At 36.7% G+C, this 72,089-nt stretch overlaps 1 protein-coding gene across 1 annotated transcript; it reads right to left on the bottom strand.

Annotated features, from left to right (window-relative positions):
• Nucleotides 1-36,161: 36,161 nt before the first annotated feature.
• On the bottom strand, nucleotides 36,162-68,024 carry SLC6A15 (solute carrier family 6 member 15). The gene is made up of 11 exons (XM_026066104.1): nucleotides 67,736-68,024; nucleotides 56,808-56,965; nucleotides 56,202-56,328; nucleotides 53,753-53,934; nucleotides 52,000-52,110; nucleotides 48,679-48,920; nucleotides 48,386-48,578; nucleotides 45,171-45,363; nucleotides 42,925-43,084; nucleotides 38,276-38,438; nucleotides 36,162-36,620 (listed from the first exon to the last, which is right to left on the bottom strand). Exons 1-11 carry the CDS (start codon nucleotides 68,022-68,024, stop codon nucleotides 36,249-36,251), a joined length of 2,190 nt encoding a protein of 729 aa, XP_025921889.1. The 3' UTR covers nucleotides 36,162-36,248.
• Between the last annotated feature and the right edge of the window lie 4,065 nt (nucleotides 68,025-72,089).

The following is a 72,089-nucleotide window of genomic DNA, read 5'->3' as shown; positions in this document are numbered from 1 at the left end:
TGAGCTATTTGTGCCTGAAGGGCAGCTTTCCTAAAGCAGAAAGGAACAAGGACCAATGCTGGATAGAAGTCCTGGTCCACAAAGTAATGCAGATGAATCCCACCTGAATCCAGTTCTCAGTCAAATATCAAACTCTGATGCCTATATTTTTTTAAGCACTTCATTTTTTCTACATGAAAATCGTCAAACTTCATTACAAACTTCAGCTTCTGTGAATGCTGAGAGATGTCACTGGCTTGACAAAGCTGAGTAGCTGGTTGCTTATCTAACACAAAAGTCTGCTAGGTATTTCTTCACCTTAGATACTTAATCTATGAGGTTTTCAGAATTGCAATAGGGGGTAGGAAAACACAAAATTCAGTGATGACTTTTGCTTTTCTTCAAAGTATGCCTAAGGAGAAGAAAGAGATGTTGGTTCCATACCATGTTTGAGTAATCACTCTTTAGGCAGACTACTGAAGGAAAATGTGAGAGCCAGAGAAGATTTGAAGCTTTTGCTGTCTCTGAGTACCTTAACCATGAGGGTACAGTATTCTCTTCTTTTTTTTTTTTTTAATATAGTCTTAATCTCTTCTATCAAAACTGTTCCACTTTACATGGAAAAACTTAATGGCTTTGTGATGGAGCAAGCGTGAGCACAGCATTAAAGAAGTCATTATGACACTCCTGTAGAAAAAGAAAGATTTTGTGTTTTGTCTCAAAGAGTTTTTTCACTATTTTATCCAATGACTATTTAACATACTCTACAAAATCAATCTGTGCAGCAAGAATAGGAAGCCAGGTCTCTTCCTTTTACTTATATGACCTCATCTTGAGGACAGGGCACCATGTTTACACTTGAATTCTCCTCATGGCTAAATTATTTGATTATTCATTCAAAGTGCAACAGTTGCTGCAGGAAGAATAAGAGCACCCATCTAAACTAGTCTTCAGGGTAATTGGTAGAAAACTTTCTGTCAAGGAGAGAATATTTTGCTCCCTCAAACTCACCCTGAATTATGAAGAATTTGAACCATTTTCCAGCTCTTCATCTAACCATTGTAAGAATTCAAAAGTCTAGCAACTTCTTTTTCAGCTGTGTTTTAGAGGAGAATGACAACTGCTTCTCTCTTCAAATTAAGACCCTCATTAGATAACTACAGGAGAGGGCTGAGGATTGTAAATCTGAATTGAGGGACAACTTTTCCTTCAGCAGTAGACATCACTTTCAGACTACTGAGCAATAAGAATCTCTCCACAGAGTTACCATTGCTTGTTTTTTGGGGGGGCGGCATCCTCAGGTTTGCACATTTTTGCACTAAATTCTTAGGTTTCTTATTCATCTTTCACACTGGATGGCAGTTAAGAGTCTCAGAGTTAGGTATTGAAATGTTCTGTGTAATGGCACTGAAATCTCTCTAAACACCTGGGCCCAAGTTGTCAAGGAGAAATCTTTCTAGCACCCTTTGCCAATGAAAGATTGACCTTTCACCATGCATAGTGAAAGTCACTCCAAGGGATAGGATATGATTATAAGATAGAAACAATCTTTTGGAGGATCAATTACAATATCCGTAAGTTTCGCTACTGTAAGAAAGAGGGAAAGAAATGTGATTTTTACTCTTCTGCTTCCAAATGAAAGTAATCAAAGTATTTCACTGGTAGAAATTTAGTGTGGAAGTGATTCTTATGCTTTCTCATGACTTGTGAGAAATACCTAGTTTCTGTGAAATTTCATGGAAATAGGAGAGTTTGGTCTTAAATGAATCATTGAAAAGGACAGAGTAACGGTTTAGCAGGGAGAAATGGTTCTTCCTTTTCCACAGCTTAAGCAGCAAAGCAAGAAAAAAAGATCAAAAGAAAAAAGAAAGATCTAAATAGCAAGTTGCAAGTGGTTCTTTTGAACCTCTCTCTATGCATTTATTTTCCAGTTGATAAGAAACTCCTGATCAGACATAATATTTGAAAAGAGGAAACATTAACAAAGTCCAGGCAAGCCAGGTCTGTCACTGCATTAAGTGCTTCCTTTACAAAAACTGATTTAGACAATACAGAGCCCTTAGCTAATATAAAGAATGAATCTACTTCTTTCTAGATTCTAATATCTTTTTAAAGAAAAGCATCGTATTTGTTGGGATATTAAAAGTAACAACTTTAACCCATACATACTGGAATTAAATTTATTTATAGCCAGTCTCATCATAATACTTTCTTCCCATATATTATTTTTAAAATAATTCAAAAATAGTAAAAAATAAAATAGCCTGTGTGACTCCTGTTAGTTCTGGAAACTAAGGATTCTCTGTTGATATGGCCTCTGTATTTGACTGGAAAGACATAACACTAATATATCCAGATTAATATCAACAACATCTATGTTTCAGTCAAAATCTTGTGATGGACAAAAGGGAACAAATTGTAAATATGGACATGAGAATTTTCTTTTACTGTTAATGCTTTAACATTCTAATAGTTCGAATTATAGTCAAAATTAACAGAGAAAAAATGCATTAATAATACATTTAAAACTGTCATTAAAAAAAAGGAATCTTCTTACTGTCTACCCCTTTTCTCTGGGGCTTTGTTCACCCATCCCCTGTGTGTCCTAAGCAAGAATTCATTCCTCAGGCGAAATGGAGCAATGTTATGAAGAGGTGTCAGCATCCTCCTTCACCAACGAGGAGTATTATGTTGAGGGTGGGGTTTTCTCCTCAGTCTTGGGTCTGCTTAGGGTTATTTTTTAATGTTTATTTTTTAGTGCTTTTTAACACAATCTGCTTCCTTCTTATTGGTAAAGTGTGAAAGTTGCATAACAGCAGCCTTCCCCAGCCTCGTTTGACAAAAAGAGCTACCATTTGTTAGGCAGGGACTACCCAGGTTTGTCAGACCTTTACCATAACATATTCACAGGGCTTGTGCTAAAACGAGTTATGCAATAGTCACCTGACACCTGGGCAGTTGTCAAAATGGGGTAAAATCAAGTCAGGCCAAGGCAAGCCCTGTAAATCCTGAGACTCTGCACTGTCTGGTACACACAAAGCCTGTGGCTTTTGCTAATACTAGTAATATCATATTTACTGGTCTGCATTTATTTTTAAGGACAATCAACTGGAACAAATTGCTGATTTAGAACTGCAATACACTGGGCTTCTCAGAATATACGGGAAATTCTTCCTTTACAACTGGTCTCCCACTAAATCCTAAGAAGCTTGCTGCAGCATTTCCTTTTCATCAGCCAAAGATGGTTAATTTATTTTTATCTTTCCTCAGTTAAGCTCTGCATCAGTTCTTGATGCATTACATAAGGGAAAGTTCTGAGTAAAAATAGTTGAATTTCTGAATAAAAGTGCTGAATTTCTTAATTATATAAAAGGCACTTCCAGGGGGGTGGGGAGGGTTGTATTTTTCATGCCAGCTTCATTTAGTTCTAGACCGATACCTGCTCTCTTCTCTGAATGAATATGCTGTGGCATTTTCTTCTGTCACGTTCTGCTTGGCATATTCACATAAAACTCATCATCTACTTTATGGGATTTTTTTCTCCAGTTACTAATATAAAACACTACTTTATCTTCCTTGCCTGAATGTCCAGTCTTCAGAAAAGATGGTTTTGTGGAGTCCAAAAATAATTTTATGGGTAGACTAATGAGGTGTTTACTGGTCTGAGCGTACTGACCTCATGAATTTGTTCAAGTACAAATCTGACAGCAGCCCTAAGTTATTATAAACTACCACAAGTGGATACATCTAGAAATTTAAGCACACTGTGGTTTAGAAACTCTTCCTTCAAAATCTTAAAAATTTCCTGAATCTCAGGCAAAACTGATCTTGCTAAACAGCCAGTAGATCTGTGTTACTCAATTTACATTATTAATTTCCTGCATAATCCATGGGGAATCTACATATTTCTGTAACTTCTCAAGTTTGCAGGTGATTTTCAGTCCTTTATATAGTTCAGAATTTGGGGATGAGATTTTACTCCATCTTTACTTCCAAAATATGTCACAGGAAGGTGATAAAATTCCTTGCTTATTGACAATGTTTTGCAAGTTTAAACTCTGACTTTTACAGAAGTTTTAGAATCCTGTCCATTCCTCCAACATTTTATGAGTAAGTTCTGTTAGTGTGTTCCTTAAGTGGAAGACACATGGTCATATTTGGATATATCAGATAAAACATAGTTTTCCCATGAGGCTATCTTTATTCAAATTCCCATGGCATACATAGTAGCAGTTAAAATATGTTCTTAGTCTTCAAGTCTTCAGTTAGGACATTTACAAGCCAGAGTGATGGCCTTGGTGCACTGGTGAGTCTGAAGGTCTGAACTGAAGCAATTCATAGGGTGCCACAAAGTCAGGGTTTCTTTCTTTGACTCTCAGGTTTTGCTTTAATCTGAGGATAATCAAAATCTGGTCAAACACATATCCTTTAATCTTGTTTTGTTTTGCTTTGTTGTGCCTTTACAGCAGAGGTTGCCCAGGATAATACAGATGGCTCAGATAGCTCATTCTCTAGCATGCAATTTAGCTTTTCTTTCATTGTTAACTGATATACCAGGAGAAGCTAATAGAAGGGCAGCTTCACCAGAACACAGGATTTCAGCTGATATAGACACTTCGATCTTACCATTGTAACTCTTAGAAAACATACTAATATACACTCACAGAACTGTTCTAATCCCTTCATTCTTTGTCTGCATGGAGTTTTGTTCACAGTTAGCCTCTAGGTCTTTTCCTGACTAAGCTGCTTTACAGGTCTTGTTTCTGTCCCTCTGAGAGGCCGGAGAAACCAGCTCTCCAGACCTTTACCAACACAGAAAATTTTCCAGAGTCTGCACCTCCCACTTCACCAGACCAATTTCTCTTTCCCACAACTTATCATATGATTCAGCTTGCAACAATTATGCCTAATAAATATGCTAACAATATGCATAATTTTAAACTTTCCTATGTATTCACTATAACAGATCTTTATCCTTAGTCAGTGCAAATACTGTTCTCATTGAACTCTGGAATGTTTCTTTTAATAAGATTTATTTCCAAAACTGAGTTCAATGGTGTTGCTGCTTTTCAAGTCATACTGGAAAAATTAGGAAAGTTGTTCTCAGTCCTCTGTAGAAAAGATTTCTTATTTGCTAACATGACTTCCCTGAGACTGAGTAATTCCAGCTCCCATGGCTAGAAAATATCTTGTATTCTGAGACATTTTAATAGTGTTTAACTGTGTCACCTCTAATTTTTTATGACATTGCTTTAGTAATCATGAGAACATCTGTAATGGCCGACACCACATATCCAGTGCCATTCTGCAGATCAGGCCTGAAAAAGGACAGGGCTAGGATACTAATACTTCCCTGATGATCTCCTAGCTTCTTGTGATTTGCAGCTCATGACTTCGTTTTGCAAGAGGTAGTACTTTGGGTTTAATAAACTTTGATTGATTTATCTTCCATAGATTTGGCTTAATTGTTTTTTGGGCATAAATCAAGTCTTCAATTGCAGAATCTGATATGAAGGAGTCACCTTCAAGCTTAATGATAACTTCTAAGGATATCCCAAATTCATAACTGTTAATCTATGTATAAATCTACTCATATGCTTATTCAGCATGTTCTTCCCCCCCAACTGGAGGTTGTTTTAATTAAAAGCATTATAATGGTGAATTGTTTATAAGCCTACCTGATCACACATTTCATCCTCTGTTCTTTGGCCCTTCTCTATGCACACAAAGAACAGTGCAGCAGTACCACCTCTGCTTACCTAAAGTACTTTTAGCCCTTTCTCCATAGGATTGCTGTAACTCTCTGTACCACACAATCTCCACAGGAAATCTGCTAATAAAGACTTTAATATCATCCTTAAAAAAATCACTGCTGAGGAACATAATGCTTTTTCCCTGGTCCATTCATCATTCATTCATAGGGAATATAGTAGCTTACTATGTACAAAATGCTCATAGACGCCATCTCGTTGTACAACAAGAGAGGTTTTGCTCTGGAAAAAATGCTTTTATTACTCCTGAACGCATTTTGACCAGTGGCTTGTAGAAATCAAATGATGCTTTAAGACACTGCTAGAAACAATTGTAAAGAAGACAGGACTTAACTTGCTTCCAATCCTTGGATCAGTAGCAACAATAGAAAATAAATTAACAGGTATGGACTCCTATGTTACTAAAGATGCTCTCTTCAGTAAATACAGAAACTCAGAAACAGGAACATTAGTTGCTGTAATTTTCCCATAAAATAGTGTGAAAAATGCATAAAGAATAATTTTCACAAAAGATCTCTCAGAGTCACTGAGAGCACTGTATCTGCAGCACAGTTGCCTATGGACTCCTGGAGACCAGGTAAGGTTGCCTGCATCTTAAATTTGAGGACATGGTACATGCCTAGCACAAATGCAATAAGTGCATGGTAATACACTTTGTCTTTATTCATTCATTCTCTGCTTTTCTTTTTTCAAGAAAAGAATTTACTGAGTCATTTACTGTATGCATTAACTGACTAACTTCCTACCAACAAGCCTACAGATCAGCAAAGTGACATTTAAGCTTATAAAAGTTTGTAAGTTTACAAAATGCCCAAAGAGATACTGAAATTAATAAAGAAAGTTCTCCCCTTCAGGCTCTTACACCTAGACAGCTATTGCACAGCAAGAGTTAATGGAATTGCATATATGCCTGGTAAAAGCGCCTAAATTGGATTTGTGCTTAAGTACCACATTCTGTCTCACTTATGTTTTTTTAATGGTTTGTTTCCCAGAGGGATTAGCTTAACTCTGTAGCACACGAGTAGAAGTTGCACCTTTTGATAACACTTTCTTTCTTCATAGCAGGCACACAGCTTTTTGATCATCTTGCAGTTATGGAGTCTTTTCTAAAATGGCATAGCCCAAGAAATATGATTTTGCATATCAAACAATGACTTCGTATTGACCTGACAGTGCAGGTTCCCTGGACTTATGTGGACTTGCCTTGGCCTCAGCTGATTTTAGCAGTTGACTTTCTGATCTATTGTTATTGTGCACTTGTTTGAGCTTGGCTCTGTGAGTACCATACACGATAAAGGTCTAACAAACCTAGGCGGTCACTGTATAACAAACAGCTCTTTAGGCTAATTGGGGTAGAGGCAGGCTATCGTATAACTTAAACTAATAACTAATGGGTGAAGAAGTCAAACTTTACCTGGGAATCAATGAAGAAAGAGAAACTGTGTTAGGAAACGTTAAAATAAACCCAAGCGGATCCAAGACCAAGAAAGAAATCATCAGCATCATACTCCTCCAAGTAAAGAATTCAAGACATGGATAATTCATTGCAAACCCCTAGTAAATATTAGGAAGTTTACAGACATCAGTTGTAACTCTATTGCTAACTATAAGTGTACCTCATTTAACTGGACCATAATAATAATTGCTTTTGGTTTGGTGGGGAAGGGTTGTATTTTGATTAGACTGTTTTGTGTTTGTGTTTTGATTAGGCTGTGTTTTGATTACATCATTTGGCAAACAGTAAGTTCTTGGCTCCACATGTAAGATACTTTCTCTTTCTCCCATATGGGATTTTGAGTATAGCAAGGGAGTACGCAGATTGTCATAAGCACAGTTCTCCTTAGGGTGTGAAAAATGCAATATATATCAATGAAGATGTAATGCTGCCTGAGTTATAACAAGACTCTTTGATCACCAAAGGAAAAAAATATATATTTGGCTATAAATAAATTCCTGAATATATAATACAAACACTTTTTCCCAATTTTTTTCAAACTATTGCAATAATGAGCTTTTATCTTTCTTCAGCTGAGTAAGCATTGAGGATGCTTCCAGTCATCAACCTGATGACACTGGTCTTGAGTAAGAGCTTTTCTAGGAACTAACTTCTATTTTTATATGTTCTACCCTAATATTGCAAAAGCATTTTTATATTTTTCACTATCAAGGAGACTATGTATCTTCAGGTAGTGGCTTAGCTGGATATGATTTAACTGCTTTTAGAAGTACTTTTTTTTTTCTTCTGAGCTGACTTTGATAAACATCCTGTCCTGAGCTGCTTGTACCATTTTCTTTCCTCTTTTATTATTTCAGTCCACCAGCTTGCTAAAAAAGTAATGTATGTTTTGTCTTGGTTTTAAAAGAATTGAAACCAAGAACCAAAATAGAGGTTCTGCTGTACCAGGACAATAATTGTCTGAGAACAAAAAAGTAACGAGGTTTCTTTTAATTCAGACTGGTGAACAATACATTGTCTGTCTTTGCAGCTAGGAAAAAGAAGGGCAGAGAAGCTTAGGATGTTGTAGAGCCCTCTCAGGCGCCAGACACACTAGACAGCTCACGTGACACGGCACAGACACCTGGTCAATCATCTTCACTATTCACATCTTTCAAACAAGGGCTAATCAAAGCAGTCATATATATCTTCCAGATGCCTATCCTCTATGTAAGAAACAATGGGTCCTTTGGAAAGGAAAAGATGCAAAGTATGTAAAATATCTCCAGCTCCTGCAGGAAATGGAGTATCTTATAGTGCATATTAACTTGAATTATTGTGAAAGAGTGAAGAAATCATTGCTTTATTGTTTTAATAATCATTTAATAATTTTTGCAAAATCATGACTGACATATAAACTAGGGCTACTCTTTTAGTGCATGCAGTACTGAAAATTGACATGGTATTTGTACAAACCGAGCCATCTAGTCTAAAAGGGGTGGCAGTGTAAATATGATTTTGCCCCTCCTAGTAAAGGGTCACAAACTTTGTACACACCTGACAGTGTAGGATGTCAAAATTATCTGGGCTTGCCTTGGCCTGACTTGGTTTTACCTCATTTTAACAACTGCCCAGCTGTCAGGTGACTATTCCATAATTGTGCCTTCTCAGCCCTTTTTTGGGAGAAATCTGTCTGTGGCCTCTGAAACAACTGAGGAGAATGGTATGTGGCAAATACAATGAGAAGCCTGGAGATGTCAATTCGGTAGAGGCAGCTTGAACAAAGCATTTGGTTACTAAGACTGTTAAAATTATTAACAGTCTCTGTAGTAAAGCTTTTACAGAAGAAAGTAAAAAACAGATATTATAACTTTGGTTAAATGTTTGTGTATTTAAATGAATTATATAAAATATTTAATACATGTTAATAGTAGCTCTAACAGGGCTTAGAGGCATAAGTAAAATTCTCAGATTTGGCAGGAAGTAGTCAGCCAGCAGCTCAAACAAAAGAAAAATAACTTTTACAAGAAAAAAAATCACCTGAAGTTATATAGACTCTACAGCTGATTGAAATATAATCATTTACTACCAGTGCTACATCATCAAAAAATCTGAATTTGTATCCAAAACTTAAAAACTAGAAGGTGATAGAGAGGTAAAGATAAAAATCCTCAAACATGCATTTGTACTGGACATGACACCAAGATAAGGATGAAAATGACAGAGAACTCAGGAAAGGATGTCTAGAATGATCCCATTCAGACCCACACTCTCACAGCTCTTGGCTAGTTTTATATTCAGAATTAAAGGAATTCTTTGGGCAGGTGGGGTTTCCTGACTCTCATCACTGAGATCACTCTGATCAGCGAGTCAGCATCAGCTCAAAAATGCTGAAAAGGTATCTGATTGTTAAGTTTAAGCTAGACCTACATTTCATATTTGTTTTACTTATGATCTTTGGTCCCCAATCTTTTACCTAAACACTTATTTTCCTAATAATTTTTTTCCCTTTTTTTTGCTATTAAGCTTGTCTGTTGTGATCAGCAACAGGTGACTCAGATACAATGACTTGCACAGCTGCTGGGAATTGTAATCTAAGAAGCCAGCTTGAGAGGTTCTTGTAGGGAAAGTGCTAAGAGTATAGAAGGTCTAAAATGGGAGTGATAGGCCTTTGGGTGGTGCAAGTCATTTAGGTTGGCTGTTATTTCTACTTTGACTTATTCTTCCAGGGATTCTAGGTCTGGCTTCATGCACTCCTGCTAAGGTTGTTTCTAAACTTAGGAGAGAGCATGGACAACCCAAGGTGGATCTGAATAGCATGAACAAGCTTCAGTACCCTGTGTGAATGGGGGTAGTAAATCTGTATGAAGTTGTATATGTAAGTACTACCAATTGTAAGTTGGGGGGCAAGTAGGAAGAGCGTGTAGGTAATGTTGAAAGTGAGGATTCTGGTGTTGTAAAATATCAAGTCTGAGCAGGAATTTTCCTATTGTAAGTCTTGAGCTAGTGCCCATCTTACAAGAAGCAGTCAACTGTAAGCTGTGTTAATGCATAATGTTTAAGGTGTACCTTTAACTTTTGCACATGGTTTGAGGAATGGTGCAAGCTTGTAGCTTTCTTCAGAAGTGGAAAAGAGCACCTATATTTATGCTTTGATGAATATCTGTCCCAACTGAGGGCAAGCAAGTTAAGATTGAGCAAATTCTGTGATTCTAGTAGAAACAATGTGAGACTCTGATGGCACTAGTTAACTGGTAGACTGTGTGCTAGGACGGAGATGGGGTTGCTTTGATTTAAGTCTGGTTGCCACAGTTTTCTCTTGCTGTATCCCCACACAAATTCTATGTCTGTGGCTGAAAGAACAGTAAAATAATTACTTGAATCCACACCATAGCTTGTTTCAAATACTGTGTGGGTATGGGTTGAGAAGGGATTAGGGTAGGGTTCAAGGACAGGTGGAGCCTATTATGGACCTGCATGCTGAGACTGGTACAGGTGGTACTTTCTGGCTCTGTCAGCTGTTGCCTGACCATTGCCTCAGGGTTGGAGTCTGGCTGTGACACCCCTGTGTTCCCTCTCCACTAAGCTTTCAATGAACTGTTGCTCTTTAAAGTCTTTTAGGCTGATTTGGAGGTATTCCAAGGTAGTCAGAGACATCATAGTCTCACAGATAGTTCTCACAAACCAGTTCCTGGATATTCTTTATTCCTTGAAGCGAAAGGGTGTGTAGTACCTCCCAAAACTGTCTGACTTAGGAAGATTCAAGGTTGGTCTTTCATTTTCCTTTTGTTCACCCTACAAAAGTTTTTGAGTAGATGCTGCATAATTTTTTTTCTTCTGCTTGGGTTCAAGGATTTCACTGTAAANAAAAAAAAAAAAAAAAAAAAAAAAACAGGTGCACAAAGCACTTGTTACAGTGTGCTCTTGCACCCTGAGCCACAGCATGCATGTCTTTCATTTTCATAATCCACTCATTATTCTGATGTGCAAATATTTCCTGTCAAAACCAGGTGTCATCTAAACTCTTGTCGTAAGTTTGCTGAGACACCTGGTGCTAGAGCTGTAATGGCATCCATCATCCACCCACAAGTGCATTGCTTTATGGCTGATCACCTTTACGACTCACATTCATACTAAGCAAAATGTTACACAGTAGAAAAATGGGCTCCCAAAATTGCTTTGCTGTTGATTTTTTTGTTATAGCATGTTAAGTGTGGATGGCTTTATACTTTTTCCCCAATGTATTTTTTTGCCTTCTTACTTTTTTTCTCCAGTGTCTTTTGTGTCTTATCTTACAGAAATTTGGGGAATGCTTTTATATGTGAAGGTACTGGCAATGAGGATGGCTGTTCTTTACAGATCTCTTCTCCAATTTCTTCCCACTTAATACTTCACTACTTCTGAAACGTAGATGAATGAGAACAGAGTGAAGCCACAAAAAAGCAAGCTTAATGATATTCTACATCCTCACCCCATATAGACACCCTCTGGAAAAAATCCATTCCTTTGTGATATCCACATAATCGCACATTTTCTCTCATAAGAAATAGAGGGGCAAACTGATTAATTGTTATTTTTTAATATTTTGTAGATATCACAAGGTAGGACTATTAAATATATTTTCTGGCTTATTTGTCTTAGTGTGTAAATGAATGTTGATTTTATTTATTTTATTTATTTTTAGAAGCTGCTTTGGGATGTGATCTCGCAGAGCTGTGGAAGTCCTCATTGTTTAAGTATATCTGTCTTTCTGAAATTGCTGTAAGTCTCAGATTCCCAAAGAAAACAAACTTCCCATGTGCTGATTTAGTTTATTCTCTTAGTACAGGACTCATGTATATCAATGGAATAAGGTGCACTTCTCATAACTGTTAATAATAGTGGTACAGGAACCAAAGAAATTTAAGGAGGTTGATAAAATTCAAGCATACAAGCACACTAATGATCAGAGTGAGTAATCAAAAATGTGCAAGTCTCAGGATTTCAGGTAAAACAACTGAGCAAGCTCAAATGATAGAGTCTGTAGGGGATAATTTCTTTGCATAGACATTTATAAACTGAATGTCTTGCAAAGCAGTAGATTTAATTAGAAAGTAAAGATGGAGAAGGTTCCTCATAAGCATATTTTCCCCGTTCGTCCACATCTTTGATTGGAAATCTAAACTTTTTATTAAAAGTAAAGCTTGAACACTGATGATTTTTCTACTTTTGGAAACAAAAACCTGGACGTTTTCATCCATAATCTCCCCAAACTTACGTGTGTGTGTATTGGCTAGGAAGTCAGCATCCTTGCCAATGTTTTGGGTGTTGGTCAAAAAAAGTGTTTGAGGAAACTGTGCCCTTTTTTTCATTTGACTGAAAACTAAATTAGCTATAAAAAATGTTGATATAAAGTATTTCTTAGCACCAGTAATAAGCCAAGCATTAATTGTCTGATTTAAGTTGTGTACCCAAAGGAACAACTGCTTACAAACTTCTTGGTGATCTAACACCAAACTTTGAAAGTATTTAATGACAGTGGTGGCCAGCACAACAAGTTTTCATATTCTATGGGTCTAGTCTGAATTATTAAAGAACCCTGGAAGCTTTCTCCTTATTTCCCTGCAGGTGAAGCACCTCAGGAAAAATCTCATTTCAAAAAGAAGGAAAAGGAAAAGCAAACCATTATAATGAAAAGTTTAATTGCACATAAGCTTCCATTTGATTAGTTTCATACATTTGAAAGTATATACTGTGGCTTTAGAAGGGGAGGACATTTCTGAGTTTGTAGGTTATGTAGTAATCTATAGCCAATATAACAAGTAGATTTAGGCCTGTATTTCACTGCTATAAAAAAGTAATAATTTAAATTTATATTTCAAATATTTATTTAGAAGAACCTAAAGTTTGTCATTTAAAAAAAAAAAAACAACAAAACCCACAAATATTAAATCCCACAATACAAAAAAAAGAGTCTTTTCAGTTTTGACCTTGACAGGCATTTCAGTGTGTGGTCTAAAAAAGTCCAGCTGATCAAAGAGTAATAATGCAAAGCAGACTTTATCTCTGCTTTGTGGCAGTAAGAGGCAGGGCAATTAATATGGAATTGATCAGGGAGTTGTTGTCCTGTATGAAGCAATGTACTATACTACAGGAGTCTGCAAAAGATATGAATTCACATAATGAGTTGTTAATGAGACACATTCACCCATTCTGCCTCACAGTACAGGAACTGGGTAAACCACCACAGTGTTTGCCATACCCACCCACCGTAATTTGTACTGTAGCTTTGGGAGCACCTGTGCACCAACCTTGTCATGCCAACAAAGATTAAAGATTGGAGCATTTAAATAATTTCTCTGGTTTTCATCAAAGGGAGAGAGATCTGACACTACAGAACCAGCTGAAATAAACAGAGGATAGAGGACACCAGGAATTTCCTGTGGAAGTCATTGTATGCTCCAGGTGTCATTGTGTATTTACCTAACAAAAGTAGGGCTCCTTTTAAGGTCCTCTAAAATAAACGGGAACTCTTCCATTGGACGTTGCCCCCTGTCCCATGCTGCACAGTGTGTGTATTTACCATTGCTTTGCCAGGTTCAGGTTTAAAAGGCATTCGCTTTTCAGATGGTGTAAAACTGGGATCTAAAAAGAAAAATAGCATTGTCAGTATGTGTAGATTGAAAGTTTATTAGACTTCAAAAGTGGTTAATAAAATGCAACCTGAAAATAGAAAATAAATTTAGAAAATAGAAATATGAGATAAGACTTTGGCCTCAGTCAAGAGGACTTTACCAGAAAGTGTGAAATATAACAGAGAACAGGGTTAGTCCTTGTTCTCTCTCTGTCTCATTTTTTTTAACAGCTTGGAAAAAAGTGCCAGAGCCAAAATGTTGCCTTTAATGTTATTTTCAATATCCCATCATGATTTTTATCAGTTCTCTCCCTTCATAACAAGGCCTTTTTTCCCTTTCCATGTTGGGGCCAATCTTATTACACAGCAAAACAGATCCTCATTTCCTTTTTCTCTTTTTCTTAACACAGTCAAAATGGTGAGAAAAAACATGCCAGACAGACTGATGTATTCCCACCCTCTCTTTTTTTAAAATGCAATCTAATAATAAAATGCTAAAGCATTTCAAATTTTTCTTTACAGAAAAGTTAGCTATCTTTGGTGCTAAGCATAAGAGGAAAAATACAAGCTGTGTTTTAAAGCGCACCACAGAATTTAACTGCTTTTAAAAGCACTGGGCAAAGAAGTCACAAAGGAAAGAAAGTATATTCAAAAATAAGAAAGAAAGAAAAAAAAAAAAGAAGGAAGGCTTCTTCCATTATGGGGAAAAAAAGCTAATACAATAAAAAATAAGACTTTTTAATAGGTGTGGGGGAAGCACTTCCAAGCAGTTGATTAGAACTGGAAAATAAGAAATTACAGGGTGAAAAAGTTTAAAAGGTGAAAATAATGAAATGTAAATAAATGAAACATAAATCAGAACCAGACTGGCTAGAATAAACTGAGCAGAATTTACAAGGGAAGGAGGAAATAAAATGAGGCAGATTTACTTCAGAACTAAAGGCTCTTCAAAGGAATCTGAAATGTAAAAGAAAGTTGACCTGAGTGAAATGATGTGCAGTTAAAACTGGAAACATAATTAAAAATAAAGTTGTTGGAAATATTGAAAGTATGAAGAAAAAAAACCAAAAAAACTTAAGACTTAAAAAATGAAAAGATCTAAAGAATAAAAATTAGTACTGGTGACTGAAATATAAAACCCAAATAAATAAAATTAGAAGTTGATTCAGAGTGCAAAAAAAATATGGCATGAAAAGCTGCAAGAGATTTGCCTTTGTTCATTTCTAAAGCCAGCCCCAGTGGAAGACTTCTGACCCTCATTATAAATATATAAATCAAAATGGGAAGCCATTCTTTTTCACAGGCAAAGCTGCCATTTTATTTGATCTCCAATACAATAAGTTTTTTTTTTCCCTGTAATTTCCTAACATAGGCATTTAAGAAAGCCACACTAAAAATACAGATTTCTTTTTTTTATTGTTTCTGGCATTACATTGGCAAATACATACCCTGAAACAGACCAAGATATTACTCTTTCAGGCTTAATGTGTTTAAGACCAGAAAGTATACTCTTCTCAAAAAACTTGTAAATGAGGACCTATGTCTTAATTGTCTCTTTTCAGGACTGCCTCCTGCACCTCTTGACCATTGAGGAGATCCACCTAGGCCCAGGAATTTGTTCGTTTAGAAGCTGATGGTGCCTTTGTGTGCCTTTTTATACCAAAGGACAATTTTTACTCTCCTCATTAGCAGATGGAGAAATGAGAAAAAATAAAGTTTAGCAACTTTCCCAACATCGAATGAAAGCTGATCTTCAAACAAGACAGGGAAGTGATCAAGTGGGCAGGATCAAATTCATCTTTATCGTATGTTCTTCCTTCAGGCTATCTGAGTAGGAACCCATTCATTCTATGTCACTCAGTAGTTAATGGAAAGCTCTAAAGATTGCATATCTTTCTGGAGTTGCCTTTGGGGGAACACTACACCAGGCTTTTAGCTCAGTTTATCATCAAAGACTTGCGGATATGAATTTGGGCTTAACTGCCTTTTCTTTTCACTTAGACTACTAAATACAAATTGAAATCAGGGAAAAATATGAAACTGTGCACTGCAAGTCTGGTGAAATGAGGCTGCCTGTGTGCGTTCTAGGTGTTTATATTTATGCTGGTTTTTAAAGCTTAAAGTGGACCAATGATTTGTTTTTATTCATAGTGTTGCAATGAATATGTAGATTAGGTGCCCGTACAATAAATAACTTTAATTATTGTTTCAGTGGTGTTTTCAGGTTATAATATGCAGATCAGAACTAAGAAGCAGCACTTCTAAAGTTAAAGTATCATGCCACTTTCATTTTCTTAAAACACTTTTAAGAATTTAGCATGAAATTATTCTGATCCACATTTACAGTAAGTATAGGTGTGAGAAAGAGACTTTCAATACATAAAATCTTATTAACAAGTATTGTATTTTATACTATTGGAATAATAATATACCTTTCTCTTTTTAAAAAGAGTATTTGATTTCAAGGAGTATTAACTTGGTTACAAGTACAGAAGCAACCCCAAAGGTTTTAAAGACCCTTTTAAAATTCATTCTGATAACAATAACAGTGAACATGTGTTTCCTTTGAAAACTCTGAAACATATGGAGCAAGCAGTTACTTGAGTATATATCCTTAAGTAGGAAAGATTACCTAATCCTGTGTGGAACAGATGATAGCTACTCTCCATACTATGGAAACATTTTCTAATTTCATATAAACAGGATGTAAAAGATGTTGTCTTTTTTGAATGTATCCTTAAATATAAAGTGCCATATCCCAGGCTGGCACTGAGCAACAGAATTAGGGAGATGAACATTACCCAGTGATTTAACTAACATATTTGTAATAAATGACAAAATTTTCCCTATTCTCTGCTATTCAGACTCATAATGGAGAAAAAACAGTATGATTTCATTTTGTTTAAAAAGATAAGCTTCAAAAGACTTTGGGATTACAAACCCCTGATGAGTCATTGGGTTGGCACAGAGGGTTACAGGGTTGTTGTATCCTGCTGCTATCCCAATGCTGTTATTACTAAGAAAAGAATGATCTTAAGAAGGAAAGGAAGGATGGACATCTACTAACGCAGCTAAAGGCTGATTACTGGACAAAATCCTATAGGCTATATGAGGCAAGGTATCAGACTAGATGTCAGGAACATTCAGCTTTTTCTTGATTTCTTTTAGCCATACACTTACTATGTTAACACTGCCAATGCTATTGGGTTTTGGGATTCTGCATCTCTGTTGTAGGTACTCCACTAAGGAAGAGAGAGAGTGCCTACTGTGCATATTACAGTCTTCACTAATGCAAGGCCAGTTTCTGAAAAACCCTCATGAAAAAGAATATTTTCTAAACAAGGGAAAAAGAATATTTGTAGCTCTTCTATCCAAACTTATTGGACCAGAGAGAGTTTTTGCATGCAGTTTCAAATTCTTAATAAGTCTGCCAGTGAAAATATGCTTTAGAATAGCTTTTGGTACTATGCTTTCTTATCCACAGTAAGTCAAATCATCTGTATCAAATGTTATTATGTGGGATGAAAACTGTCTGAGGAAACACTATCAAAGGTTTATGAAAAATGGTACTGAAGTTATAGAAAGATGATTAACTGCTGCTTGTCACAGAACTGGTATGTAGTTTGGAAGTATTAAATATATTTATTAATTATCTAGAAAAAATGAGCGGGTATGAATAAAGTATGCAGCTGTAATTAAGCTGAGAGGGCTATTAACAGGAATACAAAGGAATCTAGTTGTTAATATGTATGTAAAGATATTTAGTATGTTTGTTAGTGAAATGGAAGAAAATATGAAATCATTCTTCATTAAATTTGTAGATAACACAGAAAGAGAAAGGGTATTAAATAATGAAAGATTACCAATATCCACACTGATACACATCTATGAAAAGTCTGTGTAGATAAAAACAAAGACTATAAGCCACACAATATGAAGGACTATTTTTAAGAAGTAGTGACTAAGAAAAAGATACTAAGGTAACCAACTGAAGGGTAATCAATTGCAACCCCCTCCTGGCAAATGCAACTTCTAGGAATGTCAACATGAATCTTGTGTTTATAAACAGAACATAGGCACAGGAAGTTACAAGTGCAGATCCTGTGATTTCCTACTGCCCTTCTCTTCATATGATTTGTGAAACTATTATTTAAAGACAATGTCCACATCTAATGTTTATTCATGAGAATGATGAAAATGATTATTACATTCTGTAGGTAAGTGTGGAATAAATTTCTTAAAGTACAAGCATCTTCAACAGGCAGAAGCTTCACAGCATGCAATGGCTGGAGGCTAACGTAACAGAAATTCAGACAAGTATTAAGGAACACATTTTTAATGCTGGGAGTAGCTAACTATTTGAATAACTTTCCTAATGATGCAAATAATGATGCAAATAATTCTATATCATCTGCAGTCTTTAAATGAAGGCGAGACCATTTTCTACAAAACACTCTAACTCAGAAGTTATAGACTCAATACATCAGTTACCAGCCTAGTCTATAGCTTCTGTGAGCAGGTCAAGCTAAATTACCATAATGATTCCTTCTAGACTTGAAATCTATGCTAATTCTGAAGAGCAATGGTAAACAGGAGTCATAGGCTGAAAAAACAATTGCCAAGAAGAATGAGGAAAATTAGGTGTGGTTTTACAATGAGGTGCTTGTAGAGGTGAAAAAAGACAAACCCAGATTTGTTTTATAAACAGAGGTCTACATGCCAACAAAATGTGTGGATTCTGTGCATGACTAGTGATTTCTTTTTAATGAATTTTATTCTGAGCATTAGATTGTAAGACAAAGTTAAATTGGAAAGATTTTGGAGAAGAGTAGCAAAGGGCAGAGATTCTTTTTTTCTTTTTTAATGGAGATATTTAAGTTATGTACATAGTGTGTCTGAATGTTAATTATGAAGTGAAGGTACATTTCAGTAAACATATACAAATGCCAAGGAAAGTAAAGATAACATAGTTCAAGACATGCATCAACCCATTCTTTCTGTATAACTTCCCCTCCCAAACCTACTTGAAAAGTAGTATGACTAGAATTTCAGTGAGTCCAGTGTTGCATCTGGTAGATTCCCGATATGTTCAATTTTCATAATTCAAGTAAAAATTTTCTAGGCAAACAGCTCTAAAAAAGGGTTGAAGCCACATGGTTATCACAATCTATATTGCACATATGGTCCCAAATCATTTGTTATGATTGTAACTAGCCATGTGTCTTCATTCAGGCTGAATGTTTCCCTGATTTTGGAGATGTTTACAGAACACTTTGAGTAACTGCAAAAGAAATCACTGTTTTGGACAAGAAAGAGTAATCATAAATGTATCCAGCTCTGAATAAGTAGCATAGTATTTCCCCTGACCTTTTCAGCATTCAAAAGCTAACTTTCATGCAGTTGCTTAACAGCAGCAGTAGGAACCCTGCAAAAATAAGGTGTCTACCATTAAACCTGAAGAAAATTTAAATTAAGCCAAATAACCCTAACAGACTGTCATGGCTGACACCAACCGAAGCCATTGTGAAGGGTTCCTCATTTTCCAAACTAACGCTTCCATCAGAGCAACCCTATGCTGCTATTACATTCATAATGCTCCACTCCAGAAATAAGACTGATTAAAGATTGGCCATTGTTCCATACACTACCATGTGGTTCTTATTGTGTCTCAATTTAAATGCAGGCTTTATTGCCAACAACTTTGTTCCACTTCCCTTGAAGCTTGCTTTTGCACAGTAGGACTAGCAAGGAAAGCTGCCAGAGGAAGGCAGAACTTTTCATGTAGCACCTGTGCACACAATAGCTGCACACCACTCGTCTGGCCAGGAGCCCACAGAGCTGATCAGCACCGTCCCCCTTTTTCTTTTAAGGACACTACGTGTCCACAAGGTCTTATGGAAAAGCAGTGTTTGCAGATTCACTGAATCTATCCTTCAGCCTCCTGAAACGCAGTTCCTAATTTTTAAAAAATGAGCATAATCAGGCTGTTGACAGTAAGAAATGGGAACTCTTCCCAGTTCATATTCAGGGCTGTTTGGATTTGGGAGTCATGTATAGTGTGAGCTGGCTGGTATCAAGTCCATATTCAGTCTAGGACTGCCCTTCTGGTTGGACTCTTTCTCTTTCTGTCTTCTCCCAGTGCTCAGCAGCCTACCTGGACTGGCAATCATGTGCTGTCTTTTTTCTGGATGGCATTTGCAGGCAGCTCATTCTTCACCTCCACACTGGAATAGCTGGAGCTGTTTGCTGGAGCTACTCTTCTCCTTCCTCTGCAGGATTGAGGGTCATGGCTCAAATGTTCCCAGAGCCTTTGTAAATGAATTTGGACTGCCTCTCAAGAAGAGGCAAAACTAGATACTGATCAGGATGTCCTGCTCTTCTAAATTAAGACCTGGGTGCAGCAGCCTTATCAACCATTTTTTCATTTTCTGCATGGCAGGGAAAAGGCATTGTGTTAAACCACAGCATAGTAAATGGTAGCGCAGATTCAAGTACAGAGACTTGTGTACTTTGGTGATTAGTATCACTTGATTCTGCTTCTTTTCCTGGGACCTACCAGCTCTGGCTCTTTACTAATCTGGTACCCAATCCCCATTCCCCACGTCCCTTAGAATATAGGGATTTCCTTCAATAAGCAGAGCTGGTGTTTCTCTTGTGCAATAGATGGATCTGCAGGCACTGTTGCATTCCAGTATTATATCCTAATTCTAAATACTATTTACTCTGCAAAGTACATTAGTCAAACAGAATCCTACATTGTCATGAAATCTTTAAGCCTTCATATTACATTTCAGCTGATTTCCAATACCTTTTCCTAATCCAAAAAATAAAAATCCCTCACATATATGTGTATTCTGGTTACTGGATGTTGAATATATGGGACTATTTGGGGGAAAGTACACCACTACTTGTGAAATTTAAAAAGATACACTAGGGTTCTCATTGGGTGGTTTTATGAACATATGAAGCAATAAATTGGTTTACTTACAATTATTTATTATTTGGCTCTTGTTATATGTGAGGATAAAAAGTAGTTTCCAAGTATGAAAACAGACCCTTTTTATATCAAATCATTCATCTCCTTCCACAAAAACAAAAAGTTATTCTGCTTCCCTAGAAAAGTCACAAAACAGACCCTACAGCCGATTTAGGAAGACTCAGTTTTTCTCATAGTAAAATATCACCAGCTCGTAAGTGTATATTTCTTTTCAGCAGCAGAGAGGATGAAATCTCTTACTGCTTTATGCTCATGGATTATAATAAATAGGTGCAAAGTTCTCAAGTATACTAAACAAAGGTGAGAGTTTTGTTCCCCTCTAGAAATATATATCCTTTCATATCTTAAAATTAAATTCACGTTATATATATATGGAGAAAGGAAATTGAATATACACTGATAAATGTCTTTTTTCTGCATTATGAGCAGTTTTTCTAGTCTCATGTTACTAGACAGAGTGAGAGGCCACAGCACCACATATAATTTTTTCTGCTTAACTTATTTGGCTAGCAGTACTGCAAATTTTCAGCAGCTACATGACTATGCTGTACTCTGTTGCTTTCTGTCCATGAGTAAGAAAGCTTCCAAAAGCTCTGAAGTCTGATTCAAAGAAACTGTATTAAAATGCACAGGCAGCAGAAATGGCAACCTGCAATATCTTCTGCTGTTCACAGTGAATTTGAGCCATGCCTTCTGACTCCCATTACTTTGTGTGGGTGGTCATTTGACAAGTTATATGCAGGGGTATTACTAATACACTGATACTTTTATTTGAAGTCCAAGCCTATCAGTTAGAATGAAATCATTCTAAAGAACAAACACATTTTACAAGGACAGGGAAAACTTACTTTCAAATGAAATTTAGTCTCATGAAATGCACAATTCTGGCAAGTGTCTCTCATTGAAAGAGTCCGCTTTCATGAGGATTGGCTGACCTACCTATCACCGACAGTTTCTGTAGCTGGTTGAGGAAAACTATCAACAAAACACTTCATTCCCATGAGCCTCAAAACACCCCAGCTGCCAAAAATAGCCTCATTTTTATGACCATATATGCTGCCAGAGTCTGAATATGACTATTAGCCACAGCACTGTGGAGAAAACAACTGATTTGATTTTGTGAGGAGCTGAGTACTCACAGTTCCCAGTGATTTAATAGTCCTAATAAGAAAATCAGGCCTGATATGGACGTGGTTGTGTACAGAGAGCTACTCCAGCCAAGGTCCCACCACATGGATGTAGGTTAACTATAGGGATACTGTTTCATTGGATACAAAACCCACCAAAACTACGGGCATCAGTCTTCGTGTGGTAGAGTTTTTCTAAGAAAGAGAAATATATCCTTCCATTAGGCATAAAATCAGACCTTAATACGAGGTTACAAAATCTGATGTTCTCACCCTGTTTCCTGGAATGCTTTTTTTACCAGAGATATCCATTAAAAAAAAAAAAAGGATATTTTCATGAAAACTTCAGTACCAAATGAGCATTCTTCTTCCACAAAGAATTTCCAACCTAATACCAATTTCAGCTTGTCAACTTTGAAAAATGATTACAAAATTCCAAGCATTCCTTGAAATCTGCACATAAAGCTTTCTTTTTGTTTTGTAGTCCCCTGAATAAAAGCATCCTTCCCTGCATTCCCCTCATTCTACTGTTTATGTGATGCTGACTTTGAGTTAAACCCAGAGTAGGACTGCCAGATTATGGTGGTAAACTGCTTGAGAAGAACTCCAGTGAATGTCTCTGGTGTTTGCTTTGTCAAGTTCCCATTCTGTATGGTGCAGCATTATGCATTGTTCTATCTAATCCACTCTATACCTGATTACCTCAGGCCTCTTTCTTTAAAACTGAAGTATTTTGCACCACATTGTATTGATTGGGCTGGGTGTACACTTATGACTATGCTTAACAGAATAAATTGGGTAGAGAATCTGTCCAGAATATAGCACTATTTATGACTGTAATGGAAAAAAAAGGATCAATGAGATGCACAGCTTTGAGGCCTTTCTCTCATTGAAAGAGAGAGTTTTCATGAGGACTGACTGATATCTGTCTTTGTAGCTGTCTATATTTCTATCTCCATTGATCTATTTCCTAAGAGCAGTGTGGTGTTTTGCCAGATGTGTTGTACAGATTGGAACCAGTGCTCCTTTCAACAGATCTTTGGACCAGGAACACCTTAACTGTGTTACATGTACATATACATATACAGTGAAGGAGGAAGACCAAAACATTTTGCCTTTTAATGGACTCACCTACAAGAAATGAAAAGGTACTTCTGTTAAAAAATGTTAATCTCTGCTCCTATTTTAATATTATGTTTTAAATTTATGAGCAAGCTTTTGATTGAAATCTTAAGATTTACTTGAATTTCCTTCTGCCTATGAAGAGGCTTAAATTATTCTGCAGAACAAATTGTTATTATTGTTATTGCAATGACTAGTTCCATCATTGTACTATTCCACTCCTGATGCAGTAGCATCAGTATAAAATTGGAAAAGTACATCAATGACTACTGCCCTTACAAAGAGAATTTCTGTCCTGACCAGCCACAGCCTAAATAAAAAGCAAAGTGAAATAAAATATGCTCACAATTACAAAAGTACAAAATTTGTTTACTTCAGAGACAGAGAGAGCATATATTCATCTGTCCAGGTGGCTTCCAGTAGAGCTGGCTTAAGAGAGAAGCAACCTGAACATTACCTGAGATCCCAGGCCGTGAGAGTCTACATTAAGGCTAAGTTAGGTAGTGGTGGAGAGAAAAAGTCAAGGGAATCCCTATTGCCTGGGGATCACCATGAGTCTAATACCGGCTGTAAGAGATTTAGCACTTTGCTGCTGATGATCCAATATAACTTTCTTCCACTTGAGTGCAGCTGTATTTTTTTTTTCCTTTTTCCCTTCTTGAGAAGAAACTTTTAATACTAAATACATAATACTTTTCAATAACTAGAATAAGAATACTCAACATCCTATTTTGACTGTCTTCAATGGGTCAGTGAAAAATTTAGTAATATAGCAACGTTAAGATGTGGGTTGTAACATATTCCTATTTTATGGAGAAAATAAGAGATACAAAGAGAGATTAATTAAATGATGTCACGCAAGAAATTTATGTCAAAATTAGGTTTATAACTAATATTCCCTAATGCATAACTCTTTACTTTAATCTTAAGACTTTATATCCCCTATAGTTAAAGCAAATTTCTTCTCCGAGTTATTAATAGCAATTGTTTCTATATGCTTGTATATGCTCGTTGTGTATGCAAAACAGGATTCAAGCTTCCATTTTATGCTTGTTGTGGCATCGCTGGTGCTCAGCTATATGGAAGATCGTTCACCTTATGTCACAGCTCCACATGTACATCGCATACAGCATCTGTTGCCATGCCATCTCCTTCTCCCAGAGGACAGTCAGGTGTTATACATAATTACATGTCATTAGGGCATGCCAACATGCATTTCAATTTCCTACTCTTAAAGACAAAAGCCACATTTAAATTTTTACTCCTTAAGAGCAAAAGCAGTGAGGAAAAAGAGTAGTTAAAATCCTCAATCAAACTAAATAATTGTCTGCTCTTGCTGTTAGTTCAAAAAAGCTATGAAGCAAGTATAGAATAAAACCTAAGGGGAAGACATGGGCCAAAGGTTACAGTGCTATCCAGTTCTCCCTCGCCCTGTGAAACTGCACCAGTATTCAGCATTTCCAAATCCCTGCAAAACCCATTTTAAAGTAAGAACGCATTTTTTTCCTCTTGGCTTCAGAAGAAGGAAAGCCTCAGGTCCTTCCTTTTCTTTCCAATGAGATTTTTGCATCTAGATCTGCCACAGACTTCATCTGTGCTCTTTCTACATTTTGTATCCCCTGCAAAATGGAGATGCCAAGTCCTATTTCATGGGAGCAACATACAGATACAGATTCAGAGAAAAGATAGGAAAAAAAATCCCCAAAGGTATATCACAGGCTTCATAGTACTGGGAGGGGGCTAAACTATTCTCAAATTCTGCCAGGCTTAAAATGCTGCAGGGTCTCCAGTCATAACCCAGGCAACCTGGGAAGTCCTGTGTGGGTTGTGCATGGCTCTTTGCACCATGTTTAGCTTCTAGCAGTGCTCACGATCCTTTTTCCTTCATTCTGTGTTGCTCCCTCCTGTAGGCCAGTACATAGCCCTTTCCAGGGCTAGAATATTTGATGGGAAGGATGGGGGATCTCATCTACTCATCAGCAGTATCTACACCAGGAGAATCCTCTCCCATGTTGGTCTGGAGGCTTTTACACCATTGCCAAGCATGAAGGAATTATAACAAAGATTAAAAACTCACAGCTTTGGTGACAAATCTGGCCTCATAGGAATCAGTGCCCAAACCCCTATTTTTATTCCCACCTTTTTAAAAGGGATAGAGATGAAAAGTTGAAGGCAGGGAAATATGATGTATACAGCCACCTACAAATCATGCTGCTTCTTCCCTGCCCTATAGCACATAGTTTTGGCCAAAGGTTTTTACAAATAGAATAATTTAGTCTTAATAGCATCTACCAATGGGTAGAACTGACTTTCATACAGAAAGGAAATGCTTGCAAACACACAGATGAATTCTTTCTAATACCATTGATGGTGTAGCTATATTAGTTCAGGACTAGAATGTCAACCTAAATTAGGGGCCAGAGCACTGAAAATGAAAAAGATACTGGCACATACAGTACAATTTGGTTTAAGTATGTGACATGGGAGCCAGGATGCATAGTACATGAAAGATTCAAAAAGGAAAATCTTCATCCTAAATGGTTGCATAGGGACACATTTCCACTGGGTCTTAAGCTGTGTGACACACAGTAAAGTGAACAGAAGTCTAAAGTTTAAATCTCCTGTCCTACTTTCAATCTTTCCTCATGGTAGCATATACACAGCATGAAATACAGAAGAGCAGACATTTTCCTCTTGAGACCAGCAGTTAAATGAGGGGTTAATTTGCTTGGTTTATAAAGTACTGCCTGCAATAACCTCCTTACCATCACACAAGCAAAAAAAAAGCGAATTAATAGATGGCTTAATTTCTCAGTTTTGCAGGGGTGTCCTCCTGTACTTTGTTAAAATGGGGAGGAGGAAAGGAATGCAATTGAGTGTCCCATTCAGTATCTCATTTTGTTGCTGTTGTATTTCTCTCCTCTTTTCAACAATTATTTTGCCATAAATCTTATGGGAGTAGGCAGGTGCAGACTGGAGGGGGACAGAGTCATGCTACCCCATGCGTTACTTCTGTCATAAAAGGCAATTGTAAGAATGTTCAAAATCTCCGAAACCTGATGGTTTCCTTGGCTTTTGCTCTATTGGGCATTAAAGAATTACATCAATGTCTCACTACAGCTGAGCCAGAATGTTCATTTCTCCTTGCTCAATAAAACACAATCCTGCTGGAACAGTAGGTATCTCCAACTATACCTATACCACTGTGCGCCAGGCCAGACTCAGAACAGTAAGCCACAATCCTTTATTAATAGAGTAGGCGGTTTGAGAGAAGGGACTGATTGTCTCTTTTTGTGTGTGTGTTGTGGGGATATTTCTGGTTTTATACTGCTTTCCACGATGGAGTCTTACACCTTGGCCAGGGGTCCTGAGACATGCCAGCAGTATGAATAAATAGCTGTGGGGATCCGTTTGTTCCCTGAGAGGCTGGATTTTGAAAAAGGACCATCCAGAAGAATGCACTTTGTGCCATGCACATAGTATATGGGAGTGCATACAAGGGGAGAGTATAAAGACAATTTTTGCCCTCTCTATTGCTTGTTCCAGGCAAAAAATACTTACAATGCAGTCTTCATTCCTGATACTCATGAAAGTTAAAAACATTGAAAAGTTTTATTTCTTTTGATTATATTAAAGCAAACTCTATATCTATAGGTCTACATCATTAAGATAATTAATGCTTGATCACCATTTTCCTCTGCCTTTTCATTTTTCCACAACTTCATCTCATAGTTCCCCTTTTATTGTCCAGCAGGGAATGCAAGTATATTTTGAGCACCAGCCAAGAAATTGCATTTTTTTGCATAAAATAACTAGTATGGGTCTATAGTGTTTTGGATGAATGCTTACCAAAATACTTACTAACTTCACTAGTGTAGGATGTCTTGTTGCCTGAAGTGATCACAATATCCTGATTTCAGTGAGTTTCTCGCTATTTACATATTTTCCACTGATAACATATTACGGAGAAGCTGATTCACTGCAGGATGCTAAAAGTGTAACCTGCTGCCCAATAACTGCTCCTGAGGTTTCTGAGACAGGCTATATTTATGCCTGTGAGAACAGTGTGATACTCGTTGCCATTTTTCTTCAAATCTTCCATCTGAAGAAACTGAACTGTCTAGCATAGCTGCTAACTCTTTTGTCTTTCCTCCTGATGTTTTGTCTTCAAGCAATAGCTTCTATATGTTGTACAGCGCATAAATGATTATGCATAGAGCCATTAAGGCCACTGAAGTGTTACATTTTCCTTACAGATCTCTGTTCATTTCTAGACACACAGTGTGAAAATTTGTTACACCACATGCTGAATTTCTCAAGTATTTTGCCGGGACAACACTCAAGACTTCATGTATGTGTGTAAATATGCTAGGAGTCAAATGTAAAATCTTACTTAGATACATTTAGTTTACCTTTGAAAAGAATGGGTTCCCATAGTTAAATAAAATTAGTCATTTATTATGATGACTGTAGTTATGAGAAGTCAGCAGCACACTCATTATGTCACGACAGGGAAAGCTACCAAGTCAATTCAGTAGCAGCAAAAAGCAAGCAGGGTTAAAAAGTAAATGAGTGACAAATGATTCTATTCACATTAAAGGCAGAGTATGTTAATGCTCTAACATTTCCCTCATTTTTTTCTAGAAGATTATTAACCTGCTTTAATAGGAATTGTTGTGCAATATGAATCCAGTTAGTAATGCATATAATGAAAGTTTGCGTACATGTAACATAGGTTTTATAATGATACGATGAATCTGGCAATTGTTTCTGCTTGGGCAAAACCAAGAGTATCAATTCATACATCTCCAGCTTGGGCTGATATTACATGAAACAGATTGAGTGGATATAATGACTTAATTACTACCAAAAGAGGGAGGTCCACTCCCCATCCCACTCCCATTCCATTCCCAAATGCCTGTTCTTTTCCTGACAGTGCCATTGCCTCCTCCCTCCTGCATCAGTGCTTCCACTCATTTCTTCCTGTTCTGAATCAATTCAATTTACCCATCTAATAAGAAAAAAAAGGGAAAAAAAATAAAAGAAAATTGAAGGCCTCTGCTGGGTTAATGAGTTGGATCTGCTCTGTGAAGGTCTGATTAATGCCAAAGTGGTCAGAAGTGAAAGTAGGAAGATGAAAACTCCCTCCTCCTCCTGCTCATCACCAAATTGATGGATTTGTTCGGTATCACATCATTTTGCTTTTTGATATGAGAACAGCCAACAACAGGTGCTTGGCCTAAGAATCGTTGAAGGTGTTTCAGAGAACCAGGATTCAATCCCTACGTCCTTTACACAGCCAGTAGAAAGAAGTGCAGCACGTGTATACAGTGTGCGTGTGATCTGGATCAGACTCATTCTGACCTGTGCGACAGGGCAAAAGCATTTTCTGTCCAGCATAGAAATATAGGCTCGGCTTCTCTTCATTCAAACTGAGAAGGCAATTAGCAAATCCAGTGCAAATAGTTATGATGTCATTCACATGTATGTGATAAATTCTGTTAGGCTGCTTCTGCAAGTTCCAGGTACTTCACCTAACTGTTAAGTGAGTTCGGAAGGTTGCTGATTATGCAATGAGAAAAAGACAGAAATGGACAACTAGAAAAAAATGATGCAAGATTACAGAAGGAACAGGTTGGGGAAGAATTGAACTTCAGTTGTTTTTTGCATTCTATGTTTTTTTAATGATTGCTAGTAGCTTATGATTTAGCGTCACCAGCTCTCTTTAGCAATCAGTAAGCCCTGTGTACGCTAATTTTCAACTATCTGTTAACACTAAATAATGTAAAACACTTAAGAGTCTTCGGATATTTTTGCTATTGCTTTTTTGTACATTCCACAGTTTTCATAGGGAGAAATGAATATTTCTAAGATTGAAACTGAAATTTTCTGTTACTTTCTTCAGGGACCTTGCAGGTTTAAGCAATCCCCACTCTCAGCCATTCTTTCCTATCTCTGCACCACCAAATCCATTTTGCCAGCACAGCTGTTTGTGCAGATGGGGGTGAAAATGGGAACCAGCTGAGAAATCCTGGTGCAACAGAAAGGAATCTGGAAAATCAAAAGGAAGCTAGTAACAATGTGAGAATTAAGCTATATGAGACACTCACCTTGTGCTGGGACATTTACAGTGTAAATGGAGGTCTCGTTAAATTGACCCTAGAGGATCTGAGGTCTGGGGAAGATTTTACAGTTTCTCATGAAGTTTCAAAACATGTCTCAAGAAACCTCTTATTTCTCTGATTCAAAAGACCTTTTTTTATCTAATGGCCTTACTTTTAGCCATTTACCACTTGCAAGACTCCTTACGGAATAATCTTAACCTGATTTGAAAATAAATCTTCTTGATGAGTAAAGAGAGACCTTACAGGGTCGATAGTTCCATTGCTCTATCGCTCTTCTCTCATATGTATATATGTGTGCGTGTGTGTGTTGTGTGTGCGTGTGTGTATTGCTTACAACATTTTTGCAAACCACTCCTTTTTTTGGTGTCTTTCAAACAGTTTTTCTTCTATGTTTTTACTGCTTCAGGGAGAGGAAAACATTCCTAACATCTTCCTTAAATCCAACATCCATGTTATTAAAGACTGTTTTTTATTCAAAGTATTTGATAGTTGAACAATAGAGACCCACAAACATATTAATGTCCCATCTATCTGGTTTAGCAGTTTCTCCAGAGTGCCTCAGTTTCTCTTTTTTTCAGATTAAGGGATTCTGTCACAGTTAAGTCCCCAGACAAAATGTTGCCCATTTATAGATATAATATTTTGGAACACTTAACTATCCAGATGCATTGCATATGGGAGGCTGGGTATCTGGTTTCCATTCCAGGGACCAGGCAGTAAAATGCATATCATTTAGGTGCTTTCAGGTTTTGGCTAATTTCAAGTCTGTGAGTAATGACTGGGACTATTCATATCCTTGACACTAGGCAAATGCTCAGGAGATTTATTCCAATGTTAAATCACAGCAATGCAGTGGTCTACAAGTCAGAGAGTTTAGCTTACAAATTCTCATTTTACTTCACCTCATATCCTCATACATTGAAGTTTCAGTACTTTTAAATAATTATTTTCCTTCTTAAACCTTAAATTCATAGCACAATTTCCCTGCTATTTTACCCTGATAGTTTTGTCTTTAACTCAGACAGTTAAAATAGATCCATTTTGGAAGGCTGCATTTCTCAAACATCTTTTCCCACAGCATCTTAAAATACTTTATGAAAAATAACCAAGATTTTCAGTATGTCAAAGGCATTTGTGTACTTAAGGACAAACTGATTCTGAAGCAACCCAAGTCTTTACTCTTAGTCCAGCATTCTCTTGTCCTGATTTGTTCTTTTCAAAATTTCCCTCCTCTCTCTCCTCATATGCTACCAAAACTTCAGTCACCTCTGATTCATACCTTTCTTTAGTAACTGTAACTGTAGACTATTTCTTCTAAAGGCTTGATTGCAACATACTTCACATGGCCACCAAATTCTGTTTTCTTCCCAAAGATCCTTTTTTCCATACCTCTTTATCTTTCTGACCAGTTAATACCTGTTCAGTTTGCACTTTGTCATTCATTGTGTGATTCTTATTTCAGCAATATCTTTTTCCTTCTTCTCTTGCTCTTCCTTCATTTAATGAGCTCCATTTTCAGTTCCATCTCCTCTCACCTCTCTGGGTTTTTTTACACTATCTTAGTTTCTTGCTCTTTCAGCTCCAAACCTGACTCTCCCTTTACATGTATTTCCTTTTCTAGAAAATCTGGAAACCAGCTAGGCTTGCTTTAAAGCAAATTTCTTTCTTCTTTCTATTCCATTATTTTCTTTGCTAATCAGCTCTACTTCTTTCAGTCAGAGAGACATTATCTTATATCCTAGAACATCTAGGATTCAGATAGCCTTCAGATATATCAGTAGCCTTCAGATATATCTCTTTACCAGTGTTGATGGAAAACATATTTTTCACATGTTGAACTCAGACTGGATATAAAACATCCAGATGACATTTCAAAAACAGAAAAAGGTATAGGATTGAATAAAAAGGGAGAGTGTCTACACGTGTTTTCTCACTGAATAACTTCTTTATTTTACCATCATAATTTACAGACTATGGCATGGGAGCTTGCATGGCCAGTCTATTTACTTTCTTGGGAAGAAAACAGCAACAAAGATATCCATTAATGCTGATTTGAGACAGAAGTGTCTTATTCTAAGATTCTCTCTCTAAGAGAGTACTAAGTAATGAGAATACAACACAGATGAAAGACGTAGTAGTTCTGTCACTGTGAGTAGGCAGTGCTTCACACCATCTTTACCAAAAGGGTTAAGCAGCTGCCTAAGGCATGTCTTAGTTAGCTATACTACTTTTAAAATACTGCTAGATGTCATCGTACTTGTTTTCTTCAGAGGCAAAGTTACAGACTTGAACCACATCATCTGCTGACTCTTCCCATGGCTCCTTGCTGCCCCTCAGCTCTTGTCTACCTCATTGCACCTTTCAGCATTTATTGGTGATGGTAGTGAGAAGCACTGAAGTCTTTAATATTATTATTACTGTTAGTAATATTATTATAGGCTGAGATTCTGTTATTCCACTAATTAGTTTGCTAACTGAAGTTATTTCAGAAGTGACCTATCAACAAGAGAGTGGTTAATAATAGAATGCTTGAGTGAGACTTGTTAGAAAATTACTGCCTTCAAAATATTGAATCAAGAAGTTGCTAGCCCTTGAAACACAAAAGTGTACTACTTTGGTACTGGGATATTGACAGAATGTTGCTGTATTTATTAGCATTAAAGATAAGTTGTGTCCTTCTATCTTCAATAGAAAAAATGAAATATTAATTAAAGCAGTTGAAGGTACAGAAGATTAGTACTAAGTTTTGACTATCAGAGAGAGAGAGAAACAGAGAGAGAGAGAGAGAGACTGTGGTCATTTTTGAAGAATTCTCTGCTTTGGTAGAGTACAAAAATACAGCATTGTCCCCTTATAAAGATTCCTGAACATGTCATTTTACCAATACACATGAACTACGAGCACCATCCAGTGGCAATGGAAGTAAATCACATCTTATATGTTTGATTCCCTCCTCTCTTTCTCTGAAGCCACAAAATCTAACTAGGCATTTAAATGTTTATATTAAATTTCCTGCATTTTTTAAACTGACATAACTACATTTTTGTTAATTTTTCAACCATGTTGCTGTACAATTAGGAAGCTTTCCTGAGCACGCTGCATCTGAGCTGAACAGTGAATGTTTCTGTCTTTCATGATGTTCAGTACAGATAATTATTTTCGGAGTATCTAAAATCCTTTTTGCAAACATCCTTCCTTTTTCGGTCACTGTTATCACAAACATAACTGACTCCTCACCTCTGTGACAGGATCACTCAGTCTTCCCCTTATGCCAGCCTGAGGATGCAAAGTCAACATCAGCTAACTGGTACCTGCTGCTCCCTGAGAAGAAGGTTATGATTGTCCAGTCTCTTTTTCTTCTCTGCACTCTGTAAAATAGCATGATAAAATTTTGATACATCAGGAAAGAGTAAAAATAGGCAATGGGACTGCATGATCTCTGGCCTGCAATTCACTGAACCTGAGAAACTCTATTGAAGAATATGCAGGTAAAGGCATGGCTTTCATTTATGCTATACCGATGCAGACCAATTCTGTTACCTTTCTTTGGGGAAATCAGACCTCACAAAGCATGCTGGTTTCAGAAACCTTAGACCTTCTGCAATAAATTATACTGGTATATTTTCACTTTCCACATGGATGATTTTGTTCTTAGGCTACTTCTCATTGTATAAGATACAAATAGGTTTTTCTTTAATTTTAAGCATGACTGCCTTTTGCAATGATCTTCTTCCTTAACAAAAGACAAATTAATTGTGATTATGCCTGACATGAAACACAAACATTCTGGTTTTTAAGTAGATAAATATTTGAAATCTTCCTTTCCTGTCTTCTACTCTTCTTTTACTTCTTTTTATTCATAAAGGCAGGAAGTAGCAACTCGTTCCCAAGTAGAAGTAAGAATATTTAACAGTGCTAAAATAATTTTGTAAAGCGTGACATCTCCAAACACTATAGACAAAGACACTGCAATCTCATGTACCATTGGACTGATGCCTCAGAGTATATCATGATTGTTCAAAATCTGTCTTTTTCTGGTGCTTATTCTGATAAGAATTCTTTGCTTCTTTTGTTTTACCTGCTCTGTGATTTTATGACAACTCACAGCAAAAGTATTCCTTTTTTAGCCCTGCCAACATATACAAATAACAAAAAAAAAATATTGTCACAATCAAATTCCCAAATGTGTGAGCTCTTTTGATTTAAGCAGCAGTTGTACATACACTTTCATACTTTATTTTTCAGTGCTTTTTTCATTAATGTCAAAGGATTTGGATGTTATACTTGTACAGTAATTATTTTTAATGTTTTAAAAGTTCCATATCTAGTTATTTTTTAACTAGTCCTCCTTCTTTAGGCAGGAGAGACGTTGCCTTTATGTTTAGCCCATCACACGACAAGACTAAATCAGACAAATTCTTTAGGTGACAACAAACTTCTGCACTTCAGTGTGTTCAGTCTTGGTTGAGATCAAAACATGACTGTCATCTGGCAGTAGACAGGAGGATATACATTCAGAGATTTCTCAAGTCTGCAAACTTTCATGAAGCTGGGGTGAGAATAACTAATGGGAGCTATTAGGAGGCAAATGATAGAGAAGCAGTGGTTTAAATGAGTGGAAAATTTAAATAGTGGTTAGAAGTGTTCAAGGAGGCAGGCAAAAGGACAGAAACAAGACATATATTTCCCAGCAGAATAATCTTCAACAATCTATTTAGATAGCATTATCCCCCTTTGTGATCCTTCAAACAGAAATGGTTATTGTACTTTGATAGTAAGATCTTCCTCACATTTTTTTTTAATAGGTGTTTGTGCAGTAGCAGCCATTTGGCCTTCCCTTCGCATTTAAACCTAGGGTCTACATAACCAAAAGCGTGTGTCACTAGAGCCAAGTCCTCTGTGGATCCAGCACAGAGGGGATCCAGAAGAAGTACCCTGAGCATACACTTACTTTAGGATTGGGATATGACAGTGGAAATCTGCTGCCGCTCTGTCAAAGCAGGAATATTTTGCATGTGCCTCCTCTGTGTTTTCTAATGTTCTGACACATTATGTACCTACTACCATTGCCAACTGATCAGTTATAAATGAGCAGTCTGCTTAAATTATGCCAGCTGTCTGCCACATGTTCCAACGCAAGCATTTTAGTGGACTACTTCAACCCCCATTTTTACATGCACAATCTTAACTGTGTTAGATGAGCCTGGTATAGGCTTTCTCTCAACCATTGCTATTAGCTCAGCTGTTGTAAGAATTGGAAATGACTTCAAAAGACCCCAGACTAGAAGGAGAAAATTATCTGAGATTATCTTCCCAGAGACAAAAGACTTATTCCTAAGGAATTTTATCAGGTTGCTGGAATTTTTTTGCTTTGTTTAGGGTTTTGTTCCTTTTGATTTGTCTGGCATAGCTTTTCCACACTGTCACCCTCAAAACTGTAATCTTGAATCAGACACTACAGTATGTGTTGGAACACAGTTGTTCCACATGTGGACAAGCAGAAGGCACTTACCTGTTGGCCACCAGCAGTGCAGAGGGCATCCCAAATCAGCATTCACAACTTTTCTTCCCCTGTCAAGGGTCAAGAGGTGGGCAGTAAGAGATAGGGAATAGTCACACCTATATAAAGGATCTGTTTCAGATTTTGGCCTCTTAACCAGAGTTAAACTGGAGGATGGAGAATAGGATAGTGAGAAATCCATAGCTGACTATGATTCTGAGACTGTATTTTCCTCAAACAAAGTAATCTCATTATTAGGCTGATGCTGGGGCAATGCAACTAGGTTCTGCCCTTTGCTCATTAAAAGTAGCGAAGTCAGAACTTTAAAGCTCTTCAAGGTAAGCAATAATCACATTCTAGCTTTCAGTGTGTCGTGTCAGGTTACAGTGCTACATCAGCTACTGTATTCATAGTAAAAGTCCTTATCCAATAGTTTAATAAGAACATGACTAACTGATTTAGCATTTTTCTGTTTTTTTAATCATCTCCATTCAGGTAAATGCTATTCTTTCAGACAGTCCAGGTGATGGAAAAGCAAGCTATGTTGTAATAAGTGTGTTATGAAATTACAGGGAAACACTGTGTCAGTATCTTTATTCATAGGTTAAAATGTAATGCCATACAGTTCTTAACAATTCTGGACTGAAAAAAAGTATCTGCATAAAACAGAAGCAAACAGAAGGATACTAATTAAAAAAGCCATCTTGCTTCAACTTTTGAAACAATTACATACAGAATAATATACATATTTACATTACAAGTATATTATATAAATATAATATATATGTAATCTTGTAAACACAATAAATATCAAGAAGGTCTTTTTTAGGCACAAAGCATAGAAAAAATGCAGAATCTGCACAATCCTTAAGATTCTTGGAGTGACTCACTCTTACATTGTTTTCACACTGAAAAAGCAAATATTTTACACAAAATATACAGCAACAGCTTATGCAGTCCCCAGTGAACAGGGAGTCTTTCCTTGCCTTCCCATAAGTCTACTCCTTGATTTTCTAGTACTATTGCTCTATACAGCTATTACATAAGAAAATAGTTTGCAGGTTTGTTTTTTACTCAGCTAATAGCCTAAGTAATTATCAGTGCTAACAAAAAAGTACAGCATACCTACATAAGGTATATACAAATGTGTGCAGAAACACGGGTTTGGTGAACTACTTCAGAGCTCACTTTTAATACTGGGGAATTAACCTGAAAGCAGAAAAAAAGGATTTTCAGTGATATTACCTCAGAAATATTACATCATTTGAGTGAGTGACACCTGGACTTCAGAGATAGAAAGCTTAAATTTAGAAAGTAATTAAAAAACCCAAATTCTTGGCTATACTGGCAGATGTAGGCTGTTATTGATTTTGTATGCATGCCCTTCAGTGCAAATGAAAAACCGAGAATTAATCCAAAGGGAGTTTTCTCCACCTGTATGTACTGTCATGACATTTTAAAGACTGTCACTATGGAGCACCTGAGATCTCACTCTAGTAAGTGAAGCTGACCACTTCTCTTAGGAGAGCCCTGATCAGTGAGAGAGGAGAAACAAACAGAAAGCATTTTTTCTCTGCAGTTACAAGTCAGACTCTGGCATATCAGGCATATCTGCCATTAGATATCCAATACCATAGCGTCCATTTGGAGCAGTGTCCAGAGTCGGTGATCCAGTCTGTTTTCGATATATGTTTTTGCCAAAATTTGGAGATGGTACTTCACTTGGACTCTTCCCATGAATCAGACTTGTATTATCTCCCTCCAGATTAATAGGCTCCTTTATTATCCGGCCTCTTTTGTAGGATACAGCTGCCAAACTACCAGAGCTGTCATCGATAAGGTTGCAGCGGCGTACCATGAAGACTATTGGGACAGGCAGTATGGCCAACACCATCAGAGATATACAGATAATCATACCCCATGTTGGATAGCTGTGGAACTCTTCTATAGCCTGAGCAGTACAAGAGAAAAAAATATGAATACATCTTTATTTAAAAATGAACAAATCTGCAGTCCTCACTAAGGCTTGCAATTTTCAAATGCATATCCATCTTTTTGTCACCTTTCACCCACAATTCAGGCACAACTACAGATCTCTAAGTTGAACAGTCAAGGAGGTGTATGATTGCTATTTTTCTGCCAGTGAGCACGATCAAAAGTGCCAGAGTGCACGTGTCCCACAGTTTCTGAGATGCTCAGAGCACTGAAGTGGAGTCCAAATCAGGATTTTCAAATTAGGCATTCTGCTACCTTTGTCTGTAGTTGTTCCTGATCCTTTACAGCATGCACAGAACATATTTTGGACACAGGACACCACTGTGCAGTGGTATCTCTCTGTACATTGCCTGAAAGGTAGCCTGCTCTGGAGGCTAATAGCTAGTCTAGACAGGGAATCTCTCAGGATCACCACGTGGAATTGTTCTACTTTGTATAAACTTCAGGTAAACTACAATACATTTACTGGGGCAATGACTGTACCCCACATCTCTAGGGAGTGCATAAATCACTGGACAATTGACTCAGTTTAGCTGAATTAGCATTTAATTTCATATACAGAAGGGAGCAGCTCAGGCCTGGGAGACAGAAGACCTCTCCTATCATACCGAAAAGTTTGACTGCTAAGGTCACTCACTTAAGATGCTTGTGGGACAGATTCCAATCCATGCCCCAAATGAGGCACGGCAGGCATTACCAGCACCCAGGTCTCCCACAGTCCAGTGCTCTAATCCCTAGTCTGTCGGATATTCTAAGGTATTGCCCTTTCTGATTTTTGAGGACAATAATCTAACAAGAGTGTTTGTGTGAGAATCTCAAGAAAACAATAGTGGTTGTCTGGTCAGATGCAGGCATCTATCACTCGTAAAGCCACTCTCTCTTACTTACACTTTACCTGTCTTTGCTGTGTTTTTTTCCACCTGGCTAATTTGGACTGTTCTCCGTTCAGAAGGGCCCCTGAGATTCCTTTCTCTGACATTTTTCCTCCCATATTTTGCATGACAAGCCTGTACAAACACCTCAGGGCTGATGAGCCTACAGGCTGGCAGAACACTCAGAGGAGTTACCTTGGCTTAATCTCTTTTTGGACCTAACCCTTATCACTGATTCTGCATTTCACACAGACAAGTTTCTTACAAATTCTTGTCAGACACTGTTTTTAATGCAGCTGTTACTTACAACATGATATGTGTTCCCAAAGGGGAAATCTATGATACAGCTAATCTCAATTTTTAGTTGCACACAAAAAAATGATGAAACACCTGGAAAGACTTATTCAGTGTTGTCACACAACTTTTTTCTGCAGTAAAATAAAATTTAATGAAAGAGAACAACTGCTCCTGCCCTTAAGAACACCTGCAACATACATCAACAAACTGATAGTCACACAAAGCACAAAGAGTTGGTGTCAAGCAGTTATGATTTTAAAGTAAAACAACTATTGTATAATTAAAAATGATAGTTTTTACATTAATATTACTTGAGATAAAAATGATCATGCCATTATTTATAATTTTGTATTTGCAATTGCAAATTTTTGTCTTTTCATGTACTTCTGAAACATTGTAAATATGATCCTTATGATAGTGATGGCATTTATTATATACATACCGTATCTTCAATCCAAGCATTGTAACCAGGAGGACTTAATCCCATTTGGACAATGCTAGCTACCAGCAACAATAACAATACTAAAGGGGAAACATACTTCCACATGTAGTAATAGTACTGGCTTGGAGAAAACCCAAGCATATCCTTTAAGTCCTCCATAAATCTGTGAAGGGAAGAAAAGGTTATTGTTATTGTGTACACTGAGATTCCACAGTTGATAAATGGCACCTAATCTGAGGGAACAGACAAACTAACAAAATACAGATACAGTTGCACTTAGGTTTACTTGAGTGGCTGACAAATACAACTTATATTATCAGTTCCAAAGAGATGAATAGAAGGAGTAATAACAACTACACAGTGCAGTGAGTTAGTAAACTGGCTTTTCACTTCTGAAGATTTAGACTCAACTCCTAATATAAACAAAAGTAAAAAGGAGAGTGATGATCCCCTTCTAGTCCATAAAAGTTTTCACTCCAAGTTTTAATGCCTGATCTGTCACAGTGCCAGGTTGCTGAAGAGAAAATAGAGACTAGAGCAAGAGGTATCTTGAAATGCATTAAATGCAGCTTTTGCTCTGAATCTTCCTGGGTGAGAAACTGTGAAATACCTTTAACTTTCCTCAGCAATGAGATCATGTTTTCAGGGCTCCAAACAAATTAACATTCACAACTATCTTTTAATAGAGATCTTACAGATGTAAGTAATTACTGTATCATAAAAAATCATGCCAAGCAACACTTTAAAAAGCCTTTTAAAATAGGTTCTAATTACAATAATTCACTAACACAGGTCTGTGAGCTAGGCAGCCACACCCTTGAAACACAGGCTCACTTAATTTGTGAATTCAAATGATACAGTGCATTTCCATAAATTTTTCCAAAGAATAATCTTTCATTTAGAAGCAAACACCATAGCAAAAGAGGAAGATGAAGCTACGCTTGCTTCCATAAACAAGGTTAAGTGGGACAGGAAGTATACAAATACAGCTTGAGTTTTCTGAAACCCTGTATTGCAAAGATGCTTGGCACTTGAGCCTTCTCCCCTATATTTTAACAGTGAATATTAGTCTACAACACAGTAACTACCTAAGATCTGTGCTAAAGTGTGATTACAATTCAGACAGTTGCATATATCTAACTTTTTATGCACTATGGATATCAACATTATTTGAAGATACAACAAAATTAGTCCTGGAAAACTCATCATATACAAGATTGAAGATGATCTAGAAAAGGATCGTCTTGGAAGCCGCACCTTCTGATCTATATTGTATGGCTGCACTCCTCTTCCACACCATGGGACCCATGGGACTCCCTCCCGATGCAGAAGAGGAGACACTCCCCTTCTCCCAAGTACAACTAGCCATCCCTCCCATGCAAACAGCTGCCAGCGAAAAAGAGCTGAGAAAGCAGTCTATCCCACCTCACCTCACCCCCTGCACAAGAAGCCTTCCTCTCTTTCTACTTCTCCCCTCAAACTGTTACAGTAGATGACACAAAATTAATTTCTTGTGCTACCTCATACGGAAAGCTGCTGCAATGAGAAGACAGGACTAGTTTAGGTGCTCCAGAGAGCGGAAGAGGAGGTGAGGAGATTAAGGAGGCAGACCAGACTGCCTATTAGTCTAGAATAAGGCAGAAGTGATGGATATAGTCTATGATCCTTTTGGTTCTTGTGCAAATATAAGAAAAAGGCGACACTGCTTGCTTCTGAGATAGGCCAAACCTAGCAGTAGCAACAACTCCCCCAAACTTTCTTGTCCCTACTGGCAACATGAGCATTATAAAGGTGCAAGACTGCTCTGTTAAGGGGGTCAGAGGAGATATCCAGCTGTTGTGGATACCAGTTCCCCCCACTTTCTCAGAAGCAGGCCTGATGGGAGCACGCCTTGGACCAAATTTAGTGTGTGGGCTGCTTGCTGGGCCATGCTGGAAAGACATTTAAGCTCACCTTTCCTTTTACAGATTATTTTTTACATCTTCTTATATTGTCTACTGGGCTATTTACCGAGGCAAGTGTCATCACTTTTGAGTGCATATAAAAACAGCACATCTTACAGATTCTGCAAAATTAATTCTGAACCCATATGTGTGCTGCTCTGTAAAAAATAACATTACACATAAGCTATGGTTTGCATTATGTAAGCTGCTGAAATAAAACTTTGTGAAGTCTTAAATCTGCCTCCTTGTGCCTCAAAACTGCAGTTTATGTTCTGAACAAAAACCCTATTTTTGTACTTCTTGACAGAGATGTACATGGGTTCCAGAGCCGGTACAAAAAGAGAATATTTTTAGAGCTAATTCTTTGAGCGTGTGCACACAAAGCACTGATTCTGTTTTAACTTCCTTGTGGTTCCATTCCCTTTTGAAATATGACTGTAAAAAAGTTCCTATAGCAATAAACATGCTTTGAAAGCAGTTACACATGTGAAGCTATTGTCACATAAAATCTCAAAAAACTTTTGAACTGAATAGTTTGGAGTATCCTGTCCTTTGTTTACACTGCAATGATAAGCATTGTTAAAAAGAAGGTGAACTTACAAATGGCTTGTGACCTCTGTAGATGGCCTTTTCTTTCTGGGATCTCCACTTCTTCATCCAAATAAACATAAATCTGTCATGTTCACTTTCAAGGTCTTTCATCATCTTCTCTGTCCTACTTACCATGTTTTATAAGTTACCAATCTCCTTTAGCTTCGCTGATTCCAATTTTTATCTCCCTCTTTCTATATTTTCAAAAAGGTGTCTTCAGAAGTACTGTCCCTCACCCATAAATACCTCCAATTGTATTTCAGTAAACCTTTTGTTTGCTGTGAAGTCTGCACAAATCTTGATAGCAGCTGCTTTGCAAGACCTGTGTTCATCAAGCTAACCAATATCTTCTGTTTGTTGACTTTTTAGTTATCTGTATCCATGTGTTGCCTCTGCTCTTTGGCTGTAGTCCCTTTGGATGCAATGTTTTTTCTATGTGTTCACAGATATTATGTCTAAGAAGACATAATATACCTGGACCTTAATCTACAAGCATGACCTTTTGGTGCTACCACAATTAATCACAACCTTAGGCTGTTGATTCTGGTAGTTTTTGCAAAGAAGAATGTTGGGTGCCTGAAGAAGGATATTCTGGAGAAATCTAGGAGATTAGGAGTAGTCCTTAGGACTACTGCAGAGAAAGGTTGAGATGGACATTATGAATGAGAAATATGTCTGCTAACCGTCATTATATTGTCAGAACCCCTTTTGAAAACATGAATAAAATGAACTCTAATTCAGAATTGAAGTATTACTGTATTTTAGGTACTCCTAAACACCAACTTTACTAAAAGGCAGTTGCTGACTTTTGGCATGTCTACCTTCTTTCACAGTGGAACTCTCCCTATTTGGACAATACCAAATCAATATTCAGGCACACAAAAAAGTGTACATGGTACTTTCATGGCTGTTTGCTCAATTATAGGATTGAACATTTAGCAGGAGTGGGAATTCTTCCTTACCAAATAAGTAGTCCAGGCATTATTTGCATAGACCAGAAACGATTTCTGGAAACCATATAATGAGATTGCTTACAGTTTTATTTCATTATGATGAGGGACTGGCTGATGACTCAGATTTAACAAGTAAAAAGTCAAATGAAATACTCATCTAATGTCACCCTTTTACATGCAAAAGAATCAGAGAAGTTTAAATTACTTCAACATGCTAGTATAGTAGACTGCTCTGTTTTATCTGTGCATGACAGGAGTTTTTGACATAGACTTTCTCTCTTACAAAGTGTGGCACACACTGATATCACTTAGTACACACATTCTGATGATTTCTGATGATCTAAACAAATTAGGGGGACCTGATATTCTTTACTCTTTCCTTCAATCATCATTAGTTGAAGGTTACTTAACTTCATTATCAAATGTGTTACTTCCATTTCAGTCTTGATCATTTTCTTTGCTATCGTTTTCTCTCTCACAACCAATGCAAAGAACAATTGCTACAATACTCCCAAAATAAATCTAATGAACTGAAACATTCGTATTGTTAGTGTCACTAAGTTTGCTTTGTTCCTGCCCAAAATACTGCAAAGCTGTTCAAAATAAGTACTCATCCTCACCTGCTGCTTACACCACAGTTATTGCTTCTTGAAACCCTTCCCCTATGCTGCCTTGCTTATACATACGTTCCTCATACTCGGCCATCCAGCCTCCTTCCTGTCTCTCTAATCTTGCCTCTTTTACTGCATTTTCCTCTCTGTGGATCCGTTGTAATTGTTCTTTGGGTTTCACTACACTGTCCTGATGCATTATACCTTGCTCCAGATCTGTTCCTAGAACAGACTTAATTCAAGTCCAGGCTGACCCATTTGGACTCCTTTACCATACCAACAATAAGATCTTTATATTCACACGCACCAGCAAGAAACAACTGCCAGTATAAATTCTTGTTTTCATCTTTAATTCCCACTGCTTTCACCTTGTTTTTCCTTTTTTGTCCTTTCCTGTCTTTTTATAAAACTGAAACATCCTTTGGGTTAGGAATATCTTTCCTGTCTTTATGTGCACACAGCAAACAGTTGATGCTATATAATTGAAATAGTAACAATTATTGTAATGAATACTGTTGATATGGACAGGGAAATTAATTTCCTTCACTTACTTGTCTATTCCGTATATTCGGGTAATTGCAATATTCTCCAGAATGACCACAATAAGCAGAGGCAATGTAGCTGAGTAATCATCAAACATTGTGACAAAATAATTTCCAGAGCGCTGTACAAAGATCAGTCCAATAAAAAATGCTACCGAGCAGCAGATGACTGGAATAAAGGACATAAATGTGAACTGTAATAATAAAGATGTTCCACAGAGAACCAGGAAACAGAGAGTTATCAAACACATTTTAATACATCATTTCATATAACCAAAGTTGATACCATTTTCCTTTTTTTGGTCTCAATTTTAAGAATATTAGCAATCCTACATATTCCCTACCTATCAGAAAAGTCATGCAAATAGAAGTAATTACTGGAATTACCATATTAAGGCAGCCCTGATTAAGCAGAGATTAATCACGGGACTATTTCTCATTGAACATTTCACTTAATATGAATGCAAGGCTAAGATAAGGGAAAACTGGTCAATTAAGCACCACATATGATGTTATTTGATCTCTTCTTAGAATTCAGAAGTGAAAAAGAACCAGAGTTTAAGACTATGATCTAAAAATATATATATGCTGAATAGGTTCCCCCTAAAAGATCATTCACTGCACAATTCAGTTGGCACAAACTTCCATTAAGATCTGTCTAAATGTATGTGTTTGACAAGCAACATTTCTGTCTCTTCTTTTGTTTAGTGACAACGGAAAATATACTTCTTAAATGTTTGATCCCACATAATGAATCTCAATAGAATTTTTCTTTTTTCTCCTAATTTCACTAGGAACAGGACTGAATACTTAGGTAGCTACAGAATAAGTAAAATTTCAATAAAATGTGAAATCAGTTATAGGCTAAGCAAACAACACCAGTGAGACAGATTCTCCCTCTTGAAGTGTTCTTTTTTTCCCTCACTGCAAACTTAGAATAAGCATTACACCTAACCAAGCTGTCTTAAACTAGGTGAGATGAATCTAGGCCAAAGTATAGAATATCCTTACACAATATACCCACTGTGTAAGTTCCAGCCTATTTACTGTTGATTTAAGTACTGAAAGGAAGAGAACAATACTTTTGTAAATTTTGTGGTATAAAATTACTGCTTTTTTCAGCCTTGTAGTAACTATTATTTAATAATGACTTTTAGAGAATAGAAGCTTAAAATTAAAGAGATCAGTATAAACAGATATGAATTCCTAACCCAAGCTGACAAAAACAGAAGAACACAGACAGAATCGTCACAACATGAGTCTGATAAATCACATTTAATTTTTTATTATTTACTCTGAGAAAAGAGTAGGATGAAAATTGTGTATATGCAATTTAGATTGTCTTGTATTCTTATCTTCTCCCATTATGTCTTATCATTGTGTCCAAAAAATGTGCATCTTGCTGTAAACTAAGAGGTATACTATTCACAGCTCAGCACATACACATGCAGACTCCAATTTGGAAATATTTGAGCACAAAACAACATTAAGCATGTGAATTGGCTCCTCTGAATTCAATGGGGACTGAACTGGAACCATAATGCTACCAATTACGAATGTATTCACACTTCTATAAAACGTGAAGATTTGTAGCTCCTCAGTACAAACTCTAGGGCAGGTATAACCCTTGTTAAATCCCACTGGTACTGTATGGGGTGTAACTCAGGCATTCCAGTTTTATAAATTAATTATAAAAACATTACATTATGTTGTAATCCTTTGAGTGCAATTGACTTAAGTAGCAAAAATCCTGCACGCATAAAAATTACCAGAGAAAAGTAGTTCTCAAACATTCCTTTATTTTAACAGCTTTTGTCAATCTCTGTAACAATGAATTACTGTAAAATGCAAAAGTTTATCTCCATATCCAAAAGCATATCTCCAAGACAATGGTATTTGCATATATATTTAGGGCAAATACCTGATTTCTAAAATGTCATATTGTCTATTCAATAGGAATTTAAGAGCTGATTTAAAAAAGGCAATGGTCTAATCCTGCTCAATAGCTTAAGACTCCTGAAAAAACATCAGATTAATCTTAATGAAGAATTTAATTCTTAGATCTAGCAAAACACAAAAATACATGGAAGTAATGAGTACAGTTTGGGATACATTGGTTTATGGCTATGTTGTATGTCAGCACTGAAAATTTAAAAAAACAGAAAAACTTCATACTCTCCAAGACATTTTTAGCTGTAACGTACAGCCTTCTTCCTTTACTGCACTATCAAGAAAAGAAAATTTGTGAAACTCACCAGTAAGAATTTCTTTCCTCACTTTGAAGGTATCAACAATGGGTGTGATGATGCCTTCAATAGTTCCAAACATACTTCCAAGTCCCAGATTTACTAGCATGAGGAAGAACATCACTGACCAGAAAGGAGAAGCAGGGAAGTGGGTCATTGCTTCTGTAAAGGCAATAAAAGCTAAACCGGTCCCTTGAACAGCCTGTCAGAGAGAAAAATCCACATATTAATGGACAGTTTGGGTTTCTGGGTTTTTTTTGGTAGGTTTGGATGCAGAAGTCTGATTTCATGTTCATATAATGTCATTGATTCATTCTTGAAGGTAGAATGGGAACCTGCTAAGATGCGAATTTCCCACATTTCCAAACTTAATTATTTACTGAAATGTTTGATTTGGCTGAGAATCTGTAAGTGATTGATATTAACAACATACTTTTATCTCTTTCACTGATAATTTTGCATGGGAGACATATACAGGACTGCTACAAAATACACTCTGTTCTCTCCACTGAATATATGAAGGACTTGATTTCTACACCTATTTGTTTCAGATTAAAACAGTAGGAATAGTATAGAACTTTTTAATGCCTAAGTCACTGACTGGTGTTTTAGCTTCAGATGCTGATGCAAATAGAGGTCATTGTTTAAAACTGAAAATCCCACTGAAGTAATCAGGCTTATTGTGATGATTTCAGAACAGGACAATGATAATTAAAGAAATATCTAAAAATAACTAACTTTTTTACTTTCTGATGAAGTAGCATTTATAGTTAACAACTGTATCTTTTATAATTTTATAATTAACAACTTTTAATTTTTTAATTTTATAATTAACAACTGTATCTTAAAATTAAAAGACATAATAGCCTTGGCTGCAGGGACCATAAGATGGTGGAGTTCAGGATCCTGCGAGGAGGAAGCAGGGCAATAAGTAAGATTGCAATCCTGGACTTAGGAGAGCAAACTTTGGCCTCTTCAGGGACCTACTTGGAGGAACCCCATGGGTTAGGGCCCTAGAAGGAAGGGGTGTCCAAGAGAGCTGATTAATATTCAGGAATCACTTTGGTGGATCCCTATGAGTAAAAAGTCAAGCAAAGAGGGCAGAAGACCTGCATGGATGAACAAGGAGCTCCAGGCAAGACTCAACCAGAAGAAGGAAGTATACAGAATGTGGAAAGGCGGACAGGCCACTTGGGAGGAATATAGGAACGTTGTCAGAGTATGCAGGGATGCGATGAGGAAGGCTAAGACCCATTTGGAATTAAATATGGCTAGAGATGTCAAGGACAACAAGAAGGGCTTCTTCAAATACACCAGTAGCAAAAGGAAGACTAGGAAAAATGTGGGCCCTTTGCTGAATGGGGTGGGTGCCTTGGTGACGAAGGATAGAGAGAAGGCAGAGTTACTGAATGCCTTCTTTGCTTTAGTCTTTACTGCTTTACTGCTAAGGCCAGCCCTCAGGAATCCCAGACCCTGGAGGCAAGAGAGAAAGTCTGGAGAAAGGAAGACTTTCCTTGGTCAAGGAGGATTGGGTTAGAGATCATTTACGCAAACCTGACACCCACAAATCCATGGGCCCCGATGGGATGCACCCATGAGTGCTGAGGGAGCTGGCGGATGTTATTGTTAGGCCACTCTCCATCATCTTTGAAAGGGCATGGAGAACAGGAGAGGTGCCTGAAGACTGGAAAAAAGCCAATGATGTCACTCCAGTCTTAAAAAAGGGCAAGAAGTAAACTACAGGCCAGTCAGCCTCACCTGCATCCCTGGAAAGGTGATGGAGCAGCTCATCCTGGAGGCCATCTCCAAGCATGTGGAGGACAAGGTGATCAGGAGTAGTCAGCATGGCTTCACCAAGGGGAAATCATGCCTAACCAATCTGATAGCCTTCTAGGATGGAATGACTGGCTGGGTAGATGAGGGGGGAGCAGTGGATGTTGTCTACCTTGACTTCAGCAAGGCTTTTGACACTGTCTCCCATAACATCCTCATAGACAAGCTCAGGAAGTGTGGGCTGGATGAGTGGACAGTGAGGTGGATTGAGAACTGGCTGAATGGCAGAGCTCAGAGGGTTGTGATCAGCAGCGCGGAGTCTAGTTGGAGGCCTGTAGCTAGCGGTGTCCCCCAGGGGTCAGTACTGGGTCCAGTCTTGTTCAACTTCTTCATCAATGACCTGGATGAAGGCACAGAGTGCACCCTCAGCAAGTTGGCTGACGATACAAAACTGGGAGGAGTGGCTGATACACCAGAGGGCTGTGCTGCCATTCAGAGGGACCTGGACAGGCTGGAGAGGTGGGCGGAGAGGAACCTCATGAAGTTCAACAAAGGCAAGTGCAGGGTCCTGTGCCTAGGGAGGAATAACGCCCTGCACCGGTACAGGTTGGGGGTTGACCTGCTGGAAAGCAGCTCTGTGGAGAAAGACCTGGGAGTGCTGGTGGACACCAAGTTAAGCATGAGGCAGCAGTGTGCCCTTGTGGCCAAGAAGGCCAATGGTATCCTGGGCTGCATCAGGAAGAGTGTGGCCAGCAGGTCCAGGGAGGTGATCCTGCCCCTCTACTCAGCCCTGCTGAGGCCACATCTGGAGTACTGTGTCCAGTTCTGGGCTCCCCCGTACAAGAGGGATGTGGCACTACTGGAGCAAGTCCAGCGAAGGGCCACAAAGATGATTAGGGGACTGGAGCATCTCTCTTATGAGGAAAGGCTGAGAGAGCTGGGCCTGTTTAGCCTGGAGAAGAGAAGACTGAGAGGAGATCTTATCAACGTGTACAAGTATCTGAAGGGAAGGTGTCGAGAGGATGGAGCCAGACTCTTTTCAGTGGTGCTGAGCGACAGGACGCGAGGCAATGGGCACAAACTGAAACACAGACGCTTCCATCTGAACATGAGGAAAAACTTTTTCGCTGTGAGGGTGACAGAGCACTGGAACAGGTTGCCCAGAGAGGTTGTGGAGTCTCCTTCTCTGGAGATATTCAAAAGCCGCCTGGACGCGATCCTGTGCAATGTGCTCTAGGTGACCCTGCTTGAGCAGGGGGGTTGGACTAGATGATCTCCAGAGGTCCCTTCCAACCTCAACCACTCTGTGATTCTGTGATTTCTATAGGTGCACCACTGCTAAGTACATGGTACTGATATTTTGTGTATACTTATACTTCACAGTATGTCTCAGGCTTAAAAAATTTCTCCCTTCATAAACTTTGTATTCAAGACTTACTTATTACTCTCACCTTGTTAAGTTCATCTTCAATTTGACAAGATTTCAGACCAAGAGAATCAAATTCTTCCTCTTTAACTTTCTGAATAATGTCATAAACTAAATTGTAATCTTCTGCTGTAATGCTTGAGAAATTGATATGATGTGGGATCATATCCTGGCTAAGATTGCCTGTTTTCAAAAGTTTTAAAATCTTCTCTGAATTTCTGTAAAACACAATAAAACAGAGAAATCAAAGTGGATGATCTGTGTAAATTCCTAAATGAAATATACCATAAAAATGAAAAAATAAATGGATATTCATACTGGATAACACATTTCTCATTTATGATATTGGCTTTGAAGCCCAGAACAGCAAACACCACCAAAGTTGCCAGCACAGAAGTGAAAAAATTGATGAAGGACACCAGAACAGCATCAAAATGGCAGTTGTTGTCTCTCTTGTTGTAGCTTGAAAAGGCAATGACTCCACCAAATCCAAGCCCTAAGGCAAAGAACACCTGAGTAGCAGCTTCTCTCCAGACCTTGGGCTCCAGCATTATTTCAAGCTGTTTGAAATTAGATACAATATATGTCAGCTATAAAATGCATTTCTATTATATGAAAAGACAACAGGAAAAAAAAAACAGGAAGACAACCTACATCCTAAAATGCTAATACTTCACTATAAAAGCATTTTCATTATGATAAAACAGAAGCTGAATGTGACACCTAAAGTTGGGTGAACTTATGGGCCAGGATTTCCATTGACTTTATGCAATATGATCCTTAAAGAGAAATCTGATATACAATATGTCTCCAGCAATGAGACATTACTGGACCTATATGATAATTGAACTAACAACTAGTTATACGACAAATTTGAAGACAACATGTCACTTTTTTTACAACATATGGATTGACCAGTGCAAGAATTAAGATTTATTTTGGGATGATCAACCCTTTTATGTAGTAAATTATGATAAGTTGTTTTGTTGTTCTTTTTGTTTTAAGTGAACATCAAACACACATGCTTATACAGAATTCTGTTACATGCAAATATGTAAAGCAAAATGCAACATATAAAATAAACGCTGGCCCCTACAATCTGTATTGTAGTTCATGAGTCAAATGTCTCTCAAGTTAGATGCCTTGAACTTACCCTGAGCTAAATGGATCATGTACATGAGGGACAACGAAACCTTGTATCAAAAACTGAACTGTTAGCTCCATATGCATTGCTTATTCAGATGACCACATTTCAAGAAAAATCTTTGTTAAAGTTATAAGTCATCATTTGTTTATCTCAGATCTTTCTAGGCAGTTGATCCCAAAAAAAGAAATGTATGTGAAATTTAAACATTTGATTTTCCCAAGCTGATCCAGGGCCTTCATTCATATAACAGTAAAACACCTTACTCCTGATAATATGATTTTTATTTTTTAAAAACCCTAGACTTATCAAAAACTGTAAACTAAAAAGCATCACCTTAGATACACTACGCATCAGATGACTGACTGCCTTACTCTGAGAAAAAAACTACATTTCCTATTAGCAGTATCACACAGTTATGCTTGATCTTTTCCACTAGAGGGAGATAGAGGCATATTTTTAATTTTACCAAAACTTCAGATGCTTTAAATATCCAAAAGCTTCTCTTTCTTCAACATATCATGTGGCCTAATCAAAGATATTACATTTCCAGATACACCTTGCCTAGCTTTTCAAAATACACTCATAAGTGATTTTGCCATTCTAAGACATTTACTACGAGATTGTGAGGGCTAGATATTTAAGCTTCATATATTCCTATATTTTCTTCATAGTTGTTGACTTCAGTGGGCTTTTGATATACCTTTCTGTCAGTATTTCACTGAGTCTAATATTTTGCATTTCTGTTTCCTCATCAACCATGCCAAACTGAGAAAATCATCCCTTCTTCATTAGCGTTATGCTATCACACCTGCACTTCTCTGCTGTGCTGACACAACTATTCTGTGGGAGTGTGTTGTGATCTGGTTTGCTGAAGTGATCAAGGCTGAAAAGAATGAAGGTTTATATTCACATACACTTTATGTGATATACAGGTTTCCTAAGCTCAAATTTAAACCACAACTCAAATTTTAGGCTTCATACCTGGAAACCAGTAGAAGAAACTAAAAACTTTTTTTCATTCAAGGTTGTTTATCTGAGCAGTTTAAACAATTGTATTATTAAGTTATGAAGTAATCATCAAGTAAGCATCAACTGCAACTTACTTTATGTCTATCTCATGAACGATTAAATAGTGAGGGGTGCTGAGGTCTTAGTATTAAAGGGGAATTTTAATATTTACTTTCCCTCAGTATCTACTGGTATTTTACAGTTAAATGAGGATAACACTGTGGTTGAGGAACCAAAGTATAATTCAAGAGGTCTATATTCCATCTCTGCTACAGACATCCTCTTTGTCAATAAGCATGACATTTCTCTGTTCCTCAGATTTCCCCAAATTTGTCTGAGCAGCCTATAAGTTCCTGCAGAATCAAGATTCTGAAAAGTGATGAGAACAAGTGAAGTGCTCACACTCATGTATGCACATTTGCATATCACAATGCAAGAAATAACAATGTGATTGCTAATGAAGGTCATTTTTATAGGATGATGGTTCTCCACAGACTCAAAATGCCTGGAATCAAAACACCTGACAACATTTCTCCCATCTGGCATTAGCCTCTATGTACATTGATTTAAATCACATTATTATTTAGCTTTCATTTTTGAACATCAGTCCTGTTTCTGATGAATTGTATTGTTAAACTGACTTACTGGAAGCAAAATTATGCATACCTGAGCAAGCAGGTAGTATAGCTTTGACTACTCAACCACACTGTTGCTGTAGTACAGATACAGTTAAAAGCATTTTAGTGGGGTGTGTGTAGATTTCAGGCATACAGGCTAACCAGTGATTCTTAGGATCCCTTCTCACCCCAATAGCGATAAAATCTACTGTTACATAAGACATTACTGGCAAAAATGTAGACGGTAAAAACACATGCTTAGAACTGCTGCTATCTTGGTGTGACAGCCATATGGAGCACAGTAAGGAAAGCTGACTGGTGAGTACTTACACCACTTTCACAAGATGAGCAGAGTGTTAAGTCTCCTATGTTTCTGGACTACTATGCAAACAGCACTTGTTTATTTCTAGAAGAATGAACAACTCTTTCAAAAGGGACAAATTCACCATGTAAATCCAGGGAAGCATTTATGTAAGGCATTTCACTATGACATCCCAGAACTAGGCATTTAAACTCTAGAGAATGGCAAGATTTAAAATTCACTTCTCTCTTCAGTATTTGGCCAACTCATGGAGCTTTCTGCATGTCCTAAATACTTGCAAATGCCACTTCCAGGTTGCTTAACTTTGTAAAGACATTTAACTCTGGGAACTTGCCACCTAAGGGAGATATCTCAACACTGCGCCTTGAACACTTACAGCCTTTGGACCTTAGGACCTGATATTGTGCCACTGAAGTCTACAGCGATTTTGAAAATTTTCTAGCAGAATCTTCTATGAAGGCAGTAAGCTCAATTGAGAGCATTCATAAATGGTCAAATTGCCACTGAAACTTTAAATATATTGCAGACAGAAATTAAGCACATACCTTAGGTGTGAACATGTGACGAATTCCATCCACTGACCCATTGAGGAGCAGTCCTCTGATCAGAAAGCATAAAAGCACCACATAAGGAAAAAGGGAACTAAAATACATGATCTGAAAAACATTAAAAAGACATTTAACATGACATCCATGGCCTTTATTTTCAGTATTTCTAGTCAGTATCTTTTGGCTATATAACTGAACTGATAATCATATGCTCTCAAAAAAAAAAAAAAAAGATATACAAAACACTTTTCTCTCCATTCCCTTTCACCATGCAGAGGAAAGCAAAATCAACGTGACAGTACTCAAAGAAATTCCACATTGTATTAAAGCAATATGGTTGCCAGTGTGTCGACTAACTCATCAATGAACTTTTGGGCTTCCAGGGACATTCAACGCGAATTCAATGAAAAGATGAGGAGAAGACAGAAGTAGCATGTTTTAGAAATGCTTCACTTTACAAATGCATTTTGATTCAAGCAGACAATATGGTAAAGATACCTGATGCTCAATGAAGCATGAATAGCAACTCATTCTTTCTTTAGAAGGTGTGAAAATGCAATCAGTGGAAAGTATGTAACCAATGGACTCAAATAATGTGTCTTGCCAAGAAAGAAGAACTGGGAATATTCTCTGACTGACAGAAGTGACTCAAGATCCATTAGGCCTGAGTCATAAAAATTGGAAAGTAATATTGCTTTGACTGTCAGACAAACAAAATGTAGTGTCATGTCTTCAGAGTCCTAAAATGCAATGCTGCCCAGCTTTCCATGCTGCAGAGTATGTTTTTGCTATTGTATTTGTGAAGCTCAACACTTCTGGGCTTCTGTATCACTTTAACATTTGCATACATTTGACTATCTTTCTGGCACAGTGACTGATTTTATCTAATACACAGAGAAAATGAAAAATTAGCAATGAAATATGATCTTTCATTCTCCATCATTTCTTGAACAGCAAATTTATTCTGTGCTTTAAAAGTTCAGTAAAATGATTCTCTCAACTTGCTACAGTTATTTCTCTAACTGAAATACACTAAAGAGGTTGTAGAAATTTCCTATCATCAAAAAACTTCCTGATAGCAAAGAATTTTGTAGATGGCAAAAATTATTTTTCATTTGCAAATCCCAATTAAATCAACAGCACTAGCAAATCACTAGCAAATCTAGCTGACTGTATGGAAAGGAATGAAAACAAGGTGATGCACTCAGATCCAAAGGGACGGTTAGTCAAAAGAAACAATCCAGAATCCTGAAAAGAAGCTGTGATTATTACAGATAGTATTACAGAAGCATGGAGACCAATGATTGTAACAATAAAAAGCTAAATGCTGAGACATTTTGAGGACTAATTAAGGAATTCTAATGGGTGCATTACAATCATTCTGAGAGTATGGATATATCTGGAGACTTAATTCCTTAGTTTGCCATTCAGAAGCACACAGACACATGCTGGATTAACAGTACAACAAAGCTGAGGTGCAGTTATTAGAAACAGTTATGTTGAATGAGAGCAGAAGTGATTTTTTTTTAGATGCCAGCTCCTGGGTTTAAACTACTACAATTTTAATGCTTAGCTACTAACATTCCCCTACTTGAGATTATACAAATACTGGGGTGACTCAGAGCTTCTAGCCTGCTCCTACAGATTTCAAGAGAGGGTAGGCAGAGGGTGTGGTGAACAAAAATGCAGTGAAGTAGATCTTAAATGTTTCAAAGTAAAACACTGTCATTTAGGTAAAAAGTATACTCACTTTGCCTGAAGACTGAATGCCTTTGATCATAGCTAGGCATACCATGACCCAGGCAGCCAGCAAGCAGATAGTCATCTTCCAATTTAAACCCCCACTCTCTGAGAGAGAGCTGGAAATATTCAGTGCTTCTCTGTACCAGTAATAAGTGGTTGCAGAACTTTTTTCACACTCTGGCTCCACAACTGTCAAGAGATGTTAGTAAATCAAGAACGGGTTCAGGACAGAAGTATTTTTCCAACATTTCACAACAATGTTCTGTCATTCCCCACAGTTTGCCACTACGGCATCATCATTTACTGAGCACCTAAATTCACAAAGAATCTAAAGATATTCTTTGAATGAAATGGTGACTGCTAGAAGTGGGAATTTCTGTATACATCTTTTTTAAAACACTCTTCTGGGACAATATAATCTTCAGCAGATGGTTAATCCAAGTTCTAGGCAGAACTTAGTTCTTATTTCAGTACTAATTAGCAGGCAGGCCTAGATAAAAGAGATGCATTTCATTCAATGCACATGAGGTTAGATTTCCTACATATGAAATTGTGACTTGTACAGCATGAAAACTATCACTCTGAAATTGAAAGTTGAATTATATTAATTTTGAAATAAATATTTTTTTAAAATCTCAATTGTGTCTGCTTTGATATGACACTCAGATCAACAGGCACTTAAATGTCTTTTACAAATGTTAAAATAATAACATAAAAATACCAAAGTATTAAGATAAAGGGAAAAAAGGGCTCCCACATAGGTATGTTCAAATGAAAGTTGCTACATGTATTCTAGAAGTGCTTTTTGATTATACTGCAATTCTGTCTTACTTGTGTTACCAGTCTCAGAATTTGTGTGTATGTAGATATATAACACATATATATAGTATGTAATTTTAAATACATAATTCTTAAAGAAGAGATTTACTTAAGTTTTTTATACATTATTTATATTTGACAAAGATATCTCTAATCTAGGTCCTGAATCAAGGTAGTCAATGAAAAGAAGAGAAAAAACACACTAATTTTAAGAAATCTAGCATAATTGTAAGACCTTCACTGAAATAAGCTGTCAAAAGTGATGTTATCAAATATAATAGATCTCTGTGGCTTAGCTTAGCTTAAAAGAACTTTGCTGAAGGTAGGCTAACACAGTGTATCTTACCATTGAGGCAGGATAAAACTATGTAAACACTGTACCTTGATCAATGGACAATACCTTATCAAATAGAGTCAATCTGACTGCGTGCCAACACTCACAAATACTGATTACTTCTTTCAAAAATTTACAACTGAAGCAAGTAACTCTGGCAAAGACTATATAAATATTGTACAAGCAACTCTGGCAAAGACTATATAAACACTGTACAACTCTTCAGATGTCCCTGATCTTCATTAAAGAGGTAAAAAAAAACACAAAAAGTAATGAAAATTTAAGATCTGTAATAAAAAGAAATCAAAAGACATGCTCCATATTTCAAGAGCAAGGCAAATGCAAAGTGAGTAATTATTATGAAATAACCAAAACTGAGGGATAAGAAACTTTTAATACTGTTGCACAGTATGTCCATACGAGACCATCTCATTATAGCTACAATCAAATTATTAATTCCCTAATTTCTATTTGTTTAAAAGCAAACAAAGCTTTTATCGTGTATTTCATTAATGTTTACAGTTTTCCATCTTCTGCTCTGTCAGGAGCACAACACCTCCTGGCTTTGTTGGCAGGAAGTGTGTCATACTAAGCAAAATATAGAAACAGCCTCTTTCACCTTTGTTTTTCACCAAGTAAACATCAAAAGCAGTATCAAAATCAGAAAAATGTAATCCGAAATTCATTTAAATTTTTCCCACAACACACTAAAATAAATAACACTCACCTAGTTCAGTTACTCTCTAAAATAATTTTGACAGTGATGTTCCTTTCCAAATTCAATGTATTTGTTTCAGATTAGATTTATAGTATTTTTTCTGAATATCATAATATGACATCTATTTTAAGCGTAAAAACTAATTATTCCTTCTTTTCCTTAAGATGTAAAACTTTTTCTTAAAAGGTAAGGAAGCTTTGAGTACAACACTTTTCCCCACAAATATCTGTTTAATTTGTGTTTTGTCTCCTTTTTGTTTGAAAATCCTAAAGTTCATATGAACGACTAAATGATAATAGAGAATTAAAAGGGTAACTCACTATATACCGGGTTAGTCAATTCTGCAAAATAAAGTAATAGGAAGAATAAAGAGAAAATATCTTTTTTCAGTTCTCTTCAGTTATGTTAATTATAAGGATCAGCTGTAAAAAGAGACAAATATAAAAGCAGGTTTTGAATTCACATTTTCCTGAATAAGTCTTGATGCAAAGTCAGTGAAATTCAACAGAAAGACTAGCCTCTCCTTAATGACACCATGTTTGTCCCTGGATGACTTTTAAGAACATTTATATATTACAGACTTACAGGTGTGAGATGTATTTTTAACCAAAGGACACTGGTCCCATGGTAATGGATGCTGAAAAGACTGAGAAAAGTAAAACAGACTCCATCCAATAATGACATTGTAGTACAGGGCAACGAAGAAACATACCTGTAAAAAAAGACATATCAAAAAGTTACATGTTAACTACATTTGTAAATCCAAAAAAACCCCCAAATCTCTAATGCATTTAATTCTGCATATTTCCGCGCACTCAATTTTAACTTAAAAAAAGACAGAATAAGAACTCAATGGCTTGCCCCTGTTACCATACTTCACATTTTCTAAATTCTCACTTTCCTCTGTATTTATCATGTAACACCTGTAATATTTTTTACAGGCTTCTTTTCTCCCAGAAGACTAATCTATTTCCTAGTTCCTACCTTCAAAAGAATCACAGAATACAAGATAAGGTTTTATATACACATCCATATAAACATTTTTTTTTATATACTAGTTTAAGATCTTCCTAAAAATTGTAATTGACCTTGAATCCCAGCTACAAATCAGTCACCTTTTCTTACAGCAAAATAGAAAGTTGAAATCACACTGATTGGAAGACAAATCACACAATTTAGGTTAAAACTTACTACGCAGCTTGCAAATCCAATTCCTCCAAGCTTGGGGCTGATATAATTCCATACACCAATACTCCCTCGTCGGATTCTTTGCCCCACAGAAAGCTCCAAGAAAAAGAGTGGAATCCCTATTATCAGTAGCAGGATTAAATATGGCACAAGATATGCACCTACAAAAGGAAGAAAATATAAATCAGAGCAAGTGTATGAAGAGTCCGTCAGACACAACAAAGGGGAAACCAATTAATATCTTCAAGTTAGAAATAGTGTCATTTACTTCAAAACTTTTTTGATCATGTGCAATGCGTAATTTCATCTGAATGATGGCTGTGTATCTTTTAAAATCTGGAAAACCCAGAGATGACATACTTCTAAAGCACTGTAACACTTTGAGACAAACCTTACACAAAGTGAATCACTATCTAATCTAGCTGTTTGTTTATGTGAAATTTTTGGCATTTGATCAAGCTTTCTAGAGATACAGTGATTTTATCAGGAGGTGAATCAACATTTCTTAAAAAACTCTACACCTTAAATTCTAATAGAACAGTAAGAGTGAATATGTAAAGGAAATAGCACAGTGTGCTTGCTACAACATTCTGAATTTCATCCAATCTTAAGCACATTTTCTGAAGACCATACTGTTTATTTCTCCAGATACACCTCAGATGCTTAGTAATGAGATTTCACAATGCACAGAATAGTGATTTTATGCAGCTAAATAAGAAACCTTTATCAGCTCATCTCTACCAGGCTCCAGACAGAGAGACATGAGATGGAAATGAAATGGAGTATCGTAGATCCAGATAGTCTGACTGAGGCACTACAAACTCCAGTTAAATATATGTTTGAAAACTGAGCTGTTCTTTCATCTTTAGACACATACCTATAAAACAATTCTTCTTTCCAAGGTATTAATCCAGGGAAGTAATTACACACATTTCTAACTTCAGGATGTGAGTATCTCCATTTATTTCAGTAAAATTAATTGCAAGCAAACATATCCATATGCAAGTGCATGGACAATTCAGAAGCAAGCTTCATCCTTGTTGCTGCAGAGTATTTAAGACTGGAACTAACAAAATATTTAAGCATCAGTAATTAGCAGTGGCACCTAATTTTCAAACGTCTGGCTCTTACACTACAATATAGAATACTGACTGTCCTGACCACCTAACTCAAAGAGCTTGGAACTCTTGTTCACAACCATTGTCAGGCTAAAGAAAAAGCACTTGAGAGTCAGACTGCAGCATGTCTGAGCAGGCTGCAAAGCAAAAATCTAAAGATCTCAGAACCCTAGATTCAGAGATACAACTACTAAGTTGTCTAATGAGTTTATTCACCTCCGTGATTAGAGAAAAGCTGAGCAAAGTTCAGAAACCAGTTCGGGATTGACAGCCTCAATGTCTAACTTAAGTCCTACTTTAAGTTTCTTCATCCAGCACCAACTTTCTAGTGCTTTTTCAGCAGTCTGTCAAGATACACTGTAATTTGCATAGCCTTAGTAGGTAGCGTATCTCATGTAGTAGGCTTTATTTTAGAAAAGATAGACTTTTCTAAAGATGTGCAGGAAGCCTCAAATTTTCTGGTACCATCGGCTCCTAAATTGGTCCATTTGCTATTCTGCTTTTCATGAAACACGGATAAGCTCAACATCATTTTCTGTATAAAGATCTTACAAAGATCCTAAGCATGGTGTAACTACAGTCATGGGTCTCTAAGAAAAGTAAGAAAAGAGACAAAGAAAATCTGTGAAAAACTGTTGATGGGATAGAGGAAGAACCTATTGATCTTATTTACTCCACAGTCCATAAGCTATTGTTAGCAATGAAATGGCTGCTTGTATTTTATTTTCATGATATGATAATATGATATGCAATGAGCAGCATTTCTTCAAGAACTATGCCAAGTTGTTAACAACCTACTGTTTTTGAGGTTAAAATGCTACCTCATAGAGCCAAACGTCATGTTCTATCTACCCACTGCAGCACAGCATTTACTCTCTACTTAAGTACATGATTATAATTATGATTCATATTGCGGTAGCAACTATATCCCCAATCAGTGCTTTGGGCTCTCTTGTGGCTGATCTTGTATGTGTACATAATGAAAAGACTGCAAAGGACTTACTTTCTACTATGAGAAGAGTGGCAGCAGACAAACAAATGTGGGAAAAATTTACTTGGATAAATAGAGTAACAATAACATTCCAAAATGAGTGGGACTATGTCTTAGGAATATACAAGTCTTAAATAAATAATACTATTAAGTACCCTTGATTTATTGTCATCATTCTCTCAAAATTTCTGAGACATAACCATACTATTAACTCACACTGCAAATGAGTCACAGAAGCATAGGCATCAGTATTTTCAAACACTTGGTCCTACAATTCACTGAAAAAAAACAGTACATAGTTTTTTAAGCACTATGTCACTACTGTAAATGATACCTGAGATATCTTATTTAGACAGGTGTCACATAGGTGAGCAGAGAAAAGCCTAAATATCTCAAAAAAATTGGGGCCTAAGTGACTTACCCTGTATCCCACTGGATGACTGTACTAGAGCAGAAACTGAACCCAGCTCTTCAGGTCCCAGTCCACAACCTTAACCACAAGGCTGCAAAGTTAAGCACATGTTTAAAGACTGGGCTGATGTGGGTGTTTTCTGGTGCAATATCAATATAAGTTGCAAGATTTATCGGTTAGATCCAGTTAAATGAGTTAAATAAATGTGGTGTTAAATCCACATTTCATTATACATTGTGCAACCCTATAACTCAATATGGTTGGCCAGCAGAGATCATCTCTATAGTGCAGGGCTTGTGCAGAGGATCCGAAATGCGTCTTCTGATCATCCAAACCTGCTGAGCTCCCTTTTCAATCCTGCCCTCCCACTGACCCCACCACAGGAAGAAGGATATAATGGAGAATGGTGCATGTCTGGGTTTCAATGCAATCAAGTTTGGATATAGCTGGATTGTACAACCGTGTATCAAAGCTGCAAAGCACTCCTGTGCCCCATAGTCCATATGAAACCACAGCATCTCTGCACAAAGACCTTGTTTCAGCCTTCCCCTGAAGTTAGATATACTTCAATAATCTGGAAGACATCTTCACTTCATCACAAAACAGAATCACTTTGTAAATATCTCTGCACATCTGTTGTTTGCCAGTGCATGAAAACATGGGCCCTTGGAGTTACAGTGTTGAGTAAAGCTCATTCTTATTTGAATTAGAACAACAAATTATACATGCTGGCCTTGAACAGCATCCTACAATTACTTACGTACATACTCTGCTATACCTGCCAGCTAAGCAGCCTTCTGAGTATGAGAGTCTTGTGTGGTTCAGGATCTCCATCTCTCTTTTCTACAGTTTAAAAACAATTCTACTGTAAATCACCTATACAGGCTTTTTTACACATTTTGGCCTTTAAAATGGTCTTTCATATAAAGAAACTATCATATATTTTTCATCTCAACTTCACAAGGAAAACAAAATGTCAAAAATATATACCTGACCCTTCTTCACTAGAATTAATGGTAAAAATACAAGTGATTTCAGGGGCTGGTGAACGTTCATACTGTGCACTGCACAACTTTTATTTCTTAAATTTTGTATGTAACCTAGCATTGTAATGGGATAATTGGTAGACTGTCTCACTTGAGATTATCATACATAGCAAATTCAGCAGGATTATTGTTAGAAGGGGAATATTAACATCATTTTTGACTTAAGTTCTTATAAATGTTCAAGAAAACACATAGAATGACATGATTCATAATGATTAAAGAACTAGAAAATAATTACAGAAGGAATAATGTAGGATAACAATTACCCTCTGGATATTACAAGAAGAACCTTCCTTCTCCTAGCCATTCTTGATATAACTCAAAAAATCTAAAAAAAAATTTTTTTCCAAATTTGTTTCAACTGTTGCTGCTTGTAATTTTTAATTAAGTGTCTAGTGTCTGATTCAGGTTTTCCTTCAATGAAGGAGAGTTTTACCACAGTTTTGAGGAGACGTACACCCCAGTTTTTGTATCTTACTGCACACTTACTCATAGAAAGCTGGAAAGGAGCTGATATTCAGATGAAGATCAATTTCTCTTGAACATAGAAGACATTAACATTTTCAGTTATGACTAGTGGACAGCAAAACACTACAGATTTACAGTCTACTAAACTATTTTAAGTGAATTTATTTACAATTACAAAATACAAACTGATTTTATCAGAAACACCCTATACATTTCATGGAATTAGTTTTTCACAGTTTTAATATGTTCAGGTATGCCTATTTCAAAACTGTGCTTAAAGGATGTAACTTCCCTTAGCCAATCAGCTTTAATGAAATAATTAATCTTGCAGAAGAAAAATAAGATATTTTTAGTACACTGAAGGTCATGAATTTGACAAAACAGTTTAAATTAGAACTTGCTAAATAATATTGAAGACATCAATGAATTCAGGTCACTGATTTTAAGTTACTGATCAAGAACTACATAATGAAGTTATTGAATCCATAATCAGTGTTGGACTACAACAGAATACTTGCTTTGCTCCCATTCCACTTAAATTAGACAATCAGACCGTAGCTTTTAATCACTATGTGGTCCAAACCTTTAATCGTCTAAATGTTATTTCCTTAACAGTTCTCAGGAATAGCTGCTTTGTTTTTTATAAGCCCACAGAACAGTAACTGTTTAATCTGGTGGTATTTCAGTAAAAAAATCCAGACTATTTAACTGTAAAGCTGATGTGTTTCTACTCATGTCAATATTTTCAAAATGCAATGGCAAAGTAATCTTCTACAGATTTCTTCATGCTGCTCACAGCTATCGTCTGTTTATTATTGTTTTCTAGTTCTTTTAGCTTTTTAGATTACAATACTATTAAAAAGATTGACATAAAAAAAATCAGGAAAATTAAGCTAATGCTCATGAAAGTTCAAAAAAAAAAATTTCTGTGTGTGCAATACCTTGCAGACTCTCAATAACATTTATAATACTCAAAGCACCTCTTAGATAACTGTGTTCACTTGGTTTCATAATAAAGCTCACTTAAGTATTACTTATTCTAACAAAACAGCCAATATTGTTAGTTTTTGTTAGTTTTAATATGCAAATATACCATTTTATTTGTTTATCCTTGGGAAAAACAAAACAAACAAAAAAAACCCAGAATGAACTTTAAATATTTCCTTTGTTTGAAAAAGCTGAAAGATGTGCAAGCTATTCACCAGATGATTGCAATGAGCCGCAGGAAATACAGGTCTAGCTTGTCACTATTTGTTGGCCTCACTGCAAAATTGGGTAGACTAAAGCTATTTATTTTTAAGGCTTACTATCAATCATAGGAAACTGTGGCAGCTTTGAACCTTTTCCACTTTATGTATATAAAGTCCAGGACCACAAGAAGGCACGAGAGACGGCATGGCTCCATAGGCTAATAATTAGGAAGATGGGAGGAATCCCAGTTTTGAGAGCTATTAATGTATTAAAAAGTCATCAAATAAAATATAAACTGTGTAACAGCGGAACAGAGATCATAAAGCAAGTGAATGCTCTAATCACTAATTTGTTCCAGTCTTCCTGAATGGCTTGCTGTTCAGTGGACTCCCTGAATTCTAGTCTTCAATAATTACCTCCTTCAACCAGAACAGCCTATACCTTGTTATCAGGACACATTCAGAGAGGAAAGATGTGAACTGAACAACCTCAGGCTAAGGAAGGCAAATAAATAAATTCAGTCACCAGCAAAGCACTGAGCAACTGGATAAAAAGGAGATACCTCCTCCTCCTCATCCTGTGTTCATAACGTAACTCTGCTTTGCTCTGAAAAGGAGTAACCTTCAGTGCTAAAACAAGTTTCAAATGCCACAACACCTCATTGCAGCCTAAAGTCATATGCTGAATCCTAGTAAGAACCATACCTCTCCCTTCAGTATTCCCCGCTGGCTGGCTAAGGTGGGTCCCCACACAACATGTGGTCTGCTATGATTCCAGTCTAAGGATGATGACTTTCAAACTCTTGCATTGATACTACCTGCCTAACTTAACATATGGACTCCATTCCAGGAGCCAGGTGTTTAGAAGTTAAACTCTATTGTGCTGAGCTGTGAAATACCCATGTTCGCTTATGGAATTAGTCCTTACTTCTATGTAGTTCAGAATAGGCGTATGTAAAATGTTTCTGGAACAAAAATCATACAAGGTAATGCCCAGATTATCCTTGTCCATTAATTTGAGGCTGTTTTCTTACTGATAATATGTAGTGTTACATTAAAGAATAGGTCCTTTACAGTTAGCTTCTAACGTTTGGCTTCTACAGCATACAAGATTTAATTTTACTCTAAAAAAAAAATCTGTAATAATATTACTCTATTTTCTTCTGAGGCAATATGCAGAGTAGGAATTTGGGAATGTTTGCAGTAATGATACACATGACTGAGTCCTTTAAAAAAGCTGCAGGCTATTATAGATAAATCATGCATGATATAAAATATGACATACTATAATATGCACAGAAATAGTTTCAAACTAGCTTCAGACAGAAAAATACTGTTAGAAATATTTAAGAATTTCCCAGCTATAATTTTTGTTTTGCTCTGAAACGGTTAATGTTGAGTCAACCTTATAAAGTCTGTCTATTATTCAGCAATAAACATAACAGTTACATTTTATTCATGCAGCTAGAGTATCAGAAGAAGCATCCGTAGATGATTCTTACATAAGTTTATCCTTTTAGCTTTCATATTACTTCCTCTACTCAGCTTATCCTCTCTTAATCCAATGCTATGTTACATGAGACAGCCTGAGCTGACCTACTAATTTACCAAACAAAAATGCAAGGGCCCACTCCTAGGCACTCCCACTTTTGCTTACTTTGGTGCTCTTTCTCGTGCTGATGAGACCCCATCAGTTCAAAGCACAAGGCTGGCAAAACACTATCCAGTAAAAAAGAAGATAGTTTTCTGTTGGATTAATCAGCTGAACTGGGTCATCAACTGAATCGAAAAAGAGTCTGACAACCACCAAACCAATGAAAGAAGGCAACAGGACCATGAGTGCAGGAGCAAGGGCAGACACAGTGAGGTCAAGTGAGATGGAGAGTGAGAACTCCCATGCCCAGCAGTTGTTATATCAGTTCTGCCATCTCATACAACTCATGCAACATCTTAAAGATTAAGACTCATGTTAATCAGTTGGTATGATGCTGTGTTAATTATTGCCCTTCTATTCACTCCGGCGACGTCCCCAAATCATTTAAGCACTGTGTTTTCTGTGAATTCACTGAAACATTGCTGGTTCACGCCAGCACTGGGTATGATCTACTCTGAGCAGTCAATTTTCTATCAGAAATTATTAAAACATTCATTGTATTTTATTCCTAAAAGTCTTTTGCTTAAAGAACAACATGAGTTAAAACATAGCAATCCAGAAAATTGCTGTATTATTCAGTTTTACTTTCTGACATGAGATTTTTTCTTAAAATTCTGTTATAAAATTGTTATATAGGAACTGTGGCTGTCTGCACAATCATATGGATTTCCCTTCATATAGCAAAGGAGTAATAAATAAACTGTACAGTGTAAAAACGTTAAATGTCAAAAACTTTTAAAGCTAAGTTACAGTATATTCAATTCCAATGCAGATCACTTTCATGAGGCTCAAGGAAGAAATAGCTTTTATATCAGTAAGGCTGAAAAGAATGCAAGAGGTGTCTTAAGTTCCAGATGGGGATTGGGCATTCCCTACCAGCGAGAAGAAGGGGGACCTGTGGGAAAGATAGTGGTGAAGATGGCAGAGAAGGATCCAAAGGCAGTTCTTGAAAACTTTATTGAACGATTGCAGCCCCTCATTCACAGACCCTAAAACTCCACTGGGCACTCCCTCTTCCCAAGCAAATAAGTAGCCTGGAGTGCACACACTCTTTTCCCCATTTTTTTCCCCTTGATACTTCCTGCTACAGCTAGCTAGAGCTAGCTGCTGCTACAGGAGCTACAGCTATTTCCCAACTGCAGATTGAAGTTAGCCCCAGGAGTGCTCCAGCCTCTCCTCTCACCTATCACAACAAACTTTTTGTGGGAAGGAGCCAAGTTTGAAACCCAGCAAGGAACTGCCCACTCTAGATAGAATCAGGAATTTAGAATCTAAATAAGCATATAAAGTATTAGATATTACTCTAAATACTTATAAATTTATATGAATGAAAGCAATAGGGCAAACAGTTAAAGGAACTCAAGAAACAAAGCAGAGGAAGTTGTTTTGGTGGTACAGACCAGATCTAGAATGAGAGATGGGAAAGATCAAAGGTCAAAGTTAAATAATAATAATAACAATAAGATTACTACATGGTTAAGGTTTAGCTTCTCTCTTACTGATGGCTTTGGATCACTTAATATTGGAGGATATCTGTGAAGGAAACTTCTTAATGAATAACTATGTTTTTTCCTTCTTTTTTTTTTCACCTGGAATATTTTTACTGGTTTACCAGTATTCAGTTAACTTGCCTTGCCTGAAGTTATTTGCCAGATATAAGTTGTTTAAAGGTAGGGAAGAAAATCAGAAATGTTTGGACAAGAGTAGCGTTTGCAGACCTAGCCAGATACTTCACTGAAGTCCTTCTAATAAAAAAATAAATAAAAATAAAATAAACACATCAATACTCAGAAGACTACGGGACAGTTCTGATACAGACATTTTCAATGAGTTACATAAAAGCACTCTAAACTGGTCTGAAAAAAGATACATAGGTACTAATATTCTTTTAGCAGAACACTGGAACCTCACACATAAAATGCATGTAATTTTTTTACCATGTGCCTGAACTTCTCCCTTCTTCCCTTCTCCAGTTCTCTTACGTGTTTGTGAGCATTATCTGTCCATCCACACACATATATAGGCACCAAAGCACTTCATATGTTCGAATGTTTTGTATCACTTCATCCACCTTGCATTATGGTTAACTTGAAAACCAAGAAAGCTTTAGCTGTAATAATCACTTGCTTTTCTCTCTTGGTCAGAAGTCTGCAAATCCCTAAAATGACTCAAAACTGTTGTTAAAAGCCAAATACAGTCTTGTCTCAGCCATGGGCAGAAAACATTACATCTTCCTGGACTATTCTATATACGGAAGTTCCTGCAATCATGGCACAGAGGCAAATATTTAATTTCAACCCGAAATGACTGCATTTATATTTTTTCAAGTTTGGTTAATGAGATTATAGAATCCCCAAGGTTTCTTGCTAAAATATGAAATACAAATTATGAATTATTTTTAATATATTTTTATTTCATCTGAATTAAACTTGCAATCACTAGCATACTATTTGTAAAAGTGACTGATGATATGAATCCAACAGTCTAAGGACACACCAAGAGATTTTTTCTTTTGGTTCAAAAGAGAATCCAATGGGCTTGCAAAATTCATAATTAACTACATTATCAGACCTTCCAAAGGGATCACAGCTACACAAAACAAACTGCTGTAATTTTTGTGTAGTCCTTGAGACTACATCTTCATATCATATGCAGGACAAAATGATAGAGAATAGAAACATTTTAATAGCTATATCTGTAACTAAATACAAATCAGTTTGCTTTAAAATTAGATTTGTTATTTTCTTCAGGTAGTAGTGATACATGATCAACCCTATAGTGTATGTTTCTAGTAGGTTAGACCAGATTGTCATTCAGTGAAAAGCTATGGCTTTTGAGAAACTACATTCAACTTTTGATTTCTCAGAAACATCCTTGTTATTGATGAAGAAAAACTCAGATTCCACAGGAATCATTATACTAATCAGTTAATAACTTTCTCTCCAGAGTAAAAAAAGAAAAAAAAAGGGAAGTTAAATAAGAGTGAAAAATGTTTACACTAATTAAAAATTAAAAAATGTAGACTTCATTCTGGAGAAGGAGAGATTTGAAAGTATAAACTCCATTTTTATTGTTTTAATTGAATGACAGAAAACACATAAATTACAGAATTATACTCTATTTACACTGTAGGCCAGTTTCTACACTCCTCAGTTACATCAGTTTTGCCATTCAGCCTTTAAAATCCAGTGTGAATAAAATGTCATTTTTAATTTTCTCTTCTGTAGTACGGATCTAATTTTTGTATGGTGACAGATTTGTTTTGAATTAAGCTGAGTAATTAGTTACATTAGGATGTACCTTAATGTACTGTAATAGGGTATAGTATAGTATAGAATAATATACTAAGTCTGCATTGATAGAAGAAGGAAGGCCTCCAGTCTTCATTCTGTGTTCAAGACCATAGATAGGTAACAAATAAATACCTTTATGTTATTATTTTAAGTGAAAGATAACTTGTTATTCAGGAAAAGTAAAGTAACTGTATGACAGCACAATACCATTACCATACAGATGTAATCCCTTTATATAAACTTTATCATTTAAATTATTCATTAACAAATCATGGTCAAACATTCTAGGAGCCTGAAGGCCAATAAAAACCAAAGGTTTGAAGCTCAGTACTGCTAAACATCAGTTAAACTGTTTTGGTCTTTAAAGTGAATGTGCACTTATTTTATGCTGATTTTAATGCCTTGATTTTTTGTCCAAGTACTATAAAGAACACTTTTGTGCAACAATAATCAGGTTCTAAGTAATGTAAACCCTCCATAAAGAAATAACAGGGTTTTGCTTAACCAGTGATTAGGTTCATATCAAGAATTTTAAGAAATTTTCTACTCTGAAATATGTGGAAAAGAAAGCTCAGTAGAAGAATCTGCTACTTCCTTTAGTAGATTTGTCTCTTTAAATAAAGAGGATATGCTTTTTTTTTCCTCAGAGGCTCTGGCAGAAATTAAAAGAAAAATCCAACATGCTGGAGCATGTTTTACTCTGGAATATCTGTGCTACCCTTGAAATTAGAAAGTTTCATTAACTATCGCAAAACTTACCTCCACCATTTTTCTGACACAGATAAGGGAATCGCCACACATTCCCCAATCCCACAGAAAATCCAACTTGTGCCAGAATATACTGGAGTTTGCTGTTCCAAGCTGGTCTTTCATCTTCTACATCTGAGCCTTCCTCAACATCTACATCTTTTTCCTCCTGATCATCAACCATAAGTTCACTCTTCTTAAATGCATCATCTGAAGAGTCTTCATTAGAAAGAAGGTCTTTAACTGATTCAATGACCTCATCGTCTACGTCTCTTTTTACTACTTTGCTGTTCTTAGGCATTTGTAATCTGTGAAAAACAGTAGGGAGGTCAAGTTTAGTTCAGTGCTGAAGAAAGCTCTCCCTCTCCTTAGCCAAAAATACTGAGGAACTAGGCTGAAGATGGTGTTTGATGAGTCCTTGATATCAGGGAATCAAAAGTAAAGACTTCTGTTTCTAAATGTTTGTTCTACTGAAAATACCTGTGGGGGGAAAAAAAAAAAGTTATACTATACAGAAAAAACATAATTTAGAAATCGTATGCCTTGGTTTACCCATTTCAGTTTATCTCCCTATGCTTTGACAGGAGGGAAAAAGAGAAAGGGATGCTGGCCATCTGGGTAGATTATTATTTTAAACTACTTTTAAATTATAGGAATTAAGTCCACTTTTGTGGTCTTAAATATATATGTAAAATGCATTTCATTCACTTTTCCTGCAGACCAATAGGCTAACTGTTCATATTTTAATTTGGAAGCAAAACAAGATTCTTCTTAGCAGGTGTAACAGGACAAGTATTTTACATAAAATTTAGAAGACCAATTCCATTCTTTTTCTGACTTAACAGCTGTGCTTGTGTTAAAATACTTTAAACAGAGTAGCTAAAGTTTTTTGAGGCCATTTCCTGAAACTCATACAGCAATTAAGGTTTTGATGTGTAGGATGCATATGAGTGCTTCAAAAGCAAGGGAGACTTAGTGTCCTGTATTCATCAAGGAATACACAATCACAATCATATTTTCAAAGGCAAGATGCTCATTTCTTATGAGCTTTGATGCTTTCAATGGTTTCTTGGAAACAGGGAATAATTAAACACATCTAAAACATCTGAGAAGCTGCAACCAAATCCATTTAAAAAGCTTTTTGTTTCAAACATGTATGTACAGACACAAAAATGCCTAAATTTAAATACATGCTTTTCTTTAACACAATGAGTCACTCAAAAGGACAGTTGGGCTTGCCTGCAGCTGCCATATTGAAGGTAACTGAAAGATTTTAGGAGGAATATTTTTCAAGGAATTCTCCACTATTCACATGGGACAAAACTGAAATGTGCAAAGCCATCTGCACAATTAAGAGTCTTAAAAGGGATTTAGATTATGTGTTAAGCTTCATGAAAACCCTACAAAGAGAATACATTTACACAAGGAGTTTAATCAAGAACTCCTAACTGATGAGAATCAGAAATTACTAGAGGATACATGAACGTTTTCAGCTTTTGATTATAGACTTGATGCAACATCTCAAACATAGGATGAATATTATATCATATTCTGGCAAACTCACACATAGCAGAGAACTGTAAGGTATTACTGGAATGCTAGCACAGTATCTGAGAGATCAAGCCTCTCAAGGCTACTTCTCAGGGCCCAGTGACAGATCACAAGGAAAGAAGTTAAGCCACTGGAACGCAGCCCACAGCTTATCAAGAAGAGACTTTGCAGACACAGAACTAAAACCTCTGTCAGCGTAAGTACTATCACCAGGTTTGTGCTTGAGAAAGCAATCACCTTGTTCAACAGTGTTCAAGAATTTTGCAGTTGACCTTCACTCCAGTTGCCTACTCGACTCCCTTCTAACCTCTTTTCATTCATTCCCTCAATTCCTGCGGCTGCCTTCTCACTTTCCCTCTCCCTAGTGTTACAACCTCCCTCCTGTTACTGTCTCCTCTCAGCAATTCCAGCTCCGGCATGCTGCCCAATTTTTTAAGTACAGTAGAGCTTGCTGGCTTCTGATCTGCTTCATGGCTCACTGCAGATGCTGGAAGGTTTCAGGGTCCTACACACCTTCCTTCTAATGTGGTGGAACGCAAATCAGGCTTTGTATTGATTGACATCAATTCTTAAAAAAAAAAAGTATATACCTAATGAACAGCTGGACACAGAAGAGTAACCAAAGAGTTCCCACAGAGATAAGGAGAGCAAGTTGTTAGGCAACAGAGAAACTGTAATACTTTATCTTGTATTTCTGGGCTAAATAAATGGTCTTGCAGATCTCTATCCGTTTTGTCCTTTAGGCTGTAAACCCTTCAAAGGACTACGTCCTACTCTAGTCAATGTATAGTTCAGTAGTTTTTAATTGGGACTAAGATATTTAGGTTATATCAGGATACAAACAGCAATAATACATTAAATTAAAGCATTTAAGCAATTCTAAGGGAGCTATGGGACTATAAGTCATGGCATCTGGTATTTCAACTACTACTTTTAGTCACACTTCAAACTTTTCTGTTTCTCTTGTTCCAGTAATGTAAATTAGAGCAGCTTCTCTGTTTCAGTAATTAGTATTAAGCAGAGGAAGTACAAAGCTAGAACGATACAATTTTCTCTATATATTTGACAGAACAGTTGCAGAAGTGAATCCACACCAGTTTTTGTCTGTAAGTCTGAAATCCTTTTCTGACTGTAATAAAGTATTTTCAGTCTAAAAGGTACGTGCCATGTATCTGTATTTATGAAAATGTTTTAAAGGGGCATATCCATATTAATGAGGTATTTTAGATATAATAACCTGCAAGGCAGCAAATCTGAAGCTGTCAGAGATGAGTCAATGCCAACAGAAATTGCATCATACCATCTGTATTCCCACGCAGTAAACACTTCATTTCTACATGTCGGACTAAACTGCATTTGATACTTTTATTCCTAGCACAGTATCATATTAATTTCCTTTTCATTAACTTTTCATTCAGCAGGATGTTATCAATAGTGACATTGCTGTATATGCTTGCAATACTTGCAGGGCTTGAGAAAATGTGGGAGACATACTCAGCAGATTGAAGTGATAATATTTCATTCTATCAGTACTGGTTTTCTAATTGAGGATGAATCATTGCCCACATCAAAGATTATGTATCTTAAGTCTTTCAGGATACATCACAAATCCACAGGTAATCTCTGACTGCCAGATTTAACAAATTGTTCTCTGCACTAACTGAAAGAGACAAAAAGTCCTACCTCATCAGACACCACCGTCAGGTGCAAATTTAAAAACGTAGTCACAACTGGCTTGTGCAAGGAGTCTGATGTTTTGTTTTAGGCATTCCTAGAAGGCGCTTTAGGAGACTTGCACAGAAAAAGGCCTTATTCTTTGACCCAAATCAAACTGGAACAGAAGGCAAGCTGACCTATTCAGACTGTGCTAGTTCTGCACATGAATGCTCTGGAATGAAGAAAGAATGGGGAGATACCCAGTAAGGTTACTCAACAAGCAGAATTAGGCTAAACAGGAATCACTGAACAAGCTTTTTTGGTACCACAGTATTGAACTTTAGCACGTCTATCAAGCAAATGCTATTTTAAGTTCCCAAATAATTTGGATCTAGTCAAGTAGAGAACTTACATTCTTCATTATCATCAAACAATAAGCAGGAAATATCATACCAAATTCTGTTAAGGTACTATTTCAGGTCCATGGATAGCTACCTTCTACAGACCAGTACAGTAATATAGCATTAAGGGATAGGATTGTCTCTCCTAAGGATTATCAACAAATCTACATGACAAACCACCAGGGTTACTTATGAATTGCAGAATTAGATATCATAGTAGGTTCAGCCATCACTATGATCATTTCAAACTTCAAGTCCTAAATCTTGTCATGTATGCTAAAATACACCTATTCTATACTATTATCAGCACCTTGGATTAGTAGTAAAATGTCTAAAATATAACTTGGTCTTATTAAAGCAATTTGGGGATTTTTTTTGCTATATATGATCTGATCACAGTACTAGAGCAACTGATTTAATTCTGGTTTCTAGGCAGTTTCACTCATCCTTTTCATAACTTAACTGAGGTAATATGTCAGATGAAAACATCAATGGGACATTTTAATTATCATGTTTACAAGGAATATAATTTTTCTCTGGATTTTTCCACAACTGAAAGTAACAAATAAATATTTCCCTTTTCTTATGTAAATTCACCTTTAAAAAATCTAAACTTAATCTTAAGCTGACCTGACAATTTTTTTTTATTGTTTGAGAGAATTTAACAGAACAGAAATTGCTGAACAGTACGTGGTTCAGTTAGAAGAATATTTAGAAAAAAAAAACAATGTCTGCATTAACAATAGTAATCAATAATC

This window comes from Apteryx rowi, unplaced genomic scaffold, assembly GCF_003343035.1.
Source record: "Apteryx rowi isolate R43461 unplaced genomic scaffold, aptRow1 scaffold_238, whole genome shotgun sequence".
NCBI classification, from domain to species: domain Eukaryota; kingdom Metazoa; phylum Chordata; class Aves; order Apterygiformes; family Apterygidae; genus Apteryx; species Apteryx rowi.
The sequence above is the reverse complement of the archived record's forward strand: the minus strand, read 5'-3'. Positions and strand labels throughout refer to the sequence as shown.

Bases quoted from the DNA above. Each gene is read 5' to 3' on its own strand.
- SLC6A15 (XM_026066104.1), bottom strand. From the start codon at position 68,024: ATGCCTAAGAACAGCAAAGTAGTAAAAAGAGACGTAGACGATGAGGTC. The intron at 56,329-56,807 runs GTAAGTTTTAAC...CTTTTTTTACAG, and splicing joins TTGGATTTGCAAGCTGCGTA to GTATGTTTCTTCGTTGCCCT. The intron at 38,439-42,924 runs GTAAGTGAAGGA...TTCCCTTCACAG, and splicing joins CGAATATACGGAATAGACAA to ATTTATGGAGGACTTAAAGG.